At 44.4% G+C, this 72,089-nt stretch overlaps 1 protein-coding gene across 1 annotated transcript; it reads right to left on the bottom strand.

The window, feature by feature from the left end:
- Positions 1–23,982: 23,982 nt before the first annotated feature.
- Positions 23,983–54,866, bottom strand: LOC111149078 (BEN domain containing 4). The gene is given in 6 exon segments (XM_022505985.1): positions 23,983–24,762; positions 28,205–28,445; positions 34,208–34,299; positions 46,415–46,981; positions 54,318–54,585; positions 54,587–54,866. Coding segments are annotated over 6 exon segments (1,614 nt in total). The 5' UTR covers positions 54,815–54,866; the 3' UTR covers positions 23,983–24,544.
- Between the last annotated feature and the right edge of the window lie 17,223 nt (positions 54,867–72,089).

Genomic DNA, 72,089 nt, shown 5'->3' with positions numbered 1-72,089 from the left:
TCTGACTTATTTCACATCACATAATGCCCTCAAAGTCCATGCATGTCATTGCAAATGGCAAGATTTCATTTTTTTAAAGATTTTATTTATTTATTTGAGAGAGAGAGACAACAAGAGAGGGAACACAAGCAGTGTGAATGGGAGAGGGAGAAGCAGGCTTCCCACTGAGCAGTGAGCCCAATGTGGGGCTTGATCCTAGGACTCTGGAATCGTGACCTGAGCCAAAGGCAGATGCTTAATGACTGAGCCACCCAGGCGTCCCAAGATTTCATTCTTTTTATGGCTGAACACTATTCAAGTATGTGTGTGTGTGTGTTGTGTGTAACATCTTTATCCATTCATCATTCGATGGATGCCTGGGCTGTTTCCATAATTTGGCTATTGTAGATAATGCTGCTATAAACATTGGATTGCATGTATCCCTTTGAATTAGTATTTTTGTATTCTTTGGGTAAATACCTAGTAGTGCAATTGCTGGGTCATAGGGTAGCTCTATTTTTAACTTTTTGAGGAACCTCCATGCTGCTTTCCACAGTGGCTGCATCAGTTTGCATTCCCACCAACAGTACATGAGTCCCCTTTCTCCCCATCCTCTCCATCACCTGTTGTTTCTTGTGTTGTTGATTTTAGCCATTCTGACAGGTCTGAGGTGGTATCTCATTGTGTTTTGATCTGCATTTCCCTGATGATGGGCGATGTTGAGCATCTTGTCATGTGTCAGTTGGCCATCTGTATGTCTTCTTTGGAGAAATATCTCTTCATGTCTTCTGCCCATTTTTTTTTTAAGATTTTTTTATTTATTTGACAGAGAGAGATCACAAGTGGGCAGAGAGGCAGGCAGAGAGAGAGAGAGGAGGAAGCAGTCTCCCTGCAGAGCAGAGAGCCCGATGTGGGACTCGATCCCAGGACCCTGAGATCATGACCTGAGCTGAAGGCAGAGGCTTAACCACTGAGCCACCCAGGTGCCCCTCTTTTGCCCATTTTTAATTGGATTATGATAATAGCCTTCTAACAGGTATGAGCTGTTATCTTGTGATTTTTTTTATTTGTATTTCCCTAATGATAAGTGATGTGGGGCACATTTTTATGTGTTCGTTGGCCATTTATTTATTTATTTAAAGATTTTATTTACTTATTTGATAGAGAGAGAGCACAAGTAGGTAGAGCGGCAGGCAGAGGGAGAGGGAGAAGCAGGCTTCCTGCTGAGCAGGGAACCTGATGCAGGGCTTCATCCCAGGACCCTTGGATCATGACCCCAGCCGAAGGCAGCCACTTAGCCAACTGAGGCACCCAGGTGTTCCCATTTATTTTTTTTAAAGATTTTTTATTTATTAGAGCATGTGCAAGCAGAGGGATGGGTAGAAGGCAAGAATCTCCAACAGCATCCACTCCACTCCACCCAACACAATGAGCTCTGGTGCTGAGGTGGGCTTGAGATCAGCTGAGGTGGGCTTAATCTCAAGATCGTGACCTAAGCAGAAATCAAGTGTCCCACACTAAATTGCTCATCTGACCAGCCACCTGGGGATCCCCTTGGTGATTTAGATGTCTTTGGAAAAATTTCTGTTCAGATCCCTTGCCCATTTTTAAATGGAATTGCTAGGATTTTTTTTGCTATTGCATTTTATGAGTTCTTCAGATAATTGGGATATTAACCCCTTATCAGATGTGTGATTTGCAATATTTTCTTCCATTCGGTAGGTTGCCTTCTCATTTCACTAATGGTTTCTGTTGATGTGCAAAAGCTCTTTAGTTTGTACCCTCACTTGTTTATTTTTGCTTTTGTTGCCTTTGCTTTTGGAGTTTGATCCAAAAAGTTATCACCAAGATTGATGTCAAAGAGCTTACCACCTATGTTTTCTTCGAGAATTTTTATGGTCCAGTTATTTAATTGTTTGATACTCATCTCTGGTCTAACTAAATTTGGCTAAAGTTCTCTTAAAGATTTACATTTCTAAAATTTCACTGTAGAATTAACTTTCTCCCTAATAAAGATAGTCATCACTAACTATTCTATCCTTTCCTTATCTTCATTAGTTGTTTCATTGGCATTATAACTTACCTTGTCTCTTCATAGAATCAGCTGGAGCCATTTCTTAAATTTTAACCTGCATACAAATCACCTGGAAATCTTGTTAATGCAGATTTCCTGATTCAGGAGGTTTGCAAGTGGGGCTGAGATTCTCTGTTCCTAACAGGCTTATAGGTAATTAATTCTGAAGGTGCTGGCTCATGGACTACACTTTGACTATCAAGGACTAAGATTATTTTCTGATGTTTGGATATGCAGCCTACTGGCACAGGAATATCCAATTTTTTTTACAATAGATGTATCTCCAAAAAAACATTGGTAGTTACTGTGGTTGTAAAACTGACACACTTTTAGAAAGAAAGATCACTATGAATTCTCATATAAAGGAATGCATTTCCTACCTAGTTGATTTCTTGGAGTAAATCTGGAATGGGCGGGAGGATGGGCTAACGGGGTGATGGGTATTAAGGAGGCACCTGCGATGAGCACTGGGTGTTATATGTAAGTGATGAATCACTCAGTTCTACTCCTGAAACTATTACATTATATGTTAACTAACTAGAATTTAAATAAAAACTTGAAACATTAAAAAAAAAGTATGACCATAAAATAATGTCAATATTTTAAATAAAGTCAGTATTTTAAATAAATATTAAAGACCAACTAAGTGTTCTTTTAAAAATAATCCCTTGTTGGGGCACCTGGGTGGCTCGGTGGGTTGAACCTCTGTCTTTGGCTCAGGTCATGATCCCAGGGTCCTGGGATCGAGCCCCGCATAGGGCTCTCTGCTCAGTGGGGAGCCTGCTTCCCCCCTGCTCTCTCTCTCTGCCTGCCTCTCTGACTACTTGTGGTCTCTGTCTGTCAAATAAATAAATAAAATCTTTAAAAAAAATAATCCTTTGTGAGGCTATAGGATTATTCAAACAATGCTGCCAACACTCGCTTGGGAGTTAACTAGCGAAGTTGTCATCCATCTTTTAAAGTAGCCTTCAAAAAATGATGGATATCTTTATCTTTTGAGGATAATTTTTACTTTTTTGGAAGCAGCCAAAACTAGTTGGATATAAGACTGATGAACATAGTGGATGAGTAAGCTGGTTATTATTTCGGGTTAAAAGTAAAGAACACCATTTGGGTTAAAAATTTAGGTTGTGTTTGTGGCTCTTCAGTTCATTTTGTAAGAGAAACCCTAACTGTGCTACAAATATTTTTAAAATAAGTTTGTGCCCTTTCAAGGTAATTAGTAATATGAAGAATAATGCTCACCCGAAGTTACAAATTCTGGTTTGTTGGTTAAAGAAGTCAGTCTCATTATTTTACCAACTTGACTCATTCTAAGTATTCTTACACAATGTAAAAGGCACCATACTTGAGGTCATACAGCCTGTGTTTTGGAGGTATATTAGGGTTCAAATTCGGACTCTGCTACCTACTATATGTAACCTTAGGCAAGTTGCTTTACTTACTTTGCTTCAGTTTTCTTATCTATTAAATAGTGATGCTAGTATTATCCAACTGAATAGGGATTAAATAAGATATCGGATGTAAAATACTACATTGTTTCAGACCTAGTAAGAGCCTATTTAAACATAGCCGATATTATTACTATCATTATTAAAGGTAATTCAAATAGTTCACTGATTAATATAATCACGTACTGAGTGCCTTCTTGCTAGGTATTTTTACATATCATTTAATTCTTTAAATATCCCTTCACTTCTGTCCATGATGAATTACCTGCTATGGGAATTATCTTCTGGCGAAAGCAACTAGAAAACCAGACAAATCATGTGAGGCAAGCACTGTTTTAAGACATTGGACAGCAGGTTTTTAGGCTGCAGCACAGACATGGATACGTCAAACAGAGCTTGGAGAGCTTCTTGAGTTGAGCTGAAACTGGCGTTCAAGGAAGAGATTAATCAAGCAGATTATAATGGACGATGGAGGTACAGAGAGAAAGCCACATCTGTCATGTGTCATATTCCCTCATGTCTTTGGTTAAGTACTTACCTCTGCACGCGTGTGGGGAAATCTCAAAACGGGAAACAATTGGGAATCAGTAGACCTAACAATTCCCACCAAACTGGAAGAGTTTGTTTTTCCATCAGTCAGAATGGAGAAAAGTTACCATATACAGGAAATTTGGGGGAGTCCTTGGAAGGACCACACCTCTGTGAGGTTAAATTATTTTAGAGTAAAGGCTTCTCCGGATCGACCATAGCAAAGCCCAAACAAGCCTCAGAAGAATCAAACTGGGGCACCTGAGTAGCTTAACTGGTTAAGTGTCCAACTCTTGGTTTTGGCTCAAGTCATGCTCTCATGGATCGTGAGATTGAGCCCCCTGTTGGGCTCCATGCTCAGTGGGGATTCTGCTTGAGATGATCTCCCTTTGCCCCTCCCCCCTCAGATAAATAAATGCATAAATTAATAAATCTTTTAAAAAAAGAAGAATCAAACTGATCTACAAGTAACTTAATTGCACACTAGAACAAAATCCAACACTTTATAAAAGAATCCAACAAGATTCAGCAAGTCAACGTAAAATTCACAGCGTTTAGCATCCAATCAATAATTCCTAGCAGGAGAAGATGACCCATAACTAGGAGAAAAATCAATCAATAGAAACAGCTCCGGAAATGACAGAGATGAAGAAATTGGCAGAAAAGGACATAGGACAGCTATCTAAACATAGATTTGTTCAGGAATGTAAATGAAAATGTGAACATATTGAGGGCAGTTGTGAATGAATATATATATATTCAAGAAATAAAGTGTGTGGAAGAGAAAAGAATATGTGTCTGTGTGTATATTGAAGAAATTTTTTAAAAAATACCATATTAGAAGAGAAAAGTACACAGGATGGGAGTAATAGTAGATTTGATACTGTGAAAAAAAAAAGATTAGTGAATTTGATGTAATATATGCTATCCAAAATAAAGCACAGGGAGAGAAAAATAAACAGAATCCATGTGACCTCTGGGACAATATCAGGCATCCTAATATATGTTTGTATGAGTTTGCTGTGGCTGCTCTAACTAATTACCACAATCCCAGAGGCCTAAAGCAATATAAATCTATTACCTTACTGTAGAAGTTAGAAATTAGGTTAGAAGTCTAGCTAAGGTCTTACTGGTGTTGACAGGGCTGCATTTCTTTCTGGAGGCTCTAGAATCCTTTCTTTGCCTTTCCAAGCTTCTAGAGGCCACCTGTAGTTCTTGGCTCATGGTCTCCTTCCTCCAGCTTCAGAACCAGCAACAGTGAGTCAGACCTCACATCTCACCACTCTGACTCTCTCTTATGCTCCCTTGTCCAGTTTTTATTTTTTGGTTTTCCCTTTTCCACATCTAAAGATCCTTGTGATTACACTGGGCCCACCAAGATAATCGAGGGTCATCTCCCTTCTTAAGGTCCCCATGTCATGTAACATAACATATTCACAGATCATGGGGGTTAGGATGTAGACATCTTCAGGGAGCCATTATTTTGCCTTCTATAACATGGACTTGGAGTGCCAGAGGAGAGAGGAGAAAGAAAGGAGGACAGAAAATATGTTTGAAAAAATGACTGAAAAAATTTCCAAATATGATGAAAAAACCCCACAGATCCAATTAGTTTAACAAACCCCAAGTAGAATAAATAAAACTATACCAAGTCGTGTCATAATCAAACTTGAAAAAACAGTGATAAAGAATCTTAAAATAGCCGGGAGTGGGGAGGAGGGAAGGACACATATATACAAAGATCTTTAGATTGGAGATACTTAAATAAGAAATACAGAAAACTTCACATCAGAAACTATGCAAGCCAGAAGAAAATGGGCAGACATCTTTAAAATGCTAACAGAAAAAAATTCTCAAACTAGAATTCTTTTTTTTTTTAATTTTTTTTAAGACTTTATTTATTTGACAGACAGAGATCACAGTAGGCAGAGAGGCAGGCAGAGAGAGAGAGAGAGAGGAGGAAGCAGGCTCCCTGCCAAGCAGAGAGCCTGACGTGGGGCTCGATCCCAGAACCCGGAGATCATGACCTAGAGCTGAAGGCAGAGGCTTAACCCACTGAGCCACCCAGGTGCCCCTCAACCTAGAATTCTATACACAGTAAAAATCTCTTATAAAAATAAAGGTGAAATAAAGAAGCTTTCAGACACACAAAGCTGGAAGAATTCTTCAAGCAGCAGGCCTCCACTACAAGAAAATTCAGAGCAAGTCCTACAGGCAGAGGAACATGAAAACAGATGGAAATCCGGATCTACAGAAAGGAATGACAAGCACTGAAAAAAGTGAGCAAATGTAAAAATGTTCCCTTATTTTTAAAATTAAGGGATAGTTGATGGTTTAAAGTAAAAATAATTATATATTGTGTTACAGGGTGTATATCAAATGTAGAATTAAAATATATAGCAAGAAGGGGAAGGTAAGAAAAAATAAAATAAAATGAAATCAGAGAGGGCGACAAACCATAAGAGACTCTTAACTCTAGGAAACAAACCGAGGGTTGCTGGAGGGGAGGGGTGTGAGGGGAAGGGGTAATTGGGTGATGGGCATTAAGGACATTTGATGGAATGAGCACTGGGTGTTATATGAAACTGACGAATCACTAAACTGTACCTCTGAAACTAATAATACACTATATGTTAATTAACTTTAAATAAAAAATAAAATATATAACAACAAAAGCACAAATACTAGCAGAGAAGAAACAGTATCCTATTATGAGGTTCTTACACCTGCGGAGAAATTACATTACCTGAAGGCAGATTGTGATAAGTTGAAGATACATACTCTAACCTGTTAAGCAAACTTAAAAAAAGAAAACAAAGAGGTACAGCTAATAAGCTTACAAAAGACATGAAATGGAATTATAAAGGATACACAAACAGCAGAAAGGAAAAAAAAATAAGGGATGAGACAGAAAAACCAATAGCAATATGGTAGATTTAAACTGAACTATATCGATGATCACAATAAATGTAAAATGGTCTAAATATTTCCATGAAAGGCAGAGATTGCCTCATTAGATAAAAAAGTAAGACCCGGGGTGCCTGGGTGGCTCAGTGGGTTAAAGCCTCTGCCTTCGGCTCAGGTCATGATCCCAGGGTTCTGGGATCGAGCCCCACATCGGGCTCTCTGCTCAGTGGGGAGCCTGCTTCCCTTCCTCTCTCTCTCTGCCTGCCTCTCTGCCTACTTGTGATCTCTGTCAAATAAATAAATAAAATCTTTTTTTTTTTTTTTTATTTGTCAGAGAGAGAGAGGGAGAGAGAGCGAGCACAGGCAGACAGAATGGCAGGCAGAGACAGAGGGAGAAGCAGGCTCCCCGCTGAGCAAGGAGCCCGATGCGGGACTCAATCCCAGGACGCCGGGATCATGACCTGAGCCGAAGGCAGCTGCTCAACCAACTGAGCCACCCAGGCGTCCCAATAAATAAAATCTTAAAAAAAAAAAGTAAGACCCAGCTATATGATGCCGATGAGAAATCCATTGTAATTATAAAGATTCCTATAGGTGAAGTGTAATAGGATGGGATGAGCTATATCACAGTAACACCAACCAAAAGAAAGTTGGAATAGGCATATTAATATCAGACAACATAGATTCCAGAATAAAAATTATCAGCAGGGATAATGAAAGTTATTTCTTAATGACAAAGGGATAAATACTCCAAGAGGTCAAAATAATCCAAGCATTTATGTATCTAAAAGCAGAGCTTCAAAATACACGGAGAAAAACTGATAGAACTGGAAGGAGAAACAGATAAACTCACACAGCACCCCTCTCACAATAATCAATAGAAGGAGAACCAAAACCAGTAAGTATATAGAAGATGTGAACGACACTATCAACTAACCTGACCTACTTGACATTTCTAGGACCTTCCAGCCCAAAACAGAAATGCACTCTTTCGAAGTGCACTTGGAATATTTACCAAGAAACACCATATGCTTGGCCATAAAACACATGTCAATAAAGATAAAAAAGATTTGTATCTTACAAAAGTATGTTCTTTGACCAAAATGGAATCAAATTAAAAACTCATAAAACATAGAATTAAAATAGATGACAGCAATAGTCAGAAGGACAGGAAGAGAGAAATGGAGGAGTCTTGTTGTAAGATCCTTGCACTGTTCATAAGTGGTATGACTTTATTTTAAGGCAGACTGTGATAAGTTAAAGATGTAGATCGTAAATCATCGAGCAACCGCTAGCATGCACATGCACACAGACCAAGAGGTACAGCTAATAACAATCCAAGAATGAAGATAAAATGGAATCATAATAAATAATCCAAAACAAGGCAGTAAACAAGGAACAAAGAAGAGACAAAACACAATAAGATGTCAGCTTTAATTCTTATTTGAACTCAAAGAGGTAGCTATCATTTTACAAATCAGGAAATGAAAACTCAGAGAGCTTTAAATGACTTGCCCAAAGTGACTCACCTGGTATGTCCTGGGGCTGGGACTTCCATCCGGGTTCCGGGTCTTCCAAGGCTTGTGCATTTCATTGAATGCCCAGACATTGCTGTCTTGTGTGCATATGGGCATTCTAGCTTCTTGGGTGTGTAGAATAATTTGGAGAACTAAACCTATGTGTTCACCATTTGTGCATACGATTGACATTGAAATTTTTGCATGCCTATTTAGCCAAAACGTATTCTCTTCAAATGACAGGGAAGGTACACAGGATGATTTCTTGAGTGTCTTCCTGTCTGTCTTCACTCTCCATCACAGGTGGGGCCATGCCTAGATTCTCTGCAATGAGGGAGTGGGACGAGAAGGCATAAGCAACCAACACTGCGGCTGTACGCCATTGCCTCACCAACCACGGTTAGGACAACTTAAGTTATTTTCCACAAATCTCTTCAAATCTTTGCAAGCTTTTTGCTGTGTTCCTCATCTATGTATATACATATATATAAGCACAGGACACTAACATGTTAAAAACTATTTTGGAGCTCCATACAATATGCCAGCTACTGCGCTAGGTTAAGAAAATACAAAAAGGCAAAAAAAAAAAAAAATTAATTGTGTCCCCTGACATCATAGAGCTAAAACTCTTCTGAGGGGTACAAATGATACAAAGAATCCCACAAATATGTAATTATAATGTCGTCCTAAGTTCTATGGAAGCAACAGCATGACCTGTTAGATAACAGAATGACATTGGCCACCCCCACCGCACCCTGGGTATTATTATTACCATGGTGATGCCGCTTGTTTTCCTTTCAAATTTCCAGGATGTTCGTGTGGCTTTTCACTGTTATCCACAAATTCAGTGGGAATAGCTATTTTTTCTTTTACCAAGCAGACCAAAGACTTTGAAACTATCACAAAGCCACTGAGCCAGAAGTTGACAATAAGTAATACAGTTGAGTAATAAAACGGTTTTTTCAACTTTAGCATGCTCGGACCCAAGCAATTTCTTTTTCACAAGATATTTCTAGTGTAGTCTCTTGAGTAGGAAGGGCTGTCTCCTGCAATTATTTTGAAAGTTACTCATTCTTTCCTTTCCCCTCTGCTAAAAGAACAATAATTTTTAAGAGTAAAGATTCAACTAGGGATTTTTGTTTTAACGCAGGCTTTAACCATAGGATTTCAGAAGAAAACACTTCAGGCACTTCATTAACAAATGGGTGTGGACAACTTTTAAAAAAATTTTTATTTATTTTAGAGAGAGAGAGAGAGTATATGTGAGTGGGGAGGGGACAGAGAGAGAACCCCAAGCAGACTCCGTGCTGAGTGTGGCGCCCAAGGCGGGGCTCCATGCCAGGATCCAGAGATCACGATCTGAGCCAAAACCAAGAGTCAGATGCTCCGCCGACTGAGCCAGCCAGGCATCCTGGGTGTGGACAACTCTATAACTCTAACCCATGTGACCCACAGCATGTAAGGGGCACACCCAGATCCTACCACATTCATCGTGATCTGTGTCCTGGAGAAACTGAGCCACACCAGGTGCCTCGGGAACCCACTTCCTTGTCTCACAAGACCAGATCTCGCAGGGACAATTACCGATTCCCTCCAACCACAGTCTGCGGGCTGGAGCCCAGTGCCCAGCTGCCGCTGGTGGGAAAGCCGCCGTCGTGTGGTCCTCAAAGGATCACAGTTCTCTTGCTTCATAGCCTATCTTTTCTCTGGTCTGAGGGAACTGGACACCCCAGGCAGGGCCTAGGACTGACGGCTCACCTGGGCCTAGCCCATACCACACAATACATGCTTACAAAAGAAAAAAAGGAACAAGAAAAAGAAAAGGAAACATGAAACTAAAGGGGCGTTTGGCTTCAGATAGCTCAAAAGGGAGATGGAACTAAAGCTAGTTTTTGTTAGTTGTTGGGTAAGAACCAGAGCGGGAAGAGACAAAAAGCGATGATTTTTAAAAGCATTGGATCATTATCTGGTTACTTGTTTGTAAAAGTAGCTTTATTTTAGGAACAGATTTGAGTGGCCGGATTTGAAATATTCTCCCTATTTTCATGGTTAGGCACTTAGTACCTAGGCAATAGAAACATCTGCTCGCTGAACAGATACGGCTGCACAGAGTAGAGGCACTCAAACGGCTCCATTTGCCTTTCTGATTAGAGCAAGGGGAGGGAGGGAGGGCAGGGCCATGCGGGGAATGATGTGGGCGGCTGAGTCTGCAATGTAGATGGGCAGGTTTGTCTGGCTAACAAAATGGGAAGGATTGTTTCTGGCACAGAATAATTGTCCTTCAAAAATATTCCTTTAGAAATATTTTCATTAGTATACCATCAAGTTTTTAATATTAAAGAACCCACCAGACTGAAGCGTGGCAGAATTTTGAGAGGGTTCATCCATTCATTTTTAGGGTCTCACGGGGGAGCAAACCTGCTTTGTTTCAATAATGATGTGGCACAATGCTTTTTTAATAGTGGAATTTTCATTTTTTTAAAAGATTTTATTTATTTAATTTGACAGACAGAGATCATAAGTAGGCAGAGAGGCAGGCAGAGAGAGGAGGAAGCAGGCTCCCTGCTGAGCAGAGAGCCCGATGCGGGGCTCGATCCCAGGACCCTGGGATCATGACCCGAGCCGAGGCAGAGGCTTTAACCCACTGAGCCACCCAGGTGCCCCTGGAATTTTCATTTTGAAAATGGCTCATCCATTTGTCTTTCTAATACTCCCTTTCCAGACTAATAAATTAGCCATTTCATTTTAATATTTTAGAGCAATATATTTAACTCCGAAGTCTTTCCTAGGTAGCCAACAAGTGCTCTCAGATGAAGAACTGTAAGATAAGCTATCAAGGAGAAGGTGGTTCTGAGCAGGAAGAAGGTTCTAGATTAAGAGTTCTTAACACTGAGACCACAGATAAGCTTTAGGTGAGTCAAGGATCCCTGGGAATGTCCTGGAAAATCCCAAGTGTCTATTCATCTAGGGAGAGTTTTTATGGGATTTTTTTTTTATAGGATTATGGTTTTTATAGGATTCTCAGAGGGGTCCTGACTCAAAAGTGTTAGAGTCACTCTTGTAATATGAGTCAACCATAGACTAAGTTATGCTGCACTTACAAATTAAACCTGAGATCTTGGTAGCTTAAAACCACAGCTGGTTCTCCGGAAGTTACTTCCAGCTCCTGTCAGACAACAGACACTTGAGTGTGCTCTACTCAAAGGCTCGTAGGTAGGATCCCAGAGAGGGAAGAAATCAGGTCTTCTGGACATCACACGTCTGTACCTCTGGGCAAGTGCCTCACTTTACCTCATCTGTCAGGTTCTTACCCTCATTGCAGGCAGAGGGGACAGAACCCTGATGAGGAAGTGACATCAAGGTTGAGAAGACAGATCCTGTGGATAAGTTGAAAAAGAGTTTGCAATATTTTTGTGAATGTGGGGCACGCACAGGGGCAATGGTGACAGGAAGGGGTAGAGGAGGTGTCCTATTTCTGAAGTTAGATTTTGAACACTACTATTGATATTCCAGGAAGCATTCTAATATACTTTCTATGTGGAATTCACCTATTTTCAGACAGAGATAGCTTTTTGTAATAAAGCACTGTTACAATAAACTTTCAAAGATAAATGCAAAGACAAGAATAGAAAAGATGGTTGACGGTGGTAGAGAATAAGCATATCAGAAAAGCTGAGCTGTGGGAACATACAATGGAGATACAAGTTAACACTGAGCTTCCTGGCAGCCAAAGCAAAAAAAAGGAGACCCCAGTAAGAAATGTGCACAAGTGGTTGTAAAACCACGATTATAGGGCAATGCATTATTTTGATATTCATTTAGGCACTGCTAGTAAATACGTGCATGAACTTGAGCTAGTAGAATTTTCTGGGCCTTACTTTTCCTTAAGTGATGGTAATTGCCTGTTTGATCAGATCTTTAAATTCCTTCTATCTGTAACTAACTTCTCAATTATTAATGAGATTTCGGGGAAAAGGCTTGTTTTATACTTTTCACCAGGATTAGACCCTTCTTCATTAAGCAAATGTTTATGGTTCCTTGGAGATTGATGATAATTTTCCCCATTAAATATCCCTAAAGAGGAATGTGACAGAGTTCCCAGTCTTTACGAATTCCAGAGCTATCATACATTTCATATACCACTTACCTAGTTTTGGCTTTGACATCCTTCTTCAGCCACAGAAAACCAGTCTATCCAAAAATACACCAGAAACCAAAAGGGTAATTATTTAGCACGAAATGCTAATAGAAAACACAATACAACCCACAGTCAAACACATTGTTTTTTTATCCCCAATTGAATTGAAAATGCTTCTGTGTTGCCAGGAAGGAGAATGAATCATTGTCATTGATACAAAAAAAAAAAAAATACAGAGTAGAAGACATTTCATACCTCTGTTCCTCCTATCTCCCCATGGCCTGAATTTCTCCTCAGAATCAGGCAGAAGCTGGAGAGTCTCTGTTTTTCGTCACTCGTTGTTGGGAAGAGGACCCTAGGTTTAAAAAAACTGCCAGTATTTATCGTTCCTTGTTCTGGTCCCTGTACTGCTCTTCAACCACACAGCCTACTGTTTGTTATATTTCATTTTCATTAGTGGTATTCTTTAATATTTTTATGTTTTGATGAATTTTGATTTTTATGACTAAAGAAAGCAAAAAAAGATCAGGATCAAGCTGGTCTATAACATTTTTGGGAAATGAGAACGAGCGTTTCTCTTGAAAGCTGTATTTCAAAACCACTGCATAAGCCAATTTATTAAAATTTGACATTTGGTAAGTACAAAGACTCAGATTCTATTTTAGACGTATTTCATGCCACCTTATTGATGACTGATTGACTGAAGCGTTGTTTCTTCAACATCAAGACCAATGAATCCAGAAGGCTGTTAGCAGAGACTCTGTGTCTCTAATGAGATTTAGGATGGAAGCAGAGCCCAGCCTCACCGAGGACCCAGAATTGCACTAATATTCGTTTGTGCCTTCTTTTCAGGGTTTCCTGCGGCGGTCTTCTCAGACCGAATAGAGCAAGTTTATAGTTTGACTAGCCAAGCTTGGTAGAGGTAAGAGATAGTTGCTGTCTTACCCTCATTGATGCAATTTTTTCACTCAGTCTCAGAAAGCTTCCAGATACTACCTTCAAAGATGAGTTTTACTGAACTAGGTAAGGCCTTTGCTTCTTACATGCGTTCGGACTGCCTGGATGGGTGCTTTGGCCTCACCACTCCGCTGCACTAGCTCTGTAATCTTGGGAACTTCTAAGTGTCAGTTTACTCCTCCGTAGAGTGGGGACAATGTTACTTTACCTCATAGACTCATGAAGAAGACTCCGTGTGATCATGTCAGTTGAACACTTAACCTACTAAGTAAATATCAACTATTCCAATTTGCTAAGAATTACGAGGTCATTTACGGAAAGACATCAGCTCTCAGGATTCCCGTGAGGTGGAACCAAAGAGCTCTTAGGGCCATCAGACTAGTCTCTGTGATTATAGCCGTTGTGCCTCTCACCTTCCCTTTCTCCTTTCTCCACCGGCTCAGTGTCCCAGGATGCTGACTTGGGCGGACAAAAATGGGTTCCATGCCTTCTGGTTTTCGGATGCTATCAGCTAGAAGGGAGCAGCAGCAGGAGATGGAAAAAAGGAGGGAGATCAGGGTGCTGATTCCTCCGGCTCCCTCCCCGCGGGCACTGCCAACTCTAACGGTGCTTCTTAATTGGGGGTCGTGTTTCCCGGTGAGGAGCCTTCCCCACCCAACCCTCTCTAATCCCAGTGCCGCCAACCACTCACTCGGCCTCCCCGTCCAGGCTACTGACAGCCCCCCGAGGGCGCTGGGGCTGGACACTGCCCTCTCCCTCAGAGCTGCAGTCCATCCTGCCCAGACCTTCTTACCAAACGTCTTTATTAAACACTCCTCAAATGCACGGGGCCATCTGCTTGCCGACGGACCGCCTGAAACCCCAGGCGTGTACCACGGGGACTGTTTCTATGTGAGGTCTGCACAGCAGCTTGAAAGGGGGGAGGAGGAGGAAAAGAGAAAACAAGACGAATTCCACAAAGTCTCGGGAGTACCATAAATCCCATGCAAACCAAACTTTCCCTGAACGCATGTACTTTGACAGAGGTCGTCAGATCGAACCATCTCCATAAGACAGAGACACGGGCTCAGGGGCCCGGTCTCTCGTTTTGTGCCAGAGTAAGCTTTCTGAATATAGCTTTATTCGGAGGCACAAGTTGCTCGGTGGAACTTGGGGGTTTCTTATAATTCATAGTGGGTCTTTGTCATTTTCCCTCAAATAGGGATCCAGCCACGGGTGGTACTACTACTTTGGTTCTTGGGACGTGATAATTGATACAGTGCCAGGTACGCTGGGCTCTCCGTACATCTACTGTGTGAAGGATAATCAACCTTATAGGGATTGTAACACGATACGTCTGCTTCCTTCATTATGTAAACCGTGTGCTGAGCAGCATACTCTAAAATTGACCGACCTAAAAATAAATAAAGAAATAAATAAAAAATAAATTAAAAAAAATCTTTAAAATTGACCGACCTGGTATTTTGACTATTCAGAATAGTTCCTATAAATGGAACCCTAGACTTGTGGCCTTCTTTGTCTGGCTTCTTTCATTCTTCCTGGGTCCATTCCTGTTGTAGGAGGTGTTGCTGTTTCACTCCTTCTCTATGGCTGAATATTTCGTTGTGTGGCTACACATTACACCATTTAAAAAAATTATTATTTTTAACGCCACGTTTTGTTTATCCATTCATCAACTGACAGACATTGGAGCTGTTCCCACCTTTTGGCCATTATCAAGGATAATGTGAACATCTGTATACAACGTTTTTAATTCTCTTAAGTATATACCTCTGACTAGAATTGCTGGGTCACATGTTGACTCTATTAATATTTCAAGCAACTGCAAGACTATCTTTCAAAATGACTGTACCATTTTACATTCCTACCAGCAAGGTATTAAGGTTTCAGTAGCTCTATATCCTTGTCAACATTTGTCATTTTCGCTGTAGCTATCTTAGTGAAGTGGTGTTTCATTGTGGTTTGATTTACATTTACCCACTGACTAAGGATGTTGAGCATCTTTTCGTGAGCTTATTGGCCATTTACACATCTTGCTTGGAGAATGTGTATCCATTCTTTGCCCACTTTTAATTGGGCTATGTCTTTATTGTTGAGTTATGAGTTCTATATATTCTGACTACAAGTCTCTCAACAGGTTGTATGATTTGCAATATTTTCTCCTAGTTCTGTGGGTCATCTTTTCATTCTTCATTGTGTTCTCTGAAGCACAAAAGTAATGAAGAAGTAATGAAGTCCAGTTAATCTATTGTTTTTGATGTTGCTTATGTTTTTGGGTTTCATATTGAAGATGCTATTTCCTAATCCAAGATCATGAAGATTTAATACTATGTTTTCTTCTAAAAGTTCTACAATTTTAGCTCTTTCCTTTAGGTCTATCATCCATTTTGATTTATTTTTTGCATATGGTTTTGAGGTAGAGGTCCAACTACATTCTTTTTTAATTAAGTATTCTCTACTCCCAACATGAGGCTTGAACTCATGACCCCAAGATCAAAAGTTGCATACTCTACCGACTGAGCCAGCTAAACACCCCTCCAACTGCATTTTTAATAAGATGTATTTTGAGAGAAAATACATGTGAGTGGGGGGGAAGTGCAGAGGGAGAGGGACAAACAGATTCTGCCCTGAGCTCAAACCCTGACGTAGGGCTCAATCCCGTGACTCTGAGATCATAATATGAGCCACAACTAAGTCGGACATTTAATAGACTGAGCCACCCACATGCCCCCAACTGCATTCTTTCTGATGAGATCATGTGGTTTCACCACCATTTGTTAAAAAGACTATTCTTTCCCCATTCAATTGTCTTGGCATTTTGTTAAAAACCAATTGAACGTAAATGTAAGGATGTCTATCTGTTGGCTATCTGGGTTCCTTACATTTTCATATGAATTTTAGGATCAGCTTCTCAATTTCTGCAAAGAATTCTGCTGGGATTTGGATAGGAATTGCAATAAATCTGTAGATCATTTCCAGGAGTATTGCCATCTTCATATTATATTAAATTTTGCATTCCATTATCATTTAGATCTTTTAAAATTCCTTCCACTGATGTTTTGTAGTTTTCAGTGTACAGGTCTAGCACTTATTAAATTTGTTCTTAAGTATATTATTCTTTCCAAAATTATTGTAAATGGAATTGTCCTTAAATTCATTTTCAAGTTGTCTGTTGCTGGTGTGTAGAAATACAATTGATTTTTGAATATTGATCTTAAATTTTGCAACCTGGATGAATTTGTTCCTAATACTTTTTCAAGTATTTAAATCTAAAGTTTTACCTTGTGTGTCTGGGGTAAATACTCAAAATATTTGAGAACATTTGAATATTTGTAAATATTTAAGAACCCAAGTTATTTAATGATCCTCTTTTAATGCTTTAGAATAATAAAATAATTTAACTTCCATTTTAATTGATATTCCAATGGAAACTGAAATTATTTGGATCACATTACTGTTTCATCCAAACACCTGGTTGATATGTTGCATCTTCTAGTGATAAAAAAATCATATCCTTATTTTTTTCTCTTTTAAAAAATTTTATTTTTTTTCAGTGTTCCAAAATTCATTGTTTATGCACCATACCCAGTGCTCCATGCAATACGTGCCCTCCGTAATACCCAGCACCAGGCTCACGCCACCCCCCACCCTCTTCCCCTCCAAAACCCTGTGTTTCTCAGTCCACAGTCTCTCATGGTTTGTCTCCCCCTCCAATTTCCCCCAACTCACTTCTTCTCTTCATCTCTTTAGATTTTCCCTAAAATGAAACCAGTGTTTTTAGTTTTTCTTAGTCTGATTTATGAAATGACATTTGCTCCATTTTATCATCCTATAATGGCTGATATGTCAGATTCATGTTTTATGTAATAACTAAAGTTGCACAACTAAAGGTTGTGGGAAGCCACAACCATGCCACTTTATTTAGCCATAACTATTTTGATTTTGTACTCAGATTACTGTTCAAAAACCATAAACAATCAACAATTGTTCATTTTTAAAGGTCATAAGTAACAGTTGTAGGATTTTCCCTCCCCAATACAAGGGTGCCGTTGCATAGGAAACGGGTCATGTGTGCAGTGAGAATGTACAAAACACGGGGCAGAAGTCGTCTCAGCTTCCATGCCACGCTCCATCATCACTGCTTGTCCCTCTCAGTCTCGAGATCGAATGATTTTTTTTTTTTTGGATTATTTTTAATCTGTTCCCTGACATAACTTGACTATCTTTTACTAGGGTTTTAAGTGTACAATATTTTCTTGGCATTCAGAGACAAGTAGAAAAGCCTTAGCTTCAGGGGACATAAAGTTCTTTTCAAACAAAACAAAACACACCCAAAAAACCAAAACAACACAGAAAAGCTTCTTCAATGAATTGGAGAAAGATGCAAAAACACTTAACAGAGACTTGACATTTATTGTGCAATTTTATCTCCAACAGAACATGTGGCATTCTAGAGGTATATGAGGTAATAAAATCAATACTCCAGTTAGAACACCTGAAATAATTGGCTCTAGTAACAAATGTTTCTTATAATTAAAAATATTGAATGTTTAAAAAACTCTTATAACATTTTAAGTTCCTAAAAGAAATGTGCCTAACACTTAAAAAACAACTTACTTTTCTATATAAATTGTTCACAAAAAAATCTTGCTATTCTATATTACACTATGCATTTATAGTTTTATTAACATCTCCCTAGTGGGTATTAATGCTACACAGTACCATCAAATAGAAATTATTCATAGAGAATCAACAAGACTCCAACAATAAAAATATTAGGATCGATGGATTTGTCACAGTTTCTCCACAAGTGTTCATCATAGAAAACAGAGTAAAGGCAAGTTGGCCCCAGTGTTAGGCTGCTACATGAAGGTCCAGAGAGGAGAGACAGAGAGGTGATGCCTACATTGGGCAGGGCGGGGGCTGGACCAGTGACCTTGAACCTTTCGGGACCCATCTCACGGTCTGGCATGCCCTGTTTCCAAGAAACACAAGCCAGGCCCGCGTGGCCGTGGCAGGCTCTTGAACTTAAACACAGCCAAAGAGATGTTAAAGCCGTCACTACTGGAAAGAAATGACAGATTACTGTATTTTCCTACAAAATCTTCACAACAGTTCTCACAGTGACATCATAAATGAAATCCCTCTCTTCCAAACCATACTCATTGATTCTAAGGCTACAAATACAACAAATGGGAAAAAGTGAAAGAAACGTTAGCTAACCGATGCCCAGTGCCATTTCTAACATCTAGGAGTTCCCAAAGAATATCACTTCACTGAATTCAAATTTTTCCTTTTATATCCCCACAATTTTGTACAGGAAACCTATGAAACAAATGTGAACACATTAGCAATTTTAATTTATTCACTACTTTAAAACTTTTTCGTCTGCAACATGGAATCTTAGGTAAGTCAAGTCTTACGCAGAAACTCGGGCGGTTACCAGAGGAGGTCCTATTTAAACATCAATGTACTTTAAAGGTGGTTTTTAATAACAGAAATACCATCTTTCCCTCGATGCCATACATTAAACAAAATCCATTCCAAAGTGTTGATGGGCTTTAAGAACTCTGCTCTGACCACAGGGAAAACAGAACTGGTCACCCCGCTTACTAAGCCCAGTGATTCTCCACTGTGGGTAGTGTCCTTACAGATGGACTGGGACAACAGTAACCGCCTCGGAGGGTGGTTGGGAGGGTTCAAAGGAGAGAATGCATTAAAGTGCTTAGGAGAGAACCCGGCACATCAGAACTCAAGGACGGTCAGCTACAGTTAGGACACTTGTGAGCGGTCTGGGACGGGCCTCAACAGTTTCCCAATGTGGCCAAAACCAACGTGGCCATTTGAACTGGGGCAGTTATTTCGGAAGAGTCTTCTGAGTGGATGTCTTTTCACATGAACTTGGGGAACTTGTGACTGAACACTCAGCCCTCGTATCAGCCAGCTGTGGAGGGTCACGAGGAACGTTACTCGGGCCCCTCGTACCACAGAGATTTGGTCAATTTAGAGCTTCAGGAGGCAAAGTGACCAAGCCGGTCAATAGGTGAACCAAGTCCAGTCCTCTCAGTGTTTCCTACAACTGAACACAGCACAGAGGATGAGGGCGGCCTCTCCCAGGTGGATGCTGTCAGGTACGGCTGGGAGGTTTACACTTGAGGAGGCAAGTCCTGGTGGCCTGGTTTTCCTACACTCTACGTTGCTGGGTATCATTCCTTCACTCTCTAAAAAACATGAATGCCACTGGCTGACGGAGCAAGTAACTGTGCAGAGGGCCATCATCTGGGGAGCATCTCCCTACATTATTCCAAGGGAAGCGATTATTTTTATTCAGTACTTAGACGCTTGAAAGAAGCCATCACTATGTTTACAAAAATATATCATAATGATGCATACCGCTGTTTAGACACATTTACATCAGAGTTCTGACTCAAGCGTTCGAGTTGACATGTTTTGCCAAGAAGTTATGGCAAGTGTTGCCACATGAAACGTACACCAGCAAGACTTGCACCATATGTGCAAAATCGTTTTTCTATTACATCTCTAGAAATCTGTATATGAGAGCTGTCAAAAATTATAGATCTGTACTGTGAAATGACATACCACTGAATGAGAAAAGTTCGGTTTAAATCTTTTCTAAAAATAAAGTTATCCGAGAATGAGATCTTAACAAGTGACTGAAATCTGAGAAAAAACTAAGGAGGTAGTCAGTGGGCAGCAGGTTGAGATTCTGGAGCACAAGCTGTATGACAAAATCCAAATGAGGGCAGATTTAGGTGTGCTTTTCTGAAAATCGTGCATGTTTCATCTCACATGATGCCCCATCCATTTTCTGAGAGCAACCGGAGGGAGGACAAGATATGAAAGGTGGTAGGAAAATGTAGAAATCACGAACCTGCAGGATCCCAAGTCTATATTTTTGTCTAGACTTGGGGAGAATGTCTGATATTGTAAGAATAGCTACTGGGCTACAGAAACCATTCCACACATCTGACACAAGGAGTAGTTGGATCAAATAATACACTGTAACAATTTATACCTCTATAATGCTGATAAATCTCTTAGGTCAATGTGTTTATGGCTGATGAAGGGCCAAGAAAGATCCAGAATATAAATTCACCCACGTGCTCTACAGCTGTGAAGTAGCCGCATACACCTCTCAGTTCCCTCACCAAAGGAGAGGGCAGCCATTTTTTTGCACACACTCTGTCACCGTCCTCCTCCATTCCCTAGTAAAACCTTAGGAAACACCGATGGTGACGGGAACCTGAACCCTGTGGCAGAAACTGGGAACGCTAACAGAGAGATGCCCAGGTTTCAGGGCCGGATGAAATAACTTTCAAGTAAAAATGGAAGGTATACTCTTCCGCGTTTACAGATTTCCTCAAGCATTTAACTTAACACTGGGCTGACTAAACCATGACACTGTGAGCAGCGTACCTTTCAGAGACCATGAGAATTGTGCTTCTAGTAAAACTGCTCCCACAACATTGCTCCCCTCTGCGGCTTCCTGGCCTACGTCCTCTGACATGGGCCACGGGAGGGCTGTCCCGAGCCCAGTGGAAGGGCACCTGGGCCTTCCCGTCAGTTTGAAAAGCCGGCATCCTCTCTGTGATATCGTCTTAATTTGGGAAGTCACGAGACACGTCAAGACACTGTCACTGTCGAGGACTCTCCTGATCACCACGCTCAGGGGACACACCTCGGACAGGTCATGATGCCAAGCCACGCCCTCCGTGCCAGGCCTGGGTCCTCCCTCTCTCACCAGGGCCGTGGAGCACAGCTGCGTCCTGAGCGGCTTTAACTTGACCCATTTTGTGCCAGTGCTAAAATGACTCAAGGACGATTCTACAAGCTGACACGAAGCGAAGCTTCTAGTCACGAGCAACCTGTCCAACTGCCAACAAAAGGTAGAGAATCAACTCAAGAAAATGAGCAGCCCCCTCAGGTCTCCAGAGATCAACAGGAAGGAAGACAGAGCAGCGACAGCATCTGGGCTTCTTGGGGGTGAGTTTTTACAGTCTCGCTCTGTCGAGGGCACACCGGTCTCACCACAAATCCATCAACATCCTTTGCGAGCCCTGATCTGAAAGTGAGGTGACCATGAGGCCCCCACCGTGAAGAAGCCGGAGAGCTCAGAAAACGGCCCAGACCGCACACTGAGGAGAGGAGATGGTGGGTGTCTCCGTAGATGCTGGGCCGCGCCCCCAGGGACTGTCAGTGTGCGGCTCAGGTAGTGGCCAGGATCACAAGATCTAGACAGACAGACAGACACACACACACGGCAAAGAAGGTCATGGAACACCTGACCCAGGGCAACTGACCCGAGGCCCTGGGTCCAGGAGAGGGATTCGAACTGGCTGTGCAAGGCTGAGGAAGCCAGTGATCTTCCTGGGTCTTGGTTTCCTCAAGTGCTAAGAGATGGCCAGCATTGTGGAACACTGAAAAACAGATGCTAGAGAAATAATTCACCCAGAAGGCAGGATGGGAGGGAGACCAGGTGTGCCTATGGAGCAAAGGCTGTGTGCGACCCTGTGGTTTGGGAGGCAGATCTACCCTAGCAGCCTTCTCAGGTGATGCTAACTACAGCCAAACTGAAGGTTCCCATCACCCTCTCTCACAGCAGTGGTGCGAGCCCTTCATCTTTTTTTTTTTCCCAAATATTTTATTTATTTATTTGACAGACTAAGATCACAAGCAGACAGAGAGGCAGGCAGAGAGAGAGAGGAGGAAGCAGGCTCCCCATGGAGCAGAGAGCCTGATAGGGGGCTCAATCCCAGGACCCTGAGATCATGACCTGAGCTGAAGGCAGAGGCTTTAACCCACTGAGCCACCCAGGCACCCCACCAGCCCTTCATCTTTAAGCACGTATGACACAAGGCTACGGAGAGTGAGGGCCGAGATGCTCTCATCAAACCCCTCAGTCTAGACCAGCACAACACAGAGATCTACGACGACGCTTAGATGGGGAGACATGCCACACTTTCAAGCTTGCAGGGACAAGAGAGGAGTTTTTTGAGCAGTGGTCAAATACTGTTGCTAAAGGGAAAAAAAAAAAAGGACGTTGTCCTCAGTGGTAAGGATAACTAAAGCCTAATGCAAAAAAGACAAAGGTAACATGCTTATGGTGACAGTTTGCGTCAGACCAAGATTTCCTGTCACCAAAGGATCCTGTAAAGTATTGACTTCTCAGACCTCTGAAAACTCCTTGAAGAATCGCTTTCTCTGTCTCTTGGTTCCCCTAACCAACATCACATCTGGTCTTATCATTTCCTTTACTCACAAATATTAGCTGACTTGCCCAAAACAGGATTGAACTGTTAGTTCTTCTCACACCACCGAACAGATCAGACAAAGGACCATCTCTATAACATTAAACTTTTCAATGGATGAAACTCATAATCCTAACAAAAGCTAAAGACGGGCCTATTCCCAGGACCATGCATATAGTTGATGCTAACTATTGAACATAAAGGATAATTTACTGTCTCACAAAAAATGGTTACAAAAACCTCTTTATAAATGGATGCTCGTGAACTTTAAATGAATTTCCAACTAATTTTCAAAACCCTTAGTCATGTCTTTAGACGACATTAATAGCCTTCAGTAACTTCTGCCCACTGAGCCCTAGGCTCCACAAAGAACGTAACAATCGGATTAAATGCGATAGAGGAGGCTTCTCCCGCCAGCCAAACCGGAAGTCCTCAGAAACAGATTCTGGTATCTCCATAGTTTGTACGTAAGGAATGTTCCCAAAGACAGTAGTCATTTCACAGAAGGAGCTCAACCAATTAAACTGGAGGAAACAAGTGGGAGTGGTTTAGTGTGAACTCAGCCAGAGCTTGTAGTTCAAGGGAACTACAATGGGGGGTGGGGGTTGGGCGGGAAGGAGATGCCAAACAGCAAAACAGTTGGGATGAAACACTTTCATCAGTGACAATAAGAAACAAAAGTTTATGCAAATTCTAAAGATCTACTCAGAGAAAGACCCTCACATTTCAGAGCAATTACAGACAGGCCCATTGCATAGTTGTCAGAATGGCCTTGAAGCCGTGTGTACACAATTCCCGAACATCTGGTCAGTTCAGTGAATACCGTCAGTCACACCACTTGTTCGGTCTTCAGTGCGCCGAACAGCTGAGTGGTTAAAACTCTCGTTGCTCAACCCGTCACTTTGGCGTTGAGTCAACAAAGTCTGAGTTAAGGCTATGGAAACTGTGGGTCTATGAACCTACGAAATCAAGCATTTGAAAAGCGTTTTGGATCTTTGGAGATTTCTTGACTGACATAACGAAAACTTACTGTTTGTAAACTCCAGAGATCGTGTAGTGCCTTTCTGATCAACATAGTAAAAATTTTTTTGCGGGGGGGGGGGGAGTGGATTCTAAAATAACTGAAAAAAACCCCACCTGATTTCCAACGAATCATTGTCTAGCAGTGACCTCTTTTCTCTGGGTTTTTCAGAGGCTTTGTCAATGCTCAGACAACACAGTGTCACTTATCCTATGTCCTTGCTGAGAAGTAGGAATTCAGGTCTTTGGAAAATATAAAGACAACTTATTTGAATTAAAGTAAGAGAATGTTTGTTCGTCGTCCCTTAAAATAACTCCATGTCTCTGTCTTCTCTACTCTAACCCGGCCTTCCGTGGGGACCGGCTCTGCTTGGGAAGCGGAGCTTACGAGAAGGTTTCGGACACGTGACCAGGAGCTCCCCTATTGTTTTCAGCCTCACTGTCTAGCTAGCAATCAATTCAACGCAATTGTGGTTCTTTGCTTTTTGTAATCTCCTGAAAGCCTGTTGTAGGTCCCACAGACTTCCCAAACAACCCTAAAATGGATTTGTTTGGGAATGGTGGCGGTAGGTCAGAGACTTAAGGTTTGAGATGTGTCAAGTCTGGCAGAAGGACGTGCTTTGGACTCGCAGGTGAGGGGAACAGGATGTGGACAACTGGAACTCGTGAGAGGACCAGCTGCTCCAGTGTCAAGATTCTGTCCACTAATCCCCGGACCCATCCTGGGAATTTTTATTGAAGACCTCATCCTGGGAAGCCTGGTGGTCGATCCCTTCATAGAACGAGCCGCCGTTGTGCAGGAAAGTCCCCACCGCCCGCCCCTGCCGGGCGTGCCCCACGGCGTCGCTGAACACTTTGTTTATCTGCTCCTCCGAGGGCATCCACCAGTCGGGATTGGAGGTACAGTGCATCCTAATGAACTCTGTGGGAATATACACAACAATAAAGAGAGAGAGAAAAACAGCTGGTTTTTGCAGAAGAGGACGGACAGGCTGCTTACACATTTACAGAAGCTCTACAAGAAAAGCTTTATGGGAAATCCAATGTAATGCTATGATGATGTCACTTCTTAGACTCAGCTGATTACATGGAAGTCGTCTACTCTTGTGCAAAAGTAAAAAATCACGTGAAGCGAGAAGGTGATCCTCTAAGGAACACTGGCTAGTGGAATGAAAGGCAGATCTGATTTATAACATGGACTATACACCGTGGAGACAAAGTCACGGTGCATTTCAAACCTACATCGGTATCTGCTCACATCTTTAGAATTTTCGGTGTTTCCGGAAACAGCAGATCTCACTAGCATGGTGTTCTTTGACCAGCTACTGATTGGCAAACTAAGTTCCACAGGATGACAAAATCTCAGGGGCTGAGAAACTGCCTGGATTTTGGTTCAGAAGAGGTTTCCACCTCTTCCACCACGTTCTTTACATGTATTATAGGTCATACTTATTTCTCTGATTGGGATATCCACACATGTACTGACAGATATTTCTTAAATGAGATTTCCTCTAAATATTTATTTTCACCAGAAAGCAATTAGCATGCCCAGAAGGGTGAATGTATAAAAAGGAACCAAGACTCCGATGAGACAGACTCAGCCTCCCTTTGGGTCGAGCTCACGCGATCCTTTCTTCTGTTTTCTCAGGGGGTCAGGGCACGTGTAGGACTCCTGCCTCGCTATTTTGATATGGACACTTGTAAACTGAAGTGAGCATTTTGGGAAAAGTTCTGTCAAATTCCTTGCTTTTTGCACAGCTGACAAGGTGACAAGGTGACTGTTAATTACACACCGTTTCTTCTCCAGCCCTGCTCCCTCTACAAGACAACCAGTCTGGTTGTAGGGCTGGAACTGTCTGAAATGACTGGGTGAAATCCCGGCCCTACTTGCACTTAGAAGAGGCTGATGCTGTTCAAGTACCCAGACCCCAGCGATCTCAGGAACTGAACCGTGCCCATCTCCACAGGCAGCCTCTAGCTTAGCAGAGAGCCAGGGACAGCCCCTTCGATTCTGTGCCTGATGTGAGAGCCTCGCTCGCCTCACCAGAGTCCCAGCCTAGCTGCCTTACTCAAGGGAATGAACAGTGTTTACTCAGCAACTCATCCTGCAAAACTGCTGGAATCAGATGGCTTAGCTTAGGGGGCAGGCCTGGGAAACACTGCAGGATAACTCCCTAGTCCTCTTCCGTACCCCTCCAACCCCTACTGTATTCAGTAGGTATCCACTAACTGCTGTAGTTTCCCCGTCTCTGATCCCCCACTCCTATCAACACAAGGAAATACGGGCTAATGGATGAAGACGCCCTGACCCCGCACCTCCGGGACCGTGCTGCTCTGTGACGCCTGTCCGCCTCCACTCTCCTCTCGGTGACTGCTGCTGACACAGGGCCTTCTCTGATACTGTGGTACAGACTACTGAGATCTCCTTCTGTTACACAGACAGGACACGTCTTCACAGGCCCTCTTCCCCCTAGGGTCAAACCACCTTCAGAAGCGGTCAGCCTGGAGTTTGGTTCCACACCAAAGCACCCCATTTTCCATCACTAAAGTGTCCAGTGTCTGAAGTTTCCTTGGCTGCTCTAATCTTGCTTACCCAACACGGACCTTCACCCCGGGAGCCTTTATGAAAGGAATCTGGGTCACAGGAAGGCCCTAGAAGCTCAGCTTTGGGGACAAGCCTATAAATGTCTGGCCCAGCTGCCCCCACACAGACCACCACTGTTTTCTGCCTCTGTGTTCTCCACCCAGGGGCATCCTCCACCTGGAGGCCTGTAGGTGTGGTGCCTAATGAGGCTTGAGCTGGAGGATACGGATGCTGATTAGCCCACCTGGACTCTACCCGTGTCACAGGGGGTCAGGCGACGTTCTCAGGGCAAGGCATGAGGGTTTTGGGGTGTATGTTAATCCCTCAGTTTCACTCACTCGCTGCTTAAAACGTAAAACATTGAGTAACAATTTCTGGAAAGAGATACAGTGGTGAGGCCTCTTGTCCTGACTCCCTTTACAGGCCCCAGAGCAACTTTGTGGAGTACAGTGTTCCCAGGAGAGCCCCAAGCTCACAGATGTCTCTTTTACTCTTGGGGAAGTAACTGTCAGCTCTGATGCTGTTGAGGAATGAAGGAAACTGTGGCGAGTTCGTTAAGACAGATCCTGGAAATCCCCATCACCCACTGCGAGTAAGCGGAATTTTCAGACTGGCCAACAGGGGGTGCTCTGGATGCCTAGCTGATTGAGATGCTTCCATTCCAGAAGGTTCCCTCAAGGCCGGGCCACCTGCGCTAAAATCACCTGAGGTGTGTGTGTGGGGGGGCTATGATGAGCAGCAGTGCACGCCTCCCCCTTCTCCAGCTCCAGCCCTGCTCAGTCAGAAGCTTGCAGTGGGCCTGAGGAATTTCAGCTGCTAAGAGAGTCTCCCTGTGCCTCAGGCAGACTACTGTTGCAGAACACCGCGGGCATCCCAGGAGGGGATGCTGGAGTGTCCTTGCTGTACACCAAGGCCTTATCAGCAATAATGTCTCCTCACTGTGCCTTCCTTGCCAGGAAATATTTTGCTCCCCTGTCCAGAGTAAATTTTTTCCAACCAATAAAATTACTATTGAAATATACAGGTTAGAACTTGAGCTTTTTGATACGAAATTTTTCAGGTGTGAACAGTGTTCCTGTTGGCCCTCGAATGCTTCTACCTGTCTGAGGCTGTGTTTCTCTGCACCCGCTGAACCAACTGTCTGCCTCCTGACCCTCGTCCTCGTCCTCTGCCTGGCCTACCAGTGTGGGTCAGCTGTGAAGTCATCAGCTGCTCGTACTGAGGAAAGGTACCCACAGAGCAATATTTTTAATAAAGAGACTTTAAAAAGACTAACAGAATAAAGTCTGACTGGGCAACAGATACTTTAGGCACCCCAGTATTCAGGAAAATTAAATAAATCGAAGGAGTTGGGGGCAAGTCCTCTTGAGAAGGTAGCTGGGGGAGGGGTGGGGGGCCCAGGCTGCAAATGGAAACGAGGTCTCTCATTTTCCTAATGCTTAAAGAGCTCCCCATCATCCCTTCCTCTGTCTGATCCCCGACGCTCCTGGTTGGCTAGATGGGGCCTTCTGTGGCAGCAAAGAAAATCGGAATTCAAAGCGTGAGACATGAGGTGCTATGCAATGTTTATGGGCCGGGAAGTGAGAATGCCAAGGCTAAAGCAAACGGAGATTTTTTAAAGAACTTCTCGATACCGAGTAGATGGGCCACATGAAGCCTATAGAGGTCTCAGCGGGCAAAACCAAAATACAGTCAAGGCTGAACACTTGCAAGGGAGAGCCACAGCCAATGCGGTGAAATGAGATCACAGATGGCGACACTGAGCGGAAGGATGCAGTACCTCGGAGGCATGTTACTTTAACTGGATCCAGAGGGCGTCTTTCAGGACCTGTCTCTCCTGACTGCACTGACCTTTTCCTTTTCCCAAGGCCGCATGAGTACTTAAGCTCATCGGTTGTGAAAACAAATCTGATGAGATATCGAAGGAGCCGTCGCCCGTCTTTCTTGGAAGAATTTACAGCCTCGTCCCACTGTTTGCTCGTTATGTAGACAGGATAGTTGTTCAGCAGCTGCTTGCTTCCCTGGAAAAGCCAAGTATTTTCTCATTACCTACTTAGCCAGCCAGCGAGCTGGCCAGCCGGTGGAGGCGATCTCTGTTTCAAAGGCAAACACGCTTTTGAACCAAGTGGCTCGGCTGACAATGAACCAGGTATTGAAGAGCACAGGTAATTGCTCGCACTCAGAACGGGCACTTTTCAAATTACATTTGCATTTTCTGTAACAAGAGCCAATGAGGTATAATGAACACCTTTGAAAGAGGAGCTATTTATAACTTGCATTTTAACAGGTAGGTTAAAATGTGTCAAGATCCAATGACAGGGAACACTATTTAAATATAACCCGTAACTTTCCCTTTCAATCTATTCAAATATGCAAAAATGACTTTGAAGAGTGTGATCAAACAGGTCTCTTCATCCTCTGGTTGGCGGTTAAGTATTTTTAGAAATGATGCTGGTGGTCTATTTTCGTAAGGTACCACTTGTGTTTAATTCACCGAACACCCGATAGCCATCGTGTAACAGTGGAAACGGCATTAAAAAGTGAATTTTGAAAGGGAGGGGGATTGCAAAACCCCCCCAAAAAGTCATCATTAATAATAATAATAACGCAAATCAGGTTTCCTCAAATGATAGCTTCTGCAAATGCCACTATGTCAACTCAAAATTTTTCTTCCTTTTCATCTTCTTAATTTATGTCTGCTATAAAATTCCCAGGCTCAATTGCAGCAGTGGGACTAATTACAGGAATTTCTGTAACATTTATAAGCCATGTTTAGTCAATTCCACCTACACAACCATTACTTTAGTTCTGGTTGTCCATAAAATTCTACAGTCCAGGACAAATTAATTAACCCATGATCTCAGTTTTAATGTACTCCTTCCCTAGTAATTAAGGTGTACAAAATAAAGAAGGAAAAACTCATTCAGTTTTACAACTCTGCAAATTTACTCCAGGTGATAAATTTGGCGCTGTTTGGGTCTGATACGGTTCTATTTCACAAAGTGCTGTTAGCGAAGCCCTGAGAAGGGCCAATGGCCCAGCAGCCGACAGGGAGGAGGCAGCCCGTTTGTGCTCTGAGGTGGTCGTGGAGTCCCACCCAAGCAAAGTCACCACCCTAGGGTCCCACTTCCTTCAACCAGTCGTATGTGACTCAGTTGCCTTCTGAAGGGAGGCAGTTGAGAGACACGGTTTGTGCTCTGAATTTAGAGCAGCTGGAGTTGGAACTGTATCTTGGTTCAGGTCTTATTTGTGTTTCTTGAGTAAGTGATTTCAACTGGTTGGACCAAAGCCTCCCTGTTTGTAAAACAGGAAGAATTAAATTATCACGGGTTTAAGATGTGAATACGTGGGGGCAGAAACCAACCCTTGGCTCTGGTGCTATGATCAAAAGATGGGCAAGAGCCCAGAGGTTCCAAACTTTCCTCAGCTGAGGCTGCCTCTTGACCGCACAAGGGGCGAGCCGGGCTGTGGGGGCGTGCGGGGGTGGACGACGGAGTCTGTGGTGGCGCAATGGAGAAGCAAGGAGGAAAGACGTAGAATTCAGTGAGCCAGGCTGTGGGGGACGGAGGAGTCAAGGTGACTCCCAGGTGAACTGGGACGTCCTTCCCAAAGAGGAGGAACAGATGGGCACGGCGGGGAGGAGAAGGCTGAGAGCAAGGAGGAGAATTCTCCTGCTTCCCACGCACAGGGAACGAAGAAGGGGTTACGGGGTTCTGATTCGCTGCGTCCTCAGTCCTCAGGGCAGCTGGGGTAGGGGGGACTGGGGAAGGTGGCATACAGGACTGGGTGCCTCAGACCCCAGGCTGTGTCAAGAGTATTTCTGTGGAGGAACATCTCTAGTGACTGTCACCATTTCCTGAGCCAGCGATGCATAGCCTGAGGCCAGCCCCCGGTGCCCGGCAGTCCCGGCCTCTTTGGCCCTCACAGGGGTGCCACTGGTGCAAAGGCAGAGCTGGGCTGGGGGGCGGCCCCCCTCACATCGGCACTGCAGCTCTTTCTGTCAATGCAAGGACGACAATCCCAGCTTGCAGGTGTGCAGGGAGGAGACCACCCGTCTCCCCCCACCGGGAGATAAGCCCAGGAGGGCGGGGTTTCCAGTCGGCTTCACTTGATGCTGTGAAGAGCTCTTTCTTTTCTTTCTTTCTTTTTTAAAGATTTTATTTATTTGACAGACAGAGATCACAAGTAAGCAGAGAGGCAGGCAGAGAGAGAGAGAGGAGGAAGCAGGCTCCCTGCTGAGCAGAGAGCTCGATGCGGGGCTCGATCCCAGGACCCTGGGATCATGACCTGAGCTGAAGGCAGAGGCTTTAACCCACTGAGCCACCCAGGCGCCTCCAGAGAGTTTTTTCTTTCCTCTCTTCTCTGTTCTACTTTTACTGCTGTGCCGCTTGGACAGAGCTTCTGATGAATTATTAATTGGCAAAATTAAAGAACTTCAAGGAGAACAAAGAAAGGGGCCATTAAAAAAGGGGTACTGGGGACAGAGAGCGTCTGTCAGTCCTTAGTTTAAGACCATCTTCTCAGTTATGGTTCTTGTAAGTACACCTCAGCCTCAGAACTGCAGCCCGAGCAGCTGGTTGTTAAACCTTCTATTTCTTTTAAGGTTGTGCAAGTTTTTTTAAAGATTTTATTTATTTGAGAGAACGAGTGAGAGTACAAGGAGGGGGACGGGTAGAGGGAGAAGGAGAAGCAGGCTCCCCGCTGAGCAGGGGGTCCGACACTGGGCTCCATCCCAGGATGCTGGGATCATGACCTGAGCCGAAGGCAGATGCTTAACTGACTGAGCCACCCAGGCGCCCCTAATGTGCAAGCTCATCGGGCAAGACAGGATTCCCACAGTGGTTTGGCCGAGGACGTTAAATCCTTTCCCAAGGCCTCACAAGGCAAAAGCAGAGCTGGGAACTTGGTCCCGGAGTTCAGAGCCTGCCCTTAAGACCAGAGTCGAGTCCGTTTCAGGATGAGAGCTGTCTGAGATGAGGGAGCTCACAGCCCAAGGAAGGAGCTTTCTCGAATCCTTAAAAAGAATCCACTTCTACAGAAGAGCTCAACAGCTCTCCATAAAATGAAAGTCTCCGTAAGTGTAGAAATACCATTTGGAGGCAATTTTCGTCAAGAAAAAGGAAAAGAAAGAAGAAAGTCATTTATAGCCCCAAACAACTCAAATGCTCCCTGTTATGGACGAGATTTACCACACTATTTAAGCATACTTAACAGAAATAAAATGTGATCAATAATACTAATGAGAAAATGCCCATGTGCCTGAAATGACAGTAAAAACAGCATAATAACGATGATGATGGGTAATAAAAGCTTAAATATTCCTATGCAGAGGAAATGTATATCTGTCACCTATTTTTATGTTTCTATAGAATCCTGATGGCATATTCTCCTCAATTAGTCACCAACAGGTTATTAAACTTTGATCTATGAGTCACTTGGAAGAAACCAAAATGAACAGTGCTCAGTAAAATGTATTTAAACTCACAAACAAATGGAAGACCTATGCACGCATTCACATTTAAGTAAATTCTGAATTACTCTGTGAACACAGAGAGGGTACGGCAATCAGGGAGAGCTTCTTGGAAGAAGTGGGCTTTTTGGAAGTGCTTTTTTTGCACAATAGAAAGGTCAAGTTCAGAAATGTGGACCCTATTCTAGGCAGCAGTGAAAGGATTTTAAATGTGTGACATTCATTTTGGATCCGTAGTTTAGAAAATTAACCTTCCAGTGTGGAGAAAGGAGAAGAATCCATCCTAATAGTCCAGGTACAAAGTGTGAGGAAGGAGGCAGAGAGAAGGGAGACTACTCAAGGTAACTATAAAACAAGCAGATGTCAGGAATGAGGAGGAGGGAGGAGTCCGTGATGCCTCAGAAATTTCTGCGGGGGTTGGTGCTGCCTTTACTGGAGAGAAAACCGGGGTAGGGATGGGTATTCAGAGGCTGTGCTGGGGGTTCGAGGGTGCAAGGTATCCCACTGTTGGTCAGGCAGGCTGGAGACTGGTAGCCCAGATCTTGATCTGGGACTCGTTGACCTGCACGCAGCTGGTGTTCAGAGAAGAACACGACTGGGCGGGGGAAGGGCGGTGGACAGCGAGGGAAGGGGATGGAGGGTGGCATTCTGGACAACAGTGGATGGAAAACTCCTTACAGCAGAAGAAAGGACGGGGAGCCAGGAGAGAGCCCTGAGCATGGAGGAGGAGGGTGAGGTCTTGGGGAGGACGAGGGCCGGAGGACGGGCCCGCACACGGCACATCTGGGAGAGTCACCAGGGCCACCTGCAGCGGACTCCGGGAAGCAGTCGAGGTGCAGCCAGATTACGGGGGACGGAAGAGCAAGTGGAAACCAAGAGTGGAGTAACAAACACAGACCAGACTTGCAAGTGTTTGATCCCCAGGAAAAATGAGGTCACCGTTCTCTAAGTGCCTTCAACAACAGGCACCGGGGACGCGCGTGGGATGAGACTGGTGTCCCACCTTCCCAGTGCCAGATGCAGTGTGGGGCAGAGTCAAGGGCTGACAGAGGCTGCTGGGGGTGGGGGGGGCAGCAGAGATGAAAGGACAGATGGGGTGGGGGTGGGTGTCGGCAAAGGGGAGGGAGGGGTGCTGCTTCCTGGATGGGGGTGCCAGGTGTGCAGGAAGGTAGAAATCAGTGTGGCAGAATTCACTGGATTGAGTTCAACTTGGTATTGCTTACTTTTTGGCTAAATTCAAGAGAGAGGGTGGTGGGACCAGGGATGGGGGCTGGAGGAAAGGCAGAGACCTTCGAAATAGCTTCTCCAAACTTCAGGGGAAGGGAGTGATGGCCAAACAGGTCTCACGCTGCACCTGGGGGTAAGAGGGTTTCAATGCATACCAGATTGGCTCCCGCCTTTCCATCCTCTGGTCTCTCTTACATGCAGAAATGTGGAAAGGAGCGTGTGCTCATACTTCTCCAGTAGGGGAGGCATGGGGTCAGGGTGGGAAGAGTAGGTTTGCTGCTGGATCTATGAAATGGTACGCACGAGGATGGAGCCTTGAGATGATTTTAATAGACATGGAGTGTGGGAGGCTATGTGATGATGAGGTAAGAGAGAGGGTCAACGGCCTGCCATCACCAGCATTAATGACTCACCTTGCCGAGGGAGGGAAACTTAACTACGAGAAAAGAACTTATCTACTGTTATCAGTCCAAGATGTTCCTAATCCCGGCAATTCCTTCGTTCACTGGATTTAGGTTCTGAAATTCGTAAGATGAAAGTAACACATATTCAAAACCGAGCCTTGAGAATCTTGTAGGAACGTACCATGTTTCCACTGACCTACTGCTCTCAGCAGAACAGGTCATCGCTCCTGCACTTTGGAAGAGACTGCGGTTGCTTCTATTGAGGTCCAGAGGAAGATATGTTCTGGAGCCCAGTGTCCGGAAGACATCCACCTAATACTTGAGGAGCCCACTCAGTGTGGGAGGTGCCCGAGAGCAAGGCGCTTTCTGGAACATTGGCTCTGCCAGAGAAGGGCAGCTTGGTGTCTCCATTTCAGCCTTTCCCAAAAGCAAGCCTCCAGACTGGCCTCCACTATTCGAACTGCTGTTTCTTTATCCGCATCCCCCCGCCCTCGTCCGCGTACAGCGTTCAATCTTGGGGAATTTCGCTCTTCCCCCACTGGTACTAAGAACCCCAAACCTCAGGGAGCCAACACTGTGTCTCACTAGCCAACGTGCTCGGGTGGACCCTGTACGCTATCAAGAAGTTTCGTCTTAAGGAAACTTCGAGGGACCCACATCTCCCTTTCTGCCAGACACCTACCTCGGTGGGCTGCTCGGTAGGCTGCGGGACCAGGAGCTGGTTGTGGTGCTGTAGCACGGTCTTCAGGTAATCCAGAACGGTCTGGCAGGGCACTGAGGGCAAGAAAGGGCGAGAATTACACAGGAGCTATCCTGTGACAAGAAAATGAGAGGCTTTGAGGTTTAAAAAGAGTTTTGATGCAAACTTCTAAAAAAAAAAAAAAAAAAAAGATTATTTTCTAAAGGAAATGGAATCTTCTTTCTTTTGACATCCGTAGTTATTTCAGTTTGTAAATACAGAACAGATGCTACGGTTTGGGGAGAATTTTTAGGGCTCAGCACAATTCACTAAAAACTTTTTTCTTTTTTTTAAAGATTTTATTTATTTATTTGAGAGAGTGACAGTAAGAGAGAACATGAGAGGTGAGAAGGTCAGAGGGAGAAGCGGACTCCCCTTGGAGCTGGGAGCCCGATGTGGGACTCGATCCTGAGACTCCGGGATCATGACCTGAGCTGAAGGCAGTTGCTTAACCAACTGAGCCACCCAGGTGCCCCCCCCCCCCGAACACTTTTAGGTCACAGTCACTCTGAGATGAATTTGGGTCAACAACCACTCACAGAAGAGACGTTCTCTTGTTTTCTTTGACTCAAGTTGTAACATTAGCATCCAGTGATGCTTTTTAAAATGAAGGTACTGCAAACTAATGTTTCACTAGTTTTAAATCAATAATACCATACACGTTTTTAAGGACGGATTCACTCCTAGCTCTATAGTAAGCAGGAGGACCCTGTGCTGTAAACCTGCTTCCCTACGTGGACACTGCTGCCCGGGGTTCCCACGTGCAGATTCAGTTACGGCATCTTTCGTTAACTGTTGCACTAATTTTCTGAAGCTCAATCTCATAGATTCATTGAATAATTACAATAAAACTGAACAGGTATTAACGCCACATGGAACCCTGACATTTTTTGTACCACTGCATAAACAATTCCTGCATCTTGAGATTCCTATTAGAGCCCTTTCAGGAGCGGTATTAACTAATTGCTTTTAAAGGTCTTGGTAGCTTAGTTAATAACCTAATTCGCGGGAATTATTGCCACTATCTGTCTCAGCTGTGGATTTTCTTAGACTGTTTTTGTCACATTACAGAAAGTAACAAATATTTAATCTAAACCCCAAATTTAAAGTATCACTGTCTGCCTTCTGCATTTTTTCTCACTTTTTTTTTTTTTTTAAAGATAGTAAACAGAGGTTACCATCCTTGTCCACACTGTTAAAAAGCTGGATTTTTTTAGGTGTCATCACACTGTAACATAACCAATCAAAACGTACATCAACATCCCTTTGAAGAATATGAATGACACCGAGTATAAGCAGCTTAGGAATTTTTTCTTTTTGTCAAAAAAAAAAGTATTTTCTTACATAACCATCCTTCTGGACCTGTGTCTTACAGTCCTTGAATACAGTCTTCAAACCGGAGAAGCATTTGCTGAACAATCAGAAAGTCAATGAAAAGAAGTCATGCATACATATTATCAGTTTGGAGTCGGCCTTTTGTCAAAGCAAAGTTCAATAAAACCTGTCAAGTACCTCTAATTTCACCAGACTTTTAAAAGTTTAACCCCCATTTACCCCAAGGATACAAATGTAGGGATCCGAAGGGGCACGTGCACCTCTATGCTTACAGCAGCAATGTCCACAATAACCAAACTATGGAAAGGACGTATTTGTCCATCGACAGATGAATGGACAAAGACGATGTGGTACACACCACAATATACAATGCAATACTTTCAGCCATAAAAGAGAATGAAATCTTGCTGTTTGCAACAACGTGGATGGAACTAGAGGGTATTATGCGAAGTGAAGTAAGTCAATCAGAGATAGGTAAGTATCATAGGATCTTGCGGATATGAGGAATTTAATAAACAAAACAGGAGCATAAGGGAAGAGACGAAAAAACGAAACAAGACGAAACCAGAGAGGGAGACAAATCAAGAGACTCTTAATCTTAGGAAACAAACTGAGGGCTGCTGGAAGGGAGGTGGCAAGGGGTGACTGGGTGATGGGCATTAAGAAGGGCGCCCGTGATGTAATGAGCACTGGGTGTTATATTAGACTGATGAATCACAGATCCATACCCCTGAAACAAATATGTTAATTAATCACTTAAATTAAAAAAAAAAACAAAACAAGAAAAGAAAGTCTAACCCATTTTACTGAAACCACAGCAGGAAAGAATGACTCTTCTGTTAATGGCATTAACTGTAGGGAAAAGCAGGGGTCCCGAGAAGCTAATGGAGACACGAAACTGTCTGCTGCTTGAGTTCTGGGTTTTCGCTCAGTGTGTGGCTTGTGGGACCCCAGGAAACTTCTGTGTCTGGTGTCAGGCCCCTGGGGCTGCGCGTGAGGTTCCCAACAGCAGCACTTTGTCCTTCACGGTTTGTGGTGGGAACCAAACGCAGCTGTCCACACGCCAATGTTTGCCAAGTGACACGGGCAAGGTATTACTCTGGATTTAATTTGGAAGTTTTAGTAAAATTTGCAAATAACTCGCTGACTGATGAGCATTTGAATGAAACATCTTTTGACCTCTTACCCCCATATTTTATAGTGATGATGATGTTTATGAAGGGGTCCCTGGGTGGCTCAGCCAGTTAAGTGCTGACTCTTGGTTTCAAGCTCAGGTCATGATTCAGGGGCCTGAGATCGAGCCCCACGTCAGGCTCTGAGCTCAGCGGGAGCCTGGAGATTCTCTCCCTCCCTCTCCCCTGCCCTTGCTTGTACGCACACACACGCTCCCTCAAATAAATCTTAAAAAAAGAATTTTATGGGGCACCTGGGTGGCTCAGTGGGTTAAAGCCTCTGCCTTCGGCTCAGGTCATGATCCCAGGGTCCTGGGATTGAGCCCCACATCGGGCTCTCTGCTCAGCGGGGAGCCTGCTTCCTCCTCTCTCTCTGCCTGCCTCTCTGCCTACTTGTGATCTCTGTCAAATAAATAAATAAAATATTAAAAAAAAAAAGAATTTTATGAAGAAAACGTTTAAATGAAGCACTAAAATGCTTACAAAATTGAACATTCAACATGACCTCAGCCATGTTATGAATAATTACATACCTAAAGAGATTAGAAAGAAATAGATCAAAGTGTTAACAATAATAATTGACAATGATCACATTTTAGGAATAGGATTAGGGTAGCTATTACCACCAATCCTGGTAAACCAGTTTTAAAAAGTTTCTACAGGGGGCATATATAATAGTAATTTAAAAGCTGACTGAAGAATGTTGATGTAATTGCCGCCTCCCCTTCCTTTGGCATACATTACCTTCAGTGCTGTCTGTACAGCCCTGGGAAGGCCTGGAGGCCAGCTCTCCCACTCTCTACACTCGCAGTGCTAAGCTATGAGCAAGGCCAGCTGATTCAAATGTTGGAAGAAAACGGAATTTTGTGCGCATTTACTTGCGGTAGGGGCAAGTAGGTCCGGTAGGGTGCTATCTGGGCACAAGGCTAAAGGCCAGGAGGCCAAGACAAAGCTCACAGTTAGCCAGTTACAAAACAGAAACAGCCACTGGGCACAGCGCTGGGGCCTCTGAGTCACCACCCCTTCGGGCCCCCCACCCCTGGCCCTTCCCTGGCATGCCCCTGGCCCTGATCCCCACAAGGCAGAGGCCTCCAGGCCCTGCCCAGGCCAGGGCTGGAGCATGTCCCTGCAGTGACAGATTTGGAGCGTCACTCCCTACTGTGGCTCTCTGGAGGGCTGCCCAGATTTTTACATGGGAAGCTGCAGAATCAAATGAAACCTTTTTGATGAAAAGAAAAATAAAGTCAGTATGGAAAGTAGAGATAGGGGTGTCTACTCAAGAGGGAAGGAAGTGGAAGGAAAGATAGTACCCTGACCCACAGCTACACCGTGCTGCCTTCTGGGAGAAGCCCTGGGCACTGAGAAGAAAATAATGGAACACCTCCTGTCCTCTTGCCCTGCTGTCCTGTCAGCCCGTGGCTCCGTGCACATGCTGTGGACTTTCCCAGTGAACTCAGGGACCCCCGGAGATGAGGAGCAAGGGGCCTGTGCTTCCGGCAGGATTCCTGCAGTCCAGGGCAGACACTGCGCCTTTGGCTTTCAAGGGATGAGACAGTGAGGTCAGGGCTTCCAGCAAAGGAGCAGCAGGATCCTCAAGGAGCTGATTATGCCCCAGACACCTTCTCGTCTAACTGCGTCCTCATACTCATTCTGAATATTAAGCACGTCACTCTTGCTGATGCAGAAGCTACCACCTCAGGCCCAGTGGGCGGGTTTCATCTACTCACTTACGCACTCTGCAAAGGAAAGGCAGATACACCTAGCAGGTTTAATGAGACAATACCTAACGAACCAAAAACCGTAAAAACTTCTATTAAAGGGAAGGGAGAACAGAAAGGTACCTCAAATGTTCCTAGTATCAATCCTGATATCAATAATTACAATTTCTGCCACCTGCCCACCCCGTAATAGCATTTTAGAACACATACCAGAGAATCTTGGAAAGAGCAAAATGACTGGGAGGAAAAAAGCAAGTTAGGAAGACCTTGGGTGTCAATAAAACCTGAGAGAAATGGGTTACAAATGCTCCACTGGGTATCTAAGATATCTAGATGAATGCACGACTCTCAGAAACAGATGGGCCCCCTAGCCTGGATGGCTTGATGGCGTCATAGTCAGGGTTCAGGTCATTAAAGCCACACAGACAGGGTTTTCAACACATTCTCAGGCAGTAAATATCACTTAGCGGACAAAAAGATGTGGAAATGGGTCCTAAGGTAATTCTTGGGTACTTTTTTCTCCTTAATGTACTTCCTCTGGCACTAGGAACTGTCTGATTCTGGGCAAGTTACTCAGCCTCTGTTACCTCATCTGTAAAACGGGGATAATTACCCACTGTATATAGTTATTGTAAAGCAGAAAGTGCCCAGTAAATAGTGCCCAACGTAGGCTGGTCTCATTTTATGAGTAGGAGCCTCGTGAATTCCTTGGAGGTCACTTAACGGACTTCGTTGTTAGACTAGAAAGTAAAAACTAGAAAGTTCTTCCCAGGAAATCTGCTCCAATTCTGTGTTTTCCCACATGAAGGATGCTTGGGTGTTGAGAATCTAATTTTCACTGCAGATCATTACATTAAAATCTTGATCAGGGCTTCTCTAGCATTAATTACTCTACTTTGCTATATCACTGTTTTTACAAAATACACCATATCTATGATTTTAGAGGGAGACTGAAATTATTTACCGTCCTCTGAAATTATTTACCATGAAATTATTTACCATGCCATCTATGCGCTTGTATCATCTTTAAGTGTCCTTTTCACGTAAGTGTCTGTAAAGTCTAAGCTCTTGAACTGTAACTATGTAGAAAGAAACCATAAGCTTTCAGTAGTCCTCAGCCTTACAGAGGCACGGTTATGCTTCTGCTTAGGGCAATGTCTCATTTCTGTGGAATTTCACTGCCCTGTGGAGATGCCACGACAGGCCTGACACTGGGCTCAGATTTGGGACACACAGCTGATGTGTCATCTCTGTCCTCGAGCTTATACAGCCTGCCTTTCCTCCTATCAGGACACCCAGGAGAAAGAGAAAGAGTAAAAATCTCCCCCAACACTGACTCTCACAGAAGTATGCATGAGGTACTATGGGAAGTGGTTAATCCTGCCTGGGAACTGGGGGAAGAATTTGTTACAGAGGCGACAGTCACCTGAATTGGGTCCTGAAGGATGAGTAGGAGTTTTTCAAGTGGGGAGAAGGAGAATATGTCCTTAAGCTGGGAGGAACAGCAAGAGTAAGAGAAGACCAGAAGCCAGTGTCATGCTGCTCAGGAATCCCCAGTTGTCCACTGGGGTTGGAATGCTTGGCATACAGTGGGAACTGGGAGTCGAGTCTCCAAAAACAGGAAAAGAATCACGAAGCGAAGGACCCCAGGTGTCATAATGGGTGCTGGAATTTACAGACCATATGAAACCTGTAGAGGCTTGTCAGCCACGGATGATCTGGGGCTTTTCAGCAGGGGAGACATTGGAGTCTGAGGAGGTGAGTGGCTACTGCACATGTCCATGCTGAGATAGGCCCGGATGAAAAGAGTGGGGAGAGGAGGAACCCAAAGTGATGGGCATCTGAGAGGCGGAGTCCAGAAGGAGGCTGACATGACGTTAAGTGTGACAGGTGCATCTGAGGTTGCTAACCTGGGTAAATGGCTGCGTGCTGACCTCTTCACACGGCAAGACTATTACTTAAAATCGAAGGACACCACTTAAGATTTCCATATTACTGGGTGCAGGACAGTTTCTCTCACTCCCTTAAAGTTACTGTTTGTTGAACTTACTGGCAGATCTGGGAGACCCTCAGTTGCTAGTTAGTGAAGGTAATACTTCCAACATTCCAACAGTATTATTAACCTCACTGTACAGAAAGAAGAAACTGAGGCTCAGAATGGTTAAGGGAGTTGCCAAGAACCATAGGGAGCGAATAGCAGAAATCCAAACCCAGGTTTGACTCCAAACCCAGTCTCTTTCCCCACTCATAGCTCTGTCTCCCTCCATCTCATGGCCATAGCAAGAGTTGCGATGACTTCTACCGATTTCTAATGAAGAGAACTCAATCCTGTACTCCTCTGTTCCTATCATTTGCTCCAGGTTCTTACTCAGAATACACTCATGGGTCTTCCTTCTCCTTAGGATCCCCACGCTTCTGTGGACCTGAAGCCGCCCTGAATGTTTTTTGCACAAGCCCTCGTGGACGTGTGTGAGTGGGGGGCTGGAGAGAGGGCCCCAGCATGGCCAAGTTGCTTTCATTCCAGGCTTTTAGCTGTTGCAAAATTAGTTATCCAAAAACCTGGCATTCCTGATCTATCTTTTTAAAATCTTCTTAGGAAATGACAACTGTGGACTAATAGGATCAGAGCTGCCTAATCCAAGGTGAGTTTTCTGGTTTGTACCCTCAAGTTAGTAGTCCATCCTCATGATCCACGCTTTCCAGCTGGCCAGCTTGCTACCATGTATTTGTAAGTTTTGTGCCCAGGCACGCATGTGGGGCTCTGGCAGGCACCTGCGGGTCACCGAAAACCCCGGTGGCCCGACGCGCACTCTCCCAGCTGAGGTCGGACAAGGGAACTCCCTGCCTGTTTCAGCTCTTGCGCTGTAGCAAATGATCTCTCCGTGTGCCACGTTTTTCATATTTGCGGGCTTTTCATTGGTGAGCTCGCCATTTAAAAGGGACCCTGAGCGCAGAGCTGGAGGGCTGTCTGGTGGTCCCGTGTGCAGGAAGGCCGAGATGAGCCTCAGGGAGAAAACACGTGTCAGGTAAGCCTCATTCACAGCAGGATACAGTGCAGCTGGCTGTGAGTTGTGTTATTCCGACAATGCTATTAAATTAGGTCTCTTTAAACAAAAACATACATAAATATGCATCGATCTGTTGATAAAAATGTGACCAGAGGTCCTCAGAAACCCAGCTCCATATTTCCCCGAGGGGTGATGCTTCGGGATTCGCTAATTCAGTGTCTACAGTGACTTTATAGAAAGTAACTACAATGAACTGTGCGAAATCGACTGTATTTTTCAGGTGAAAAGGGTAATAAACTAGATCTAGAGTCGAAAGGCTTGGATTATAACTCTAGCTCTGCCCCAGGCTTTTCCTGTCCTGATTTCAACCTCTTTGTCCATAAAGTGGGAAAATTAATATTTCTTGGGAGAGGTAAAGATAAATTGAGATAATCCTAAATGTGCTTTTTATAAAGTAGGAAGTCCTTTAATGATGTCAGTAGTATATTCCTGTATATTTGGCACTTAGAACGTCTCAAGGTATTTTTAACATGTCGTAATTATTTTACTTTGGAAGCTATTTTCTAAAATTACCGTATTTTATGATTCTAAGACCCACATTTTTTCATATTTGCTTGTTCAAAGAGAATTCTAAGGGGCAATTATGATTTGCAGTATTTTTTTCCCTTCTTAGTGGAATACAGAATACTGGTGCATCTTGCATTCAGTGGGGTCTTAAATGAGATGATGTACAGTATTTTACATCCACCCTCCCTCGGGAGCTCACCTTGTGCTGACCACAAGCTTTCTAAACCAGTGCACTGGCCCTAACCTGCCACCTTCTCTGGGGAGACAGTTCCCCAACATCTTCCTTCTTTCAATAATGTCTCAGCTTTTTGTATTCCTGATCCAAATATCATTTCCTTCTGTGGCTTTTTACTTTTTTTTTTTTTTAAGATTTTATTTATTTGACAGTGAGAGAGAGAGGGACAGAGAGAGCAGGCACCCCCACTGAGTAGGGAACCAACATGGGACTCCATCCCAGGACCCTGAGATCACGACCTGAGCCAAATGCAGACGCTTAACCGTCCGAGCCACCCAAGTGTCCCTGTGGCTTTTTGCTTTTAACTTACCTTCACTTTTTTCTAAAAAATTTTAACTTTTCAACGGACTCTCTGACTTCTGGTGTGATAATGTAACACCGAAGAGTGGGGGCTGAGGATCCTCCCTGAGGAGACAATATTTAACCGCCCACATGGGCAAGTCACTGGGGGCGGGAAGTCAGACGACTCTTCTCCAGGAGCCCTTGCTTGCATGTGGTTGACAATCAACAAGTCTTTGCTGACTCCTTGACACAGGATACAGCAACCCAGGCCCGGTCAGGTGGTAGGGGAAAAGCGCCTTCCCCAACCTCTTTCTTCTCGGTAAGGTCTGCACTTTCCTGTCCCCTTTCATAGCTGCCCAGGGAGCTAATTTCCCCCTATATTCTAATAGGCTCACTTGAAGTCCCACTTCCAGAACTGCTGCCAGGTATGAATGCTTATTTCAGGAAAAAAATAAAAAATTAAGAAACCAGGAATCTCAAAGTCATTCAACAGCACAACTCAGGAGCAGCGGAGAAGGGATTAAAATCAGTGTCCTAGCTCTGACCTGGGGCAGGCGTTCCTACCTTTTTGTTAACCCTATTTCCTCTGAATGCTACTTTCTCCTTTGTACTCATCCATCCTGCTTGGCTTTAAGGAGAGCCATCCCACAACATACGGGTAGTTCTACCCAGGTCCCCGGTCCTCCCCTGGGAATGCTCTGGCTTTTAGAATAACAGAGGCCTACTGGAACTGCTGGGAAACCCTGACAATGGTTAGAGAAAATGCATCCCAAATTATCCAGGAGAACTACTGATTGCAAAGTACTCCTGTAACATATAAAACCAGATGGCTTTTTACTTTGAACCTCTCTTCTTCACTACTTTATCTACTTTATTACTTGCTGCACTTTTCTTCAAATGGCTGTCTATAAATAACGGTCCTCTTCCCCAAAATTCATAACTAATGGAGTGAAAGGTGTATTCGTAGGTGATCACCCACAATCTGGTCTGTTGTTTAGCCAAAGACGGAGGTTGAGCAGTATGGGGAAGGGGACAGTGATGCCTTCTTTTGCTTCAGGTTTTCGTTGTAAGCAACATGTTTGACTGAATGTCCAATGCTAAGGCGTCCCTATGTAATGAGTACATGCGTTAAGTAATCATTTTTTTTTTTTTTTTTTTTAAAGAGAGTGAGAGCGTGTGTATACACATGGAAGGGAAGGAGGGACAGAGGGAGAGAGAGAATCTTAAGCAACTGGAGCCTGACATAGGGCTCGATCTCACGACCCTGAGATCATGACCTGAACCAAAATCAAGAGTCAGAGGCTTTACTAACTGAGCCACCCATGTACTCCTTAAATAAGTAAATCTTTCTTGAATTTTATGCTACTTTTTTTCTATTCATAACTGACAAACCGATTTTCTTTTCTTTTCTTTAGCTTATTTTTATTTTTAATTTTTTAATAAACATATAATGTATTTTTAGCCCCAGGGGTACAGGTCTGTGAATCGCCAGGTTTACACACTTCATAGCACTCACCATAGCACATACCCTCCCCAATGTTTTTTCTTTTTTCATAAAGATTTTATTTGAGGGAGAGAGACCGAAAGAGCACGAGTGGGCAGAGGGGCAGCGAGAGAGGGAGAAGCAGGCTCTCCACTGGACAGGGAATCCAACTTGGGGCTCGATCCTGAGACCCTGAGCTGAAGGCAGACACAGCCCACTGAGCCACCCAGGCACCCAGAAAAACTGATTTTCATTCATATAGCTGGGTTTCAGTATGGATTATTTACTGAAATCATAGTTCTCCATGTGAAATGGCTTTTGACTCAAGTTTAAGGAGGGAGATTTCAATAGGGCTGGACCGTTTACTCTAACAGTGGTGACCACAGCCTAATTTCAGCAAGTATCATTCAATATTGGACCACCTAGAAAGCTCAAGAAATTGCAGCATTTTCATCTTTCTGGGAAACAGAGACAGTGATTCGTGGGAGCTCAGCAAGGAGTTATCCATGACAGACTTTTCACCTGGTACAGATAAATGGGAGGAGGACTAAATCGCAAATTTACTTGGTATTTGCTGAGGACAAGCATTCAGGACTGGGAATTAGACATCACCACTCTGGACAATTCTGTTACCTGTCCTCGCACGATGAAACTCTTAGCCACAGTTCTGAATGGCTGATGTAAGGATCTAGAATTCACTGATCTCCAGGACACTATTTTCTCTCCCAGGGAAAGAGGACGATGGGGAGCAAGAGGGAAAATACTCCTTTGGGGATAAAACTCCAAGTTAATTAACTATAATTTGTGGAACTGTGAGAGCTGTAAACTCCCAGAGAGTTAGCTCTGGCCCCTCTCTTGGACTTGGGCGAACCCAGTGGAGTTCTGCGGCCACTGCACTGAGTTCGACCCATGTCTCCTGCGGTTGCTGTCTGCCTGGCATGGGAAGACTGTGACCTTTTATCTAACCCCAGGGCTCAAGTGCAAAGGGAGAGAAAGGATTAACTTCACCTCTTCCTTCTCCCCCACAACACAACCGCACTAAATCTAATTCCGAAATATTCTGAACCAAAACTCTGGTCCATTTGGGAAAGCTTTTAAATCAAGGGATGGAAAGAAAATAAGTTTCTGATCTGCCAATTCTTAATGCTCGCTTTTGTTTTTGTTTTGCATGTGTACTAATAAACAAGAGGGTGGTAGTCTTCACTATTTCCTTCTTTTTAAGTCAGCTGCCAAATTGGGTGGTTCAAAGACAGAGTCAGGAAAAGAACAAACTTTCTATTTACATTTATATATCAGCCTTAAAAATTTTAATGTAAAAATTTTAATGTGTTATATACATCCTATTTTGAACACACTATATTAGTATAAGTAGGACATGTATGTAATTAACCAATAAATGTGTCTGTTGGTGGATATATGCTCAAAACTTTTTATCAATGGGCCGCATGAAGGAAAGGGTTTGAAGTTACCGTTCTAGCTAATGATCTTACCATCTTTTATAAGTCACAGACATGTAGGAAATGAATTCAAAGACATAAGCAAAATCGGTCGCTCTTTAAATAGCAAAAAAAATGGCTCTGCAGCCCAGAGAAGATCTTGCCATAAAGATGACTTTACTACTCCACAAATCTAGTGTCTCTAAGAGGCAGGAAATGCGTGCTTCGCCAGGGGGCACAAATAGTGTGGGATCAACTTAATTACCGGTCTGTCTTTAATCTATTCTTTTCAGTTTACAGTTGCTTATTAACTTTAAGGAGGAGCCTGCATGCTAAAAAGACACTATGCCTGTTGAAACTTAACAAGAGTGACAAGAAATTAACGGAACAGAAGAGACCACTTGTTTAGTTCTACTCACATCCCCCCCCCCGAAAGAATCATTCCACTTTACTCTCTACTACTAATAAAACACACATAGCAAAGTCTTTAAAAATACAAAAGCTGCTTTTAAAAGAGAGGAACACTTTTTGATGAAAACCCAGGCTCATGGCACTTGGCCTACTGGATTCTCCGATCAAGTCTGGAATCACTTTTACATGGTTAGAGACATCTTTGAACAGGACAGTGGTCTCCAGGCTTACAACCGACTTAAACATAGATAGGATAAGGCTGGGAGTTCATCCTGAAATTTCCATTTGGCACTGGAAGGCGAAGGCCACCCCATGCGTGTGCCTGTTTTTCCCAACTTTTCTCCCTTGCTGGCCAAAATGAAAAATAGATACCTACACATGCATACGCGCGCACACACACACGCGCGCGCGCACACACACACACACACACACACACACACACAGAGCTGAGACAACAGAAAGGAAGGATCTGCAGGTGGCTTGCAAGGAAAACGGCACGGTACCTGGGATGCTCTCCAATTTCCGTCTGAGTTCTTCATTTTCTTGTTGCAGGGAAATAACCTCCTGCTCCAGCTCCTGGCACCTCGGACAGTAGCCTTCCTCTTCCTCCTCTTCCTCCTCCTCTGGCAGTGTGGAAGAGGATGGATGACCGTGGGATTCAGAGGTCGCCGGGGAGGTCCAGCCACCTAGTGTGTGCACGGGGGAGGTTGACAGAGGATCCACGTCGGCCAGATGGCCGTACTCACTGACCGATGAGGTGTTTGGAGTCGGGAAACTCCCTGAGAGCAGGTAATTTTGTAGGGAGTCAGTGAAAACCCTCAAAAAGGCAGAAGTCTGTTGTTTCCTTTGCATATATTGCATGTCTACGTCTACATTATCAGAGGTCTGACTGTGGACCCCTTTCCCGATGGGACACTGCTCCTGTCTTTCGGTATAACTCGAGCCTTCCTGCTTTACGCAAGAAATCATGGATTGGGAATGGTTGGAGTCCAGAAGCTTTCCTCCACAATTTAAGAGACTAAGAACTCGACTGCACTGCTGGGCAAAGGCATCCAAGATCATTCGACTCTCTGAAACACATGAAAAGACACATCAGAGACGGATAGCCAAAGACAAGGGGAAGGGGGTAAGTGAGGGCCTCAGCGTTGAGCGTACCATTCAAAAATGTTAAAAATATGTATTTCTACTTTCCATCCCAAACTAAGGGGACGAGATAGGATGCATTAGCTTCCTGTCATTCTGCAACCAGAGGGGTGCCTGAAGAGTTTCCCCCACCCCCTCCCTCTGGGAAATGGCAAGACTGTGACTTTGGGCACCACAGAGAGATTTCCATCGCTGTGGCATTAACTGGCCTGCACAGGTCTGAACCCACACCTTTGGCTTCATTAATATCCTTACTCTAATGAATCGAGCCAGTCACTGCCAACTCAATTCCTCATTGATAGGAGGGCTTACAGCAATCATTACTTCTATTTCTGGAGTGCCCTCATGCCCTTGCTATTAATCAGCTGATACGGTCCCTGCCGAGTACGCTGCTCCCAGATGCAAACTGGAGAAGAAAGATAAGTCCTTTTGAAGAGCTCACTAGACATCTAAGGTAAAACAAAGAGTGGCCTATAAGGCAAACGATGACAAGCCCAAAAGCAAAACCGTGTTAGCCAACATCTGTGTTCACTACGCTTTCTTGTCATTTATCTGTGAACCTGGATTTCTCGTCAAGGCCCATGTTTAGGCCAATCTGTGTAAGTATCATGCGGAAAGCAGCAGTGTCTCTCCTTAGAGCCTCTTCCATTAGACTGTCAAGTCTCTTAAAATGGCATGTGTCGAGAGTGATGGTTAGTTCACAGAAACGTATTCAAAAGCATATTAATTGTCAGTCAATGAAAAGTAAAAACCAAGCAGAAAGCAATCAGTTTAGGAAAACAAGCAAAACCCCCTCAAACCGTGAAAACATGTTTTCGTGTTGTCTAAGGGTCTTGAAAATTTGCCCCAAATGCAAATGTCACAAGGTACATTCCCTTCTTTCCAGACCACCTTCCAGAATGGACTATTTATAAAAACAGAGAGATGCTTTATAAGACTTACGTCGAGGTGGTGGATGCCTCTCATCTCCTCTCCTCCCTACCCAGAATAATGGCCACAAAATACTGCAGATTTTAGATGCCAGCAACTATTTACGATAGAAATTTAACTAGCTACTTGTTTCTGAACATGTTGATCAGCTGTATTTGGGGGGGAATAAACTTGAAAAATGAAAAATGGTAAGATGTTTGAGGGCTTCTATGGGGACAGCAAAATATATACTGACTATATGCAGGGCCTCTTGTAAATAAATAGGTCTTACTTTAGAGCATTTCATATATCCTTGGCTGGGGTGGCTAGAGCACTCTGGGCAGGCTGCAAGTCCACAAGGCTGTTTTCTTCCCGGCACAGTGCTTTCCCACTCTTAGGACCAATACTACCCTTAGACACAGGCAGGGGGACCCCTACCCTAACCGTCCTCCTCCATCCCACCCTCTCCCCATGGTGAGGTACCCAAGATCCAGGAATTCCTTACTCAAACTGCTTCGAGGGCCTGTGTTGGACTCTTCCCTGAGCCATTCTCCCAAAGACAGACCATGGTGCCAGAGCCTGGAAGTTTGGACTGGGGCATCCATTCCTGTGTATGTGAGGTTCCTCCTAGTGGAAGATGAAGCTGGGGGTGGGGAGAGAAGGCCATGGGCTGGCTGAAAACTCCAAAGTCAAATCTGGTCATTAAGAAGGTGTATTTATCAGGATAGGTGGATGGAACATATTTTATTTAACAGTTAGTTAATTATTTAGATATATGGAATGTAGGCCTGAATTTGCACTCTTGTCCTAAATCCCACAAATATTAGGTACAGGTCTGTTTTTTACACAATGATTTTTGAGTCCTGAAGAAAGAACCAGATGTCAGGTACAGTTTCAGGCTAGAATTGATTGATGCACTGGGAACTTCGTTGAAGCAGCAGCAAGGATAAAGTCCACTCGTTCTCTGGGAGAAAAAGGGATGTGGATATGGGCAGCATGTTTGCTGGAACTGATGCCTCTGCCCCCTGCCAGGTGGAAGGGAAGAACTGTGCCCACGATTTAAACCAAAAAGTAATGGGGGAAGACTTCAGATATGTGGGTTTTATTTCTTTACATTGACCCAAACCAAATAAAGTAAACGGCTGAACCATACAAGTGGGAAGACTTAAGGTGATGTTGCATTCTCATTTTCACTTCCGGGTTTTTGTTCTTTTATTAGTAAAATCAAAGGATGATATTGATTGGGAATTTTCAATTCTAGCACACTAGCAGTTTCCATTCATTTTAATCCTATAATCCCATTCCAGACCTGAAATTGTATTTACTGTTTGCATTTTAATCAGCACAGACCCGGATGATTTACATCCTATACACTTCTAACATAACCTTGATGAAAGGAGCAAAATATGAAAAGAAAGGCTAAAATAGAAGCGCCTATAAAGAATTGCTTGAATATATTTGTTCCATGTCCTAAAGCACACTCAGTAGCTTTCATCATATTGATAAATCACATTAGGGTATACATTTTAAGGGGAAAAAAACCCTGACTTGGGGATAAGCATGATTTTTTTAATTGAAGGATAAACTTGTAATATGCTGAGAAAAAATCATTATGTAATATGCTACATTATGAAGTTAATGTATTAAAGTGCTCTCAGAATATCAGAGAGTAGCTACAACCATAAAACAGTTCTTGCCTTCAGTTTTTAAAAAATGCTTCATTCTGAATTTGTTCTGAGAACTGACAGATGCAAAAATAGCAACCATAGCCTTAAAGTTGAATTTCTCTTCTTTTTGGTAACTTAAAACATTGAAATAGTGTTTTCACATCAATATGTGGAAGAATATGATGAAAAATATTACTATTACACTTGGCAGAAAACAGCACATCTTTCTACTTACTCCATATTGCAGCCAGCAATACTTTAGCTTTCCAGACAGAATATAATTAGAAATGCAAGTACTGTGCAATGCCCATTACGCTAAGAAATGGAGAAAAGTTCTGTTTTCATACGAACACAATCGAATGGTCACTGACCCGTGATTCTTAATTGAGCAAAGTGTGAACATGTATTTTGAATTTTTTTTTAACTGCTTTTCCCCCCTAGTTACAGAATGTTCCACGCAAGCAATGGCAAGGAAGTACAAAGTCAACAGTTTACAAAGGGGCTTTAAAACTACCTACTTTATTCCTAAGTTCTCTAAAAGTAAACACTGCAAAATGTTAATAATTCACAGTCATGAAGCACTGTAAAGTGACCACTTGTAATTTATTTTGCTCTGCTGTGCAATCTGTTGGGATAATATCATGTTGCAAACTGTGCCTAGTCTGATTCCAAAATCTGAACCCGTGATTATTTTTTTAATTAAAAAATTCATTTCTAGAAATTCTTCTAAATTTAAGTGGTTTAATCCATCCTAAATCTGATAAGTGAATAAGGGATGGGAACTCAGCAATCAAACACAGGCGCCTTTTTTTAATGTCCTTCTTTGTAAGTAAAGCCTTGAATGGAATTTGTCCATCACAGCCTATACCCAAGAGTATTCTGTTACCATGAAGGAGATCACAGTCGTCGAGATTAGTGGTAACCTTTTGATTTTAGCCCAGCGAAGGGTGAAATATATTAATATGAAAAATGCAGAAGCAGAAAAAAATTTTTGTGATCTACTATCACGTATCCATACGTTTTATCTACCAAAAGGATTTCCAGCTAGTTCAAAATAGATGGGTTTCCTTAAAACATTAATATAACTTCTGAAGAGAGGACTTTATGGCATAGAAAATAGAAGTTAGAAAATGAAAGCATCTTTGGGAGCATCACCCTTGTCTTAAATCAATGAACTATGTCTTTTTAAAAAAGGCCATCCAATTTTTTTTTTCATAATGGCAAACATCAACACAGCAAAACAGGATGCAATTTTTCTAAATAAATAAATCAATGATGTGTCAAAAATTAACAGATGAGTTAATATACCCGGTGCTATCAAAACCAGATGGTGCTTCCTAATATTCATCCTGCTCAGTCAATCCCTGAATATTTTCTGGACCATCGGTATATAAAAGAGGATGCTGCTATTTGTGATGGCAAACAAAAGCAATCATGCCTGCCAAGCACATACTATAACAGGCAGCATTTCAGCTCTGCTAGACAGAAAGTAATTAGAATGCTTTTAATGTCCAAAAGAATGATGCTGATAGGCTGCCACAGATGTGTAGATTTATGAATATTTATATGGTGGTTTATAGCTGACACTTTTATCAGTTGAAGAAGATAAAATATCTGCCTGACTCAAAAGCTTGACAGTCAGGTTAATAAAATCTCATTAAAGAGAATGACCTATGCAATTATATAGGATTTATTGTAATTCATTTTTGATTGTACTCTGCTTAAAGATGCAATTTCCCATTTCCTGATGCCAAATTTAGGCTGCATATCAAGATCTACGTGGGTTTTAACTCTAAGCCTCCCACAGAGGAAAAATATGCTCTTAAAACCATGGTATGTTACCCCTTTTAAGGAAAATTATACTCTTCATGAGATTTTATAAGAATGCTGAAAAATCTATTTTTAATCACATATTTCTCCTCTCAGTGGTTTATGGCTCTTAATGGCAAATAAGATTCACTTCAACCTTTTCATCTTTTCCCTGCATTTACTCTGGACACTCCGCTATCTCTCTTCTATCCCTGACTCGATTCATCACAGGGACGTCTTGACTATTTTCTGTTTACCAGCTAGCTGGAGAGGCTGCAAAACACTTTTTTGAGGGCGCAACAAGCAACCTACCACCTCCCCAGCCCCCTCCCCAGTATGCTTACATGGTGTCAGTCTGTGCACACATGCTCATTGGTTCAAAGTGGAACCACTAGTTCCTCAAAGAGCCAATCAGCTCTTCAGGTGACTGTCCCTCTGATGGCCACTCACATCTCTGTGCCTGTTAAGAGATGGCTTTGTCCATCAATGATTAATATTAGGACCATAATTCATGATGTCCAGTACCATGACTTTTTTTTTTTCTCCCCCACCAGACCATTTTCCTCACTGCATGGAAGAAACCTACCAACCAATTCCCATCTTTCCAACAAGCACATGGCATCCTGTACTTGGCGCTATCAAGCTTACCTCTCTATGACCTTAAAAAAAAAAAAAAAAAAAAAAAGGGAGCAGCAACAGCAGCCTTGAGAATAAAAGGAAAAAAAATATAGGGAGTTTGACGGGGCACCAGACAAAGCCCCCTTTCACTCTTTTAGGTGCAATGACGTTGAGATGTCCACCTGGCAAAATTAACTAGGACAAAATTAACTAGGAAGAAACACTGAAAGAGAACATTTACAACAAGGTGAAAAGGAAAAACAAACTCCTTGTGAATGAAAGAAAGGACACTGTCAGAGCAGGAGGGAGCATGGAAAGGACAGCAAGTGGCTGGTATAGAAAAGAGAAACGCAGGAAAAAGCCAGGTTAAAACTATGGATGAAAAATGGAAACAAGGGGGCAGATTTATAGTGTATAAAAGGAAGCAAAAGGTTGATTAAAGACTTCACAGGCAGATTAAAAGGGGGGAAAACCCCCCAGTGAACGTGGTGGAACTAAGGTTATGCAAAGGGATAGGCAAAACATAGAATAGGGGAAAAGAACCCAAACGGGGAGAAACACCATATAAAACAAAGATAAAGCAGAACAAGGGAATAAACATGGGCATGAATGAAGAGAAGAGTCCAAATAGAGAGAGAAAGAACACAAACCTTACTCAAAGGGGAGAACACAAAAGAGTAATAAGGGACAAAATGGAAGTAGGTGGGTAGCCTAACAATAATATAAAAACACAACACAATATCAGGTCAAAAGCAACTGGGGGAAAAAAAAGACAAAAAAACCCCCAACAACAAACCACCCCACAAACAATAAGAACCCCTACATAAGAACCCTACTCGAAGCCGTCAAACATCTCCAAATCAGTGAGAGATGTGACAGAACAAGTCTTCACTATTACCTGTAATTAGATTTTCTTTCTCAAAACCAATCCTTCATGCGTCAAAATATTGACAAACAACAGAACATTAGCTCAGGCATCTATAACTCATTTAGAGACAATGCTCATATTTTCATCAGGACAAAAGCTTGGATCCACCGATATGCCGAATTTGGAGGGCTCTAAAATGCCATAAAAGGCCCAGAGCAGGAACTTTTCGTTCTCAGGAGCAAGCTAAACGCGGCTCTGCGCCCCGAGGGAGCGCAGAGTGCCCTTGGGCGCAGGCCCCAGGCTATGGCCTTCCTACCAGCCCACCTCCCCGGAGCCTAACCCGAAGGAGAGTAGCCTTTTCCGAGGGGGGCTCCCGCAGGCTCTCGGCGGAGAGGAACCTCGTGCCCTGGGGTGGGTGCTCCCCACTAGGCATTTCGTCAGAGCTGGGGCCCAGATGCCCCGGAGGCGCCGTGCATCCCCATCACTCCCGGCGGAGGGGGGTGGGGGGCTTGGGCGGCGGGTCCCAAGCGCCCGGGGGAGGGGTGTCCCTGGGCTGGGGGGGGGGGGAGGGGCGGGACGTCCCTCTCCCTAAAGTCCGCCGCAGGGGCCAGCGCCCAGCGCCAGGTCCAGCCGCCTGGCCGCTGCAGAGGAGCCCGCTCTCTTGCCCCCACGGGCCGGGACTCCGGGGCGGGTGGGGAAAGAGGGCCGCCGAGCAGGGACCGCGCGCGCACGGGAAACACAAGCGCACAGAAGAAAAGGGAGCCCCAGAGCCAGCCGAGTGGACCGCGGCAGAGTAAGAGTACATCAAAGAGGTGGTGAAAAAGAGGATCGGAAGGTAAGGAAGGAGAAAAAGAAGGCAAAACCAGAGGAAAAGAGAGGTAAAGGAAAAGTGGAAGGAAAAAGTGCAGCCGCCGAGGGTAAAGGAAGGGCGTCCCCGAGCGCCGCCCGAGCAGCGCTTGCCTCGCCCCAAGCGGCCGTGGCCGCCACCCTGGGGTGTCCGGCGCGCCGCGCGCCGAGGCTGCCTCCCCGACCCCTCCCCCGACAGACCCCGGTCGCGGACCGCCACCGTCCCGCATCCTGGGCGCCACGCCGGATCCGAGCGCGAAGCCACCTGTTAGGAGGCGCGCGCGCCGTCGGAAGCTCCGCACGCGGCGGCGGCGGCGCGGAATCCTCTAGAAGTTGCCGCCGGTGCGTGGAGGCCTCGGGGCTGCGCTCCGACGCCCCGACTCTCTCTCAGCCGGGACTGCGCTCGCCCGGCTCCCGTCGCGCCCCTCCCGCCGGGCCCGGCGCGCGCGAAACGACGTCCGCCATGCCCAGCTTCTGGTTTCCGGGCCCCCACCCCTCCCCGCGGCCGGGCGGGAAGGAAAGTTGCGCCCAGGAGTTGGTCGGTACCTGCACTGAGCTCCAGGCTGGCGCCGTCGCTGCCCGCGCTGCTGCTGCCCGTGGCGGCCGCCGGGCCCGGGCCATACCTGACGACGGCGGCGAAGGACGAGGATGAGGAGGCGGCGGGGGCCGCCGGCGGCGGCGCCGGAGTCCTCAGGTGGCCCTGGGACGCGGCGGGCGTGCAGGATGGAGACGACGACGAGGCGGCGGCGGCGGCCCGGCCGGGCCCGGGGGGGGTGGGGCCCTGCGCCCTGGACTGCCGGCTGCGGCGGCGGCGGCGGCGGCGGCTCGCTGCTGCTGATGGAGACGGCGGCGTGCGGCGCGAAGGGCGGCGGGGGCGGCGGCGGCCGGACGTGCGGCAGCTCCACCAGGGTGGGTCTGTCGTAGCGCTTGGCCAGCGCCGGTCTCTTGCTGGGGAACGTCTTGAGGACGCTGTAGGGGCTGCGCTGCTTGTAGATTTTGGGGACGCTGGGCCCCTCCTCCGCCGGCTGCATCTCCTCCTCCATCCTGCGCCTCGGGGCCGGTCCCCGGTCGCACGCCCCCTCCCCGCCGGGCGCCGGGCTCCGAGGGTGCCTCCGCCTCCCGCCCGCCGGCTCTGCCCGAGTGCGCGCGTGTGGGAGGGTGTGTGACTGTGCCTGGGCCGCCGCCGCCGCCACTGCCGCCTGTCGCTGAGGCTGGCATCGCTGAGCCCCCGCGCGGGGGGCTGCCGCCCGAGCGCTGATTGACAGGCCGCCTCGCCAATGCCTGGAGGGAGAAAGGAGGTAAAGAGCAAGTGTTTAGGGTAATATCTGCTAATGATAATGGGGGCGGGGGCGGGGCCTGGCGGCGGCGCCGCCGCCCGTGGGGTCCGCGCGCCGGGTGTGCGCCTCCGACGGGGGGGGGGGGAAGGGAAGAGCCGGATCCCGAGGGCGCGCGGGTAAACAGGGCGAGGTCCCGGCCAGCGCGAGACTTTGGAGCCCCAGGTGCGGACTTGGAGGTTTTGCCGTTGCGGGCGGGGTTCAGCTTCGGAAACGAGCTCCTGGCGCCCCCTACGTGGCCCCAAACTCTCGGGGTTGCACAGAGGGGCTGGGAGTAGTTGGAGTGGGGGTGTGTGTGCCTTGGGAAGGTACTGCAGCCAGTTCTACCCCTCGGGGAAATCCTCCCCCGACCTTTTGAAAAGAACATCTTGAAGGATTTGACCTAGGGTCGCTTCGCGTTGTGCGCCTCTCAGGGTCGGCCCACACCCAGCTCTTGACCTTTGAGCTCATGCAGATCACAGGAGCATAAGATCATACGGGATCTCGGACTTCTACATTATTTTATTAATTTCCAGTAGGGGCCCAGAGAATGTAGCAGTATCATTTACCCCATTCTACAGATGAGTAAACAGAGGCCCCGCGAGGTAATTGCCCAAAGCCAGACACTCAGGAGTGTGTGGCCGAGTGCAGACACGCATCCAGATCATTTGAATTCATATCCTCACTTCTCATAGCACGTAGACTCTGTGCAATTGAGGGAAAAATCTGACCCGATACCTCCCTTTGGGATGGTGATTAGATGCCTTCAACAATGTCATTTGATATATACGTAAATGTGAGAACCAGGGTGGCCTGCTCTATCGCCCAGCAAGCTTCTCACTGCATCTGGAGCCTTCAGGCCAGTGTTTCTGGAGGACACACAATTCCAGTAATTGATTGAATGAAAGACGAGCTTCTGTGGTTTGGAGGAGGATCCCCATGGAGTAAGGTTGTCTTCAAATCTTGAGGAGTGCCCTGGCTTCTCCCAGAGGCTCCTTGGAGCAAATCATCCCTCTCTCCTAGGCCTGCGCGGGTGCCAGCATACTCCCTCCCAGAATTGGTTTCCAGCCTGTCAGTCTTCATTCTCCAGGTTAGGAATCCGAGTGCATCTCCTCCTTGATGTGTGACCCTCCTCTCTCCACTCTGAAGTTGCATTCCTTTTCGGAGTTTCCTTTCAGTCTTGGAAAAGTGACCCATTTTCTTCTGGGGGTTCAGGTCCTTGGCCTCTTATTTCCTATATCTCCCTTACCTTGGAAGCCTTCTCTCTCTTGGCTGGTTCAGCTTCTGTGCTCCTCCACCCAAGATAGTCTCCCTCTCTCCTGCAGCTTCTTCAGATCATGCTGTGGGTACCCCCCCTTCCATTTATTAGAGATGAAATAAATAATGCCATAAATAAAAGTATTTGGGAGTCCAGGAACTGTCAGAGCTGATTAGGGCATAGAGGACATTTTCTTTCTCATTATGCAAAAGCATTTCATGGGGAAATAAAAGAGGTTTCATTGTAACTCATGCATGTCATATTTCAAGGAATTCAAGATATTAATCATATTTAACATTATTTGCAACGTTTCTCCCTGGCTTCTGAAAACTGCTAAATGAGGACACGTGGATCACTAGGAAAAAGGGAGACAAGCATGAGAGGGACAGTTAAGAAATAATGAAATGCTGGTGAAAGACAGGGAGAGAGAATGAGATGCCAGAGAGATGTTTCTTAGGCACATAAGTGAGAAATGGGGGAGCTTCTTCTGAGATGTGAGACAGCTGAAATTGAATGATATACTGGAGGAAATAAATGATAACAAACCTCCCCGCACTTTTTTTTCTATAAAGCAGTTCTGAATTTTGCATTGAAATGTTTACCTCCCACTGTACTCCCAGATAATTTGCCAGTAAGTCCTGGCGTTTGAAAAGAAATTTGGGGGTAGTGGCAGTGTTTATGCGGGGTGACTTAGAGGGGAGAAATTTTTGAATCCTTCTACTGAAGAAGTAATTTCCTATACCTGAGAGCTTTGTCTTATGATTATGTATTTTTATTTTTATCATCCTTGCCAACCACTTAAACATCTTAAGAGACTGGGAACAGTACTTCTGTTGTTATATTTTACCAACTAAAAGGACATGCCATCTTATACATCACAAAGTGGTCATTTCTATAAAACTAGTGGTTTAGCTTTAAAAGGCAAGGTGGGGGACAGGAGTCCTAATGGAGAAATATTAGAAATTTAGAAATGATCCATTTACAGATCCTCATGCTAATAGTCACCTACATCTGGGGCCAGAGAAAAATAAAGTGCTTAATAATCACTCTTGAGAAAATAAAATGGGCATTTATTCCAAGTTTGGAGTTGGACTCAATTTTAAACTTGTAACTGACCATTAATCCCTGCCTGGGATTGTACTTAGCTGAGTATTGTACAGAAATGTAATGTATTGAGGTGTTTATAAAATCACTGGTAGCACTTTGTAAGCATCTTTCTGTAAGTTATAGTCTAAATGATCAGATGGTGACTTTGCTGATATCTTCTCTTTAGGGTCTCATGGGGACTGATAGGATGGTAATTATACCCATGCTTTAAATCTCCTTAGATATTTACTCTTCTCACACAAAAAAATAGTGAACTTTCTAAAGCCAAATGGCTCTTTATGGACAGGGTGGTTTTTGATTGGCAGCATGTCAATTCCTTGAGCCATCCAGAATATAGCTTTTAAATAATAAGTCAGCCATGGGAAATGCTTTTTATTGCACCAATTTCAATGATATTTAATGAGCTTCTGATTGACTGTTTGATCTCCCAATGTTTTGTGCTACTTTTAATTCATTTCGTATAATAGAAAAAAAGTAATTGGAATAAAATTTTGTGACAAGATAATGACCTTCCACTTTGAAATTAAATGTCTGATTAGCTTCAACATTTTAATGCTGAGATGATATTGCGGCAGGAACAAGAGTGTGCATACCATCATTTGGTGGGAAAGGGTTGAGGATACTCCTTTGCTTTTCCCACTGCATGACAGAGACGGTGAAGTGGCCACAGAATCATAGACTCATAGTACTAGAAGAGACCTTCCTGGTCTTTTATTCTTGTAACTGAGCCTACGCCTATAGCTTTTCTATGACATTGCTAAGTGGTTGTACATACCATGCCTAAATACTTCTGGTGCTGGGGACCTCACTACTTCTGGAAACATTATTCACCCAAGGATTTGTTTGTTGGTTCGTTGATTTTTTTGAAGTAAGCTCTATGCCCCCACGACTCAGACTCACAACCCCAAGATTGCATGCTCTACCAACTGAGCCAGCCATATGCCCCTCACCCAAGGATTTATTCAACAGATATTTATTGAGTGCCTACTATGTGCTAGGTACCTTTCTACGCATTGGGGGATATAATGGAAGCAGATCCCAAGATCCTACTATTAATAGAATTGGGGTGGGCAGGGAATAAATAAGCTGGAAACTAACCAAACTGTATATTACATTCACATAATATAATAAGTAAATACGTTATACATATATACTCATATAGTTAACAGTATACTAATGTAATAAATACAACATATAAAACATATGTAATAATACTATTATTGATCATATTTCAGGTAGAAATAACTATGATAGAAAATAGGATGGGGATATTACTTTTTTTTTTTTTTTTTAGATTTATTTATTTATTTATTTGACAGAGATCACAAGTAAGCAGAGAAGCAGGCAGAGAGAGAGAGGAAGGGAATCAGGCTCCCTGCCGAGCAGAGAGCCCAGGACCATGGGATCATGACCTGAGTCGAAGGCAGAGGCTTTAACCCACTGAGCCATCCAGGTGCCCCGGGATGTTACTTTTGATAGGATGGTTTGAGAAGACCTCTCTGAGGTGGACCTCTTGAGCTGGGTGTTTACTGGCCATCCACGAGAAGAGCGCTCCGGGCTGAGGGCAACTAGTGCAGGAGCCATCAGGTAGGAACAGGTTGGATGTTCTCAGGGAGCTGAAGCCAGGACGAGTAGTTGGGAGTGTCCAGACAAGGGGCAGAGCAGCAAGGAGATGCGGCCCCGGGGCAGGGTGGGCCCAGCAAGTGCTGTGTTTTGTACACCTCGGGAAATGTTTGGCATTCATTTGAAATGCCATGGGAAGCTTGGAAGTGGTGAAGCTGGGGAGTGGCACAGCCTGATCGATGTTCTTAAGAGATAATTTTCAGAAAAAGTAAAATTACGACTCTCCTAGGTACGCAAAAAAAAAAAAAAAAAAAAAAGAACAGATGTTAACAATTTTATTTAACTTGTTCAATGCCCTCCTAGCGTTCAAAGGAAAAGTCAGAAAAGCACAAATTGATATGGAATAAAGGAATGTTGAATTGCACATGGAAAGGGTTTTTCGATGCATAGACTGGATTTCCATGGGGAGGTGCAGACAGGACAGTTTGCGTGTCTGTCAGTTATCTAAACTTTCAAAGTTGTAAAAGTTGTTCAAAGACAATGAAAGAACAGAATCAGATAACTTGGAAGGGTGTGCTATATGGAGACAATGCACAGTTATTCACCAAAAGACAATTTCTTTTTTATAATGCTTTAAAAAAAAAAAAACCTTGTTTTGTAGAATTTGTAGATTTGCACATTCCTTCACTCCAGGACATTGCAAAGATCATACAGAAAGGTCCTGGGTACGTTCATTCATTTCTTCCAATGGGTATATTTTATGTAACTATAGTTATAGAAATAGGATCATGCAATATGTGATTTTTTTGAGATTTTCTATTTAGTTAAATGGCCTTGAGATCTATCCACGTTGTGTGTAACATTGGTTTCTTCCTTTTTATTGCTGAATCGTATTCCGCAGGCATTATGGATGTCCCACAGTTTGGTTAATCAGTCACCAATGGTAGGATATTCTGGTTGTTTTCAGTTTGGGACTCTTACAAACAAGGCTGCCCTGAAAATTCATGAAAAAACACAGGTTTTCGTGTGGATGTAAATTTTATTTTGGGAGGAGTAAATGTCCAGGAGTGGATTGCCGGGCCAGTATACAATGTTTTAAAAGATTCATTCTGCGTTATGGACAATGGACTGTGGAGAATCAGACTGGCAGCAGGAAGACAAGCTATTTTCCAAGCCGAGTGACCCTTTTAGAATATAATCATGTCTCTCCACTGCCCTTTGTTATCTTTCTCCTCCACAGAGTAAAATCCAGAGTCTATGCAATTGCCTACTCATGATCTATAACCATCCCCTGCCTGTTGGACCTCATTCCTTCTATTCTCCCCCTCCCTCACTCCACTCCAGCCTCACTGGTCTTGAAGAGGCCTTAATGTCCTGCCTCCAGATTCTTACTCTCCATCTTTCTTCTGCTTCAAGTGTTCTTTCCCTGGAGGTCTGCATCATTCCCTATCTTCTCTCTTTCCTGTCTTAGCTCTAGTGTCTCTTTTTCAGTGAGGACCTCACTGATCACTCTGTTTCTATTGCAACCCACGCCCCCCTCCACGGTCCCCATCTCCTTTCCCGACGAGTACCTGGCACCATCTGCCATGTTGTATGTCATACTAGTATGTTGCTTGTTTCCCCTGTCCAGAATGGGGACTCCTTTGTGGGAGGGGGCGGATTTTTGTCCTTCCGTTCTGCTCCCTACCGAGTCCTCAGCATCTAGAATTGTGCCTACTGCAGAACAGAAGCTCGATGAACATCTGGTGAGTGCACAGATGACTTTAGGAGGCTCTGATAGTAGTTTAGATGGGAGCTGAGATGAGTGGGCTGGTGCAGTGGCAATGAGGTTGGAAGAAAGTTAGACATATGCACAACATAGTTAGGAAGGGGCCCATTCTGTTTTATACAGCTCCGAACAGCAGAAAGGTGTTCTTTACCTTGAACCCAAATTTGCTCCTTCTAGCTGCTGGCCATTGGGCTATTCAGAGGAAGTCTAATCCCCTCCCTTTCCTTCCTGTGACAGCTTCTCCGACCTTTTTAGAATGGACACATTGTTTTAAAGACTAGAAAAGAACAGTCATCTTTGATCTAATTACTGTTTTTCTCACTAATAGGATTCCATATGTTTATTAGGACTGTTTTAGTAGCCAGTGACAGAAACCCAATGCAAATGGAGTAGGCATAAAAATGCTTTGGCTCCCATGACCTTGAAGATGAGTGGTATATCCGGTGAAGGGCAGGCATGGATGCTTCTACGGTGTTATTAGGAATCTACCTCTCTCCATTTCTCACCTCTGATTTTCATTGTGTGTTTTTGTTCTCTGGCAGGCTCTTCCTTCACAGTGTTCACCTGGCCACCAGCAGTGGTCACCTGTGTGGAAAGAGAGCACCACTTTCCCATTGGCTCCAGCAAAAGTACCAGAATTGGCTATCATTGTCTAACTGGGTCAGGATAACGGGTTAGGTCATTTGTTCATTGACCCTTCCACTGGTAGGGGTTGTTGGGGCTATTTCCCTTAAAGTGAAGGGAACTAAAGAACAAGGATTTGATGAAATGTCCCCAAAGTCACAAAGCAAACCATTGCAGGATTTAACTCAAGTCAAGTTTCTTCTTTTGAATCAAAGGCGCAAATATACCTTGTCAAGCTTAGTAAATTTAATCTTTGATTCTCCATTCTTCACTTTGAGCCAATTTCTAAAAGAATACTTCTCTCAAAGAACTGAAAGCACCCTGGACAGAAGTATGAGCTTGAGAAGTTCATGAGAACAAAGTTGGATATTAAAGCCAGGAGAGAAAATGGTGGAAAGAAAAAAGTCGTTCCGTGAAAGTTGAGAAGATACGGTAGCAAGCGAGTCAGATGGTGGGTTCGGTTTCTGAGAAGAGTCGGCAGCATCTTCCATTTCTCTGTATGAATCTTGTACTGCAACAGGACAATATTGTTCATCCAGAGTACCACAGGAGGACCAGCTTCCATGAAGAGTTTCTGGAATGAGCCAATGACATGCCATCTGGAGGTTTTCTGACTTCACACATTGGAGAGTTTACTGGTATTTCTACAAGTGAACCCATGCCAGATGTCCCCAACCAAGAAAGAAGCTGGATTTGACTAATGCCCTTGGTTGTTCGGAGCACATCATATTGTTCACAAAACTTCTGTAAGTACCCATTTCTGAAGAACAATAGAAATATGTTTTTGCTGTAAAAATTATAATTTTCTAACTGACTTCGGTAGCGTCCAGGCAGCTGGGCTTTCGGGATTTCTTTTCTAGGCTAAGAGAAGGGAAGTTTTGGTTTTTGTTCCTCTTCTTTTGTCTTCAAAAGGCAGCTGGTAATAAACTTCATGTGTTGCCTGAAGATCAGCAATGACCCTTGAATCTACTCTTTTCGGGTTATTCAAACTTCTGGGTCTTTCCCCCCACTATAGACAGCATCGAAGGTGAATGATTACAGAATCATAGACTTTTCTTTTCTGCAAGAGATGAAGTTTATTTCCTAGGGCTGTCATAACCAAGTACCACCAACTTAAGCCACAGGGAGTTACTGCCTCACAGTTCTAGAGGCCAGAAGTCCAAGAGCATGGTGTCAGCCAGATCAGTTCCTTCTGAGGGCTGGGAAGAAGAGTCTGTCCCATGACCTCCCTTAGCATCTGGTGGCTGGTTTGCTGGCCATCTCTGGTGTTCCCTGGCTTGCGGAAGCACCGCCCCCACCTCTGCCTTCATCTGCATGTGACGCTCTCTTTGTGCGCCTGTGTCCATGTGCCAGTTTCGGTTTGGGGTCCTTTCTTACCTGGCAAACCAACACATAGGCCACATAGGTGGCTTACGCGATCGTCTCTGTCAAACAAACTGAGTTTTGTCAGAAGTGTCAAATGTTTGATTTTTTTTTAACCTTTTTCTTTTTTTAAAGATTTTATTTATTTATTTGACAGACAGAGATCACAAGTAGGCAGAGAGAGAAGGGGAAGCAGGCTCTCTGCCAAGCAGAGAGCCCAATGCGGGACTTGATCCCAGGACCCTGAGATCATGACCTGATCTGAAGGCAGAGGCTCAACCCACTGAGCCACCCAGGCACCCGCCCTTTTTAAAAAAAAAAAAGATTTATTTATTTTTTTTAGAGTGGGGGTGGACAGAAGCAGAGGGAGAGAGAGTCTTAAATAGACTCCGTGCTCAGCATAGAGCCTGACATGGGGCTTGATCTCATGACCCTGAGATCAAGACCTGAGCTGAAATGGAGAGTCAGATACTTAACTGATGGCACCACTGAGGTGCCCCAAGTGTTTGATTTTTTTTTTTGAAACAAGTCTATCAGAACTTGAATGATTACCTATATCTCTATCTCTATCTATCTATGTAGACAGAAGACCAATGCAAACAATAGATATGTACATTTGCACAAACAGTGCGTTCCCATGAGGCCACAGAACACAGGGCCAGTGTGTAAGTGATGTTAAGGAAATGCCTTTGTTGGTGTGCCTGGGTGGCTCAGTCAGTTAAGTGTCTGCCTTCAGCTCAGGTCATGATATCAGGGTCCTGGGATCAATCCCTGTATCGGGCTCCCTGCTCAGCAGAGAGTCTGCTTCTCCCTCTCCCTCTATTTGCTGCTCGCCCTGATTGTACTCTCTCTGTCAAATAAATAAAATAAAATCTCTCTTTTTTTTTTTTTAAGATTTTATTTATTTATTTATTTGACAGAGAGAGACCACAAGCAGGCAGAGAGGCAGGCAGAGAGAAAGGGGGAAGCAGGCTCCCCGCAGAGTAGAGAGCCCGATGCGGGACTCGATCCCAGGACCCCTGAGATCACAACCCGAGCCAAAGGCAGCGGCCCAACCCACTGAGCCACCCAGGCACCCTAAAATAAAATCTTAAAAAAAAAAAGAACAGGGCCTTGATCATTCCTGTCATATGCTTGGAGATGTCCACTGTACTTTAATGAATTTACGCACACCCCAGGAGATACTGAGGGAGAGTTACACAGGGCGAAAACATCCGTGCCTTTTCCAACTCCACCCCCAAGGGCGTAGTCAGATTGCAAGTTATTTTAGTTGAATGAAACATAAACATCATTAAAAACATGTATAAATTATTTTTAGTCAGCCAAATATAATCTTGGCTGACTTAACCTTGGTTGGGAGAATTTTGAAAAATACTGATGCCCAGGCCCTTCCCCAGACCAGTGAAAACAGAATCTCTGGGGCAAGACCTTGGCACTGGTGTTTAAAAAATCTCCTCAGGTGATCTGAATGTACAGCTCTCTTGAGAACCACTGCTTGAAGCAATGGTATCAAGGTAAGTACTTGGAAGACCAGTTCACACTGGGGTGCTTGAGCATGTTGGTGTTTATGAGCAAACGGTATGTCGCTGTCTTCTCAAAGACAGGCTAAGTTACTGCAGTTAGAGGATAATCACGTTGGCCTGAAGTCCGGGCTAAGTGGGGCGTGAAAAAGAAAGAAATGGATTAAAATCAGGAGATGATTCAAACTAAAAGACGACAGGTTTATCGGGTATAAAAGGAGCTCCGTACTTTGTAAGAGAGGGAAATACATTCAGCTCAGGCAGGTGCCTTCTGGGAGAGGTCAAGGCAGTGATTTAAACTTTTAGTCTTTTATATTATGACTCTTTTGGTTGCAAGAGACAGAAATCCAACTCAAACCAGATGAGCACAAAGGGGAAATTTATTGGCTCACTCAACTTGGAAGGATGCTAGGGTATCTCACAGAAAGGAAGAAAAGACTCTAGGAATTAGAGTCTTTGAGATTAGAAAAAAGGGGCTCACTGATTCCGGAATTTTCTCCCTCTCCACCCTATTCATCTCTCCATGTTGCAAGAAAGGTGGCCCCCAGCACACACAAAGTGTCATCTTCCCAGCTTAAAATCCACAACAGAAAGAACTGTCAAATGCTATCCTTGGACTGGTCTTTCATTGCTTGGGAGAGAAGGTTCTGTTGTCGGCTGGGTCTGGATCACAGGGCCACCCCCTGGAACTGCTTCCCTAAGGAAGGGATGCTGGGTAGACCAGAGCAACTGCTCTCTTGGAGAGCAAACTAATAGCCCTCTTTCAGCCTTTAATAAAAAACCATTTCTATGGGATAAAAATGTTCCCTTAAATCAAGGAAAAAGCCTTCTATGGAATTGTAAGGGAAAATCGAAATGACAAAGGAAGACAATCTTGAATGTCAAAAGCTAGTTTTATGCTTCACGCTCTCTCCTTTCTAGTCGGTGAAATTTAGGAGGATTGCTCTGGACTTGTTTGTTCAGGGACAGATACACCTGTGCAAACAATGAGTTGACTTGCGACACAGTCTGCTCTGTAAAACAAGTGACGTATTTTTTGTAATATGCATGACAGCAGCTATCACTTAGCTGTTACTTTCCCTTTAACGAAAGAGCCCAGTGGTTTGCTTTTGTTCTGTATTTTTTTTTTTTCTCCTCCAACTGGGATTCCTTCCCAAGAAAAAGGTCATTCTTGAATCCAGAAGTTAAGAGCAGATGCAGGGGTGTGCCTCCTGCCTAGTAGACCACCCGTGTTGAACTTACAGGGGCATTTGTTTTCAGTCCATTGACACAATCATAGGTGTTTGGAATTTCTAACAACATAGATACGGTTTCAAGTGTAGGTTTTGTTTTTTTTTTTTTTAGTCCAGTTGAAAGAGATCCTATTTTTTTTTTTTTTCCCTGAGAAACTTGAAAGCTGATCTGTGTCCCAAAGGTGTCATTTTTGCCAATAGAAGGGTAGCGGGAGTGTTGTTCTGAAAAAAAATCTGAGTGGCACAATGTGGAATTAGGAAGTTGTAGGCTGTGCTAACTCTCCATTACCCATGTGTCTTAGAGGCAGGAGAACGTAGAAGGTAGGAGCATGAGCTCAGGAGCTCATCCCTTGGGTCTCATGTTGGCTCTTCCATTTAACAGCTCTGTGTGCTTGTACCAGTTACTTAACCTTCAGTGCCTTAATTTCCCTGTTTATGAAATGGGGACAATAATAATACCCACCTGGCTGCATGGTTCAAGGAATAAATGCGTGGCACGTAAACAGAATCTGGCACGAGAAAATACTCAGTAAATCTTGATTCTTATCGTTGTCTTTGTCATCATTAGTTAAAATTAGATGAAATCTTTGTGTCTATCTTAATCCCAAACAAAGGGCCCTGAGGGAGATCTTCGCAGCTTCCGCTCGTCTGCTGGCCTCACTCTAAACTTTGTGAAGAGTCTAGACAGTCAAACCAGCACCACCAGACCCAAATTTAGGCTTCACCCTTTATTGGCTCTGAGAGGGTGGTCAAGTTGTGTGAGTGGGTGGATTAGACACCCCTCTGAGTCCCACTTTCCTCAATTCTGAACCCCGGAAAACTGTGGCACAGAACTCCCTCATCTGCTGGTCGGGCAGGTGGAGGAGGTCACATTTGCCTGCAGCCCCAAGCCTGAGCCCTCCCCGCCCCAGCAGTGGGTGGCCCCCGGCTCAGATGTACTCCATCTCTCCTTTCCGTCCGCTGGTAATATTTTAGTAAATGGAAGACACCCTACAATGCACTGTGACTTGTTTTTAAGTCTCCCATTTGGTCCCTGTCTCATTCTCAAATGTTTTGCTATTCTGGATTTCAGGAAATAGTTCAGTTGCCAAAATTGGTTGAATAAGCTACTTTCAAGATTAGTCAAGTGATACAACGTACTGCTGTTCAGGGTGGTTCTAGCAATTCCCCAGCACGGAACCCTTCTGTAAGAGAGCGTTTTGGTGAAAGGCGGGGGGGATTTCTGAAATTCACATTATAAGAACTCCAGAAACTCCCCGTGTCATAGAAATCTCTTCCCTTCCTAAACCCAGAGCATCAAGATAAATTAAGGCGTGGATCATCATCAAGTCACCTTACATGGAAGTATCCAAAGAGAAAAACTTTAAATTTATTGTTCTTGCTTCAACGGTGAGGTCTCCCATCTTGGACTACTGGTTTAGTCCTATCTGGATGGCCTCAGGTTCTAACCCTAGCTATTTAATTTCAACTCAGTTCAGTAGCTCATGTTTATGGATAAATGAGCAAAACAGTAAAGATCAAAAGCAAAAAATAAAATTACTATGGAATTCAATATTTCAGAAGCTGGAGTCGGGTAAATGTTAGTGAAGTGTAGCATTCAGAACGAAAGGCCCTCACTTATGATAATGCGCCTAACAAGGAAATGAGATTGACACAGCAATTCTCTGTTTTTCTTGTCCCCTGAGGTTAGAGATTATGCAGTGCGTGTTTCTGTTTTTAGCTTCTTTGGTAATTCCTATGGTGAGAGACTACACTCTGCATATTTGTCAAGGTTGCACTCCTGTAAGGTGCTGGGTCTTTGAGGTAGTGCAGGAAACACTGCCTCATCTGAGCCTTGAGCACCCTGGCTCCCCATGCCAGCTGCCCCTGGGTGCCCAGGGCCCCCTTCCCGTGGCTGGTTTCTGTATTCATGTTCAGTTGCCAGGGAATTCCATAGAGGAAACGTACGTCTATCTTTTTTTTTTTTTTTTTTTTAGATTTTTATTTATTTATTTATTTGACAGACAGAGATCACAGAGAAGCAGGCAGAGAGAGAGGAGGAAGCAGGCTCCCTGCTGAGCAGAGAGCCCGATGCGGGGCTTGATCCCAGGATCTGGGATCATGACCTGAGCTGAAGGCAGAGGCTTTAACCCACTGAGCCACCCAGGCACTCGAAACGTACGTCTATCTTAACAACAGGTGTTGCTTTGAGAAATGTGGAAATGGGTGTCCACTGATGTTTACGTTCTTTATTTGATGTCTTCTTATATCCTGAAGCCTTTTAACCCCAGTTGAAAATAAACTAAGAACAAGATCAGCATGGATTTGAATGAAAAAACAAACTAGTTAGGTTTCTTTTGTGTGTGACCCAAAAATGTCCATCCCGTGTTTCTCTGATTTTAGTTGTTGTAGCTAAATCCTAGGGTAGAAGTAAGCAAAGGGCCATATTGATGGATGGCAGGCGGGAAGGTTGCAGGGGTAACAGGTTCACCAGAACAGCAAGGTTGAGCAGTTGGAACCAAGGACTTGGTGCTGGCAGGACTCCTTCCCTCCCATCCCCTACTCAGCCCTGCGTATCTCAGTTTCTCTCTGTGAGTTGTCCTCGTTCATCCCTACTAAAGAGGGCCCATCTGCCCACCAGAGCGATCTTATATTCACTCTTAGCCTCAGTGCAGTATTCAGTGACGAGAGCTTCTTTCTTCCAGTGCTTGTATATAAATCCCAGGCTGGGACATTGATCCACTCCACTCTGGAATAGATGCCCACCCCTTGGGACAATCCATTTCTGTTGCCAAAGAATGGCTATTAACCCACTGTTGGTGGGTTGATAACCAACCCAATTGGTTGATCTGGGTCTGCTGCTTACTGCCGTGGCCAGAAGCAGAGTTTCCATTCCCGGGAGGAGAAGAGGGATGAGATTATTGTCCCTGCAGTCCAGGACAGTCCATCCTTTAGCTGCCTGTGACATGCAAATCATAAAATCACAAGAATGCCTTCATTTATCGCAACTATCCCATGTTCAACCAAAATATGCTTATAAACTCCTTATCAAGAGAAGCAACCTAATGTCACAGTTAGTTATTACATCCAGCTCCAAGGGTAGCATTTCTGCGTAATCCCTTTTCCTCTGGGTCGGGTTCAAATATGTCTCTTTGTGGTCTGGCAACCTACGACTAACAGTCTCCAAAATACCCAGGTCATAATGGTGGAGGTAAAAGGATAAGTGCCATTAAAAGCTCCCAGTTCGTAAAAAGGAAAAGGGAAACCAAAATGCGGCAGTCACAGTCCTCAGCCTTTTCCATTTCCTGCTGGACAGGGATAGCAAGGAGTTCTTTCTCCTGCACTGAGTCCCCTCCAAAATGCAGTCACTTGATGTGAAGTGGCTCTCCTGGCAAGCTTAAAACTGAACAAGAGGAGGGGCGGGCACATTTCTTTGAGGAGACCTGGAAGTCACTCTGATGCCTCGTGTCTGTGCCATCCTCAGGCCAGTCTGTTTATGGGGGCGTGATGAGCTTGTCATATATCCCGAAACCCAGACCTGGCTTCACGGGCCACTGATTCAGGAGCTACTTTCAGGCCTGCCCGCAAGGATGTAGTTTAGATGACAAAGCATTCACTTTTTAGAGACTGGCTTTTTCTTTCCTTTAAAACAATTTTTTTGGGGGGCGCCTAGGTGGCTCAGTGGGTTAAAGCCTCTGCCTTCGGCTCAGGTCATGATCTCAGGGTCCTGGGATCGAGCCTCATATCAGGCTCTCTGCCCAGCAGGGAACCTGCTTCCTCCTCTCACTCTGTCTGCCTGCTTCTCTGCCTCCTTGTGATCTCTGTCTGTCAAATAAATAAAATCTAAAAAAAAAAATTATAAAAAAAATTTTTTTAAATTTGAGATTAGTTGACCCACAAGGTTACATTAGCTTTGCATGTGTCAGAGTCTTTCTTTTGCGCCTGAACCATTTGTGTTGGAAGCCTTTCTACTATACCATATACCCTTCTCTGCCTCTAGAAAGATACAAATAATCCACATTCATTGTGGAAAAGGAAAAAATACAGATGAACCACAAAAGTACTGCCCGTAGTACCGCAGTCCGGAGATGACTGCCCGCACCTGACTTACATTCTTCTGGATGTTCTGTTCCAGTTTGTGCCTGTGTGCTTGTGTGCATGTTGAGTGGAAATGGAATCCCATCATGCAACTTGTCTAAAGCCTGCCTGCGTTCCCCCTCTGGCCTTCCTAGGAGGTGATAAGATGACTCAAGGGACAGGGAAGAGGATTGGCCTCTCTGAGTGCCCTGGTATATGGCCATCATCTCATTTAATCAGGATTACGTACCCAGGGCAGGTCAGTGAGTCGTGGTCCCAGGCGAGGACTCAGGCACTGTGTATATCCCGAACCTGCCCCCTGGCTTCCCTCTCCTCTCTCCTGACAAATAGTTCCCCTGGGGAGAGCCCCTTTCCTCCGGCCCTCCTTCTCTTTGTGACAGAGACCCCTGATGTTTTCTGTTTGCAGCTTTGTGCGAGGTTTTCCAGGACATTTTTTTTTTTTTTAAGATTTTACCCATTTATTTGTCAGAGAGAGAGAGGGAGAGAGAGCAAGCACAGGCAGACAGAATGGCAGGCAGAGGCAGAGGGAGAAGCAGGCTCCCTGATGAGCAAGGAGCCTGATGTGGGACTCGATCCCAGGACGCTGGGATCATGACCTGAGCCGAAGGCAGCTGCTGAACCAACTGAGCCACCCAGGCATCCCTTCCAGGACATTTTAATGGTTTCTGGGGCCCGAAACCATTCCATAACGATCCGGGAATCTCTAGGACCAAAGGTCACCATCAAACAGATAGGGAAACTGATGGGACTCCATTTTTGAGAAAGACTCTGTCTCTGCTGTTTTCCTGCTAGGCGCCACTTACCCACGTTCTGTACTTCACCTTGGATCTCAGTAAACTAAAGAAGCTATGTTCCCACCCCAGGGACGGGGGAAGCAAGAAAGTGAATCATTCTCTGAGTTTTGTCTTTGGCCCCCAAAACCTTGATGACATCTAAGAAGAACTGGATTCCAAAGGTGGTCCCAGACATTAGCTTTGAACAAACTTTGGCCAGCACTGGCATCAATATCCCCTGCTTTCAATGATTTATGAAATAACACTTATTATTTACCTGTCACCCTGCTCTTTGATCAGAGCTCCCCCCCCTCAGATTCCTGAAAATACATGTACCATGGACCCCTTTTTAATATAAACCTCTAACTCCAAGCAACAACAAGACTTACTCTCCTTTCTGAGTCTCTCAGACACTCGATCTGCTATAATCTTTCACTGAATGCCGTTCAGTAAACTTTGCTGTACTTCCTCTTGGCTTGGATTTGATTTCTATCCTACACGAAGCCAAGGACCCTCTTGACTGGTCCTGCCAGACCCCTTCTGTGTCTTTGGACCTGGCTCGTCTACATCAAAGCAGGTGGTTCTTTTCCTCAAGACTGCATTGAGGTTATGGGACACATACCGTCTTTGGCTTCTTCCTTTTTCCCTCTCCTCATGTACCCTTCAGCCACGGTACCCCCACACCTCCAGTGTGGTCCAGGAGCTGTTGATGTGGGCATGTATATGCCCTGAGTTGTTGTGGAGGGGCAACTCCGTTCCGTCTTGTACCTACCCTGTGCATCTCTGTGCCAGGTTTAAAAGGACAGGATTGCTGTTTTCTGCATTTTTGCAAATGACCTCTCAGCCCAGTTTTGGATATCTCAGTGGGAGTATTGGAGTTGAGTTGGTGGGTGTGTAGGATCTCTTGAAGCTTAAGCCTTAAACTCTGGGGGGGGGGGTGGGCATCGGGTCATAGATGTCTAACACGTGAAATGCTGCTGCCAGAGTAATGCTTTTTATTTATTTATTTTTTAGTATTTTTTTTTTTAAAGATTTTATTTATTTATTTGTCAGAGAGAGAGAGAGAGGGAGAGAGCGAGCACAGGCAGACAGAATGGCAGGCAGAGGCAGAGGGAGAAGCAGGTTCCCTGACGAGCAAGGAGCCTGATGTGGGACTCGATCCCAGGACGCTGGGATCATGACCTGAGCCGAAGGCAGCTGCTTAACCAACTGAGCCACCCAGGCGTCCCTATTTTTTAGTATTTTTAAAAAAGATTTTATTTATTCATTTAAGAGGGAGAGAGACAGAGCACAAGCAGGGGGAGATGGAGAAGCAGACTCCCCGCTGGCTGGGAGCCTGATGTGGGGCTCAATCCCAGGACTTGGAGATCATGACCCGAGCGGAAGGCAGATGTTTAACCGTCTGAGCAACCCAGGTACCCCTGGAGTAATGCTTTTTAAAGGGAAGTTGGGTCATGTCATTGCTTTACTCAGATTTCCTGCACTTTACCCTCTCACTCTCACCAAAGCTCACACCAGACCTGCAAAGTCCTTCTGCCCCTCTGGTACCATGCCTCTGATTGCACCTCCAGCAACCAGCACACTCTGTCCACACCAGCCTTGCTGTTTCTGGGACACCTGCGGAGCAGCCCCCATTTCAGGGTCTTTCTGCTCGCTGTTCCTTCTGCCTGGAACTTCCCCTCCCTGCCCCCATCCTCATGACCTGCCCCTTCAGCGTCCCC

The sequence above is a fragment of the Enhydra lutris genome, unplaced genomic scaffold (genome assembly GCF_002288905.1).
Source record: "Enhydra lutris kenyoni isolate GAN:26980312 unplaced genomic scaffold, ASM228890v2 scaffoldscaffold21, whole genome shotgun sequence".
Taxonomy (NCBI): domain Eukaryota; kingdom Metazoa; phylum Chordata; class Mammalia; order Carnivora; family Mustelidae; genus Enhydra; species Enhydra lutris.
The sequence above is the reverse complement of the archived record's forward strand: the minus strand, read 5'-3'. Positions and strand labels throughout refer to the sequence as shown.